Raw genomic sequence first — 50,890 nt, 5'->3', positions numbered from 1 at the left:
AATAATAATTACGACTATGTTCCCTCGCCCATATCATGACAGGATGACGCTAGTGAGTAGCATGCAATGCCAGGGGCGGTGGGGTAGCCTAGTGGTTAAAGCATCACGCTGAAAACTCAGGCTCTATTCCCCACATAGGTAGAGTGTGTGAAGCCCATTTCCGGTGTCCCCTACCGTGCTATACTTGGAATATTGCTAAAAGCGACTGAAAAAACCCAATACACACACACTCACGGAGGCACATCCTTGACCTTCCATGGGCTCAAATGTGATGTTCTACAGTCAATCGTTGTAAGTCTTTACCTTGTTTTAATATTGCATTTCCATTTTTAGTTAGAACGTTTTACATACTAGTTTTACATTCTAGTTTTACATACTAGTTTTACATTCATACCTGATATTTATAGACTTTTACATTTTCTTTAAGTTTCAGTATGGCTGAAATATTACCGATGATACTGAAAATTTTAACTAACCCACTCTTATCTGTGATTGCAGATTGAGGTTCGGCGTGAACTGGAGTACACTCGACACTCCGACGTTGAAGTTTTCTACACTCTCATTAACAAATGGTTTCTTAGATCGTGGCATCCATTTAACATAGAAGAACGTTCAGAACTAGAGCAGAGACCAACGAAGACATATCGAAAAGAGTTTTGATATGGCATTAGACTGGGATAAAACTGTAATCATTAAATATAATAAGACTGACAGAGCTTTCTGTGAACGATTACAAGGTCTGTCTTGCACTAAACACTTGATAACCTTTGAGATCTGTTTAAAATCGCCATTTTGTTGAGTGCGGCGTACAAATAACCTCACTCAATGTTTAAGCCATTCGTTACCGCACTTTACTGACTGGCTGGTCTCCACTGGAAATTACACTGCGTCATATATTTGTATGTTCTTCAATAATAACTTATAAATTTGTTTGGTGATGTAAGAATTCTGGATCATTTCCAGTGATTGGCTAAGTGTCGATACGACTGCAAGTGTCGAATGTGCTAAAAGCTATGTGGCTTCAATACAAAATGTTATGCATGTCAACTTCTTGTTTATTGTAAACACAATGTTTCAGGGCATGTTCTTGACCCTTCATTTTTTCACCTGACGAAGGACCAAGGATACGTCCTGAAAGGTTCTGTATACAATACAGACGCTGACATCCCTACTGTACCAACTTCTGCATGCCTCTTAAGAACCTGAAATATGCTGTGTCCGGTCATCCCTGACATTTATGTTGGCCACTGCTGGCCAGAACATATGGGTGAGTGAGTGAGTTTAGTTTTACGCCGCACTCAGCAATATTCCAGCTATATCGCGGCGGTCTGTAAATAATCGAGTCTGGACAAGACAGTCCAGTGATCGACAACATGAGCATCGATCTGCGCAACTGGGAACTGATGACATGTGTCAACCTAGTCAGCGAGGCTGACCACCCGATCCCGTTAGTCGCCTCTTACGACAATCATGGGTTGCTGAAGACTTATTCTGTCCCGGGTAGACCAGCACGGGTCTCATATGGGTGTCACCATGCCTATTTACGCGATCGATAGCGTGTCATTGTAATCCGAACTGTTTACAAACTGACAGATATTATTTCAAGACTTCAAGACATCTTCTTCCGAAAATGGTCAGTAAATAATTCATGTTTTATACCTCTATTTTTCTCATAAACCTTTAGGACCTAAACTATAGAATTGTTTTTCATGATTTTAGAATTATACATTTACGCAAACCCTAGAGAGCCTTGAATCCTGATAACGAATCCATTTGTGAAAAATGTAACACAGTTAATATTGAGAGTGAACTTCATGCATTATTTGTATATACCAAGTATTCAGATATACGAAGTAAGTATTTGGTATTTATATTGGGACCGGGAAGATATAAACTAATAGTGTCGTCGTTTCAATTCCAAGAATATTGATGCTACGGAATATGTTACAATTTATCTGAAACATGATTTCAGTGCATAGAATATAACCATCAGCACGTTCATTTAATTGAAGGTTTGTATACCTGAATAACACTGCATAGACTGAACCTTGTTGCCGTCATACAGCTTGAATACTGCTGAGTGCGACGGTAAAGTAACAAACAACCAAACTAGCAAACAAACGAATAGTAGTTCAAGAATTAGAATACTTTTATCATATATGTCACTGTAGTGTCCAACTGATATGCTCGTGTTTATATCACCCCAAACTGTGTTCCACAGGTGATATTGCTTATGTGATTTCAGACGATATCTCGTAGGAGATATCATTTTGACAGTAGATTTTGTACAATGGTCTGACATTGTTATGACGTCATGAAGTTGACGTCACAATGCTATGGCATCGCTTCACTGCAAATCTAATGACAGTACTGTGTTCAGAGTACATCTTTCATTGGAAGTTAATGAAGAATTATTTTGAATGATAAATAACCTTACTCATCTTACGAATCTTACCCTCGTGTCTACTGATATCAATTATATAAAGACGAGTTGATAAAGTTACAAATTAGGATTTGTCACTTTTTCAACTCGTGTATATGTTTTATTTTATGTCAGTAGACAGCTCATGGCTTTTGCCCCCTCCACACGCACCATCAGCTCATGGCTTTTGCCCCCTCCACACGCAGCAATGACAGCGAATAGGTCTTCTCTCATGAAACGCTGCCTAGTCGAACCCACAAAACCGAAACTCTCCAACACTGCCGCCTTCTGCATTACGCAGAGCATCAGAAAGGCTGTGCTCTCTCTGGAGAACCCGGACACTCTTCTGATGTGCGCCAAGTGCTTCTTGTCTGTGACATGTTTTCCTCAATTTTGTTTTGAGTCATGTGCTGATATGTTCTGTACTTTATCAGGAATCACTCACCTGTATTGTGACGCATTGTATCTCAGTATTACCATTTATATCTGGAATAACTGACATCATTTACCTAGTGGGGTAAAATATGCAAAGTGCTGATATTTGCACAGTGTGCACTTAGTGATTCTCTAAGCTGATTGCTCATTTAAAAATGTCAGTTTTCTTGAACTTGTCAAACCTCGGACCCTGAAACTATAAAAAAAAATATATTTTCGGTTAGTGCACGTTCCTTAGTCCAACATATTATAGAATCATATGTTCGTGTGTAAAATATATGCTGCATTTGAGTGTTTGTTTTTGTATTGTCCTTCAGCTTTTTGTTTCATGTTGAGCCCAAAGTCAATTAATTTAATTTTAATATCAGAACATTTTGTGATATTCTGTTCAGTATTCATTACCCTGGCATGGTGATCTACCTTCAGTTGTTGGCAGTCTATAGCCCGTTTTTACATTGCATCGTCCTCTATAGTTAAGCTGTTTTAGGTTTCATTACTAGTTTTAAATCTCTACATGTGATAATCTAGTTGTTTTACTGTCCTTTAACATTCACTATTATAATTGCACTTTATCAGTGGCTGTAATATTGACAATGTGACGATAAATTTTAACTCACTCACTTGAATATTCAATCGGTACTTTCTTTGTCAGCATTGATAAAGGATGCATTATCAATTCTGAAGCCGCTCGTTAATAGTCTGATCAATCGATCCATTTTACAAATTGAGTAAAAATATAAATAAATAATAATAACGAACAGGAAACCTTGGCACAGATGGGACGAGTGTGTACTTCATGAACATGACAATGCACGTGCATCCCGAGGTGTCATCCCTATAAATAGAACCACCGAATCATTCGCTGTTCTACACTAGCGACATGTCACGACTATCAAGGGAACAGGGGGGACAAAGCTTTAAGAAGACTGAATGCTGCCCAGAATGCAAAACCTTGCAAATCATTTTGTGGTCATATACAATATACCGCCTGCAGGAACGAGTCCATGGCATTGGAAGCACAGCCGATCGTCCTCGGAGTGAGAAGACCGCCTGTGACAACGTTGAGGTTAAATCTGCTAATTGTCCGTCATCACCTGCAAAATCGGGCTACGGGAAAAGGACAGACAACCACTGGCAATCACCAGAGACCAATCATTGCTGACACAGTGCAGAAGTGTTTGAGGAACAGGAACGTCACTTGCCGCAGATCCGATCTTCACTGTTGGATGTCGTCGTGCTCGACTCCAGTGAGCCACACATCATCAGGAATGACGTAACCGCTGTGCCGAACTGTAGTTTTCTGATACGAAATTCGGTATTGCGACTCAACGGCTGATGGCAGAATGGGTTTGGGGCGACGACGTGGGGAGCGTGTTGCAGATGATTTTGTCCTGGAAAGAGAAATGTGTCATATCAGCGAGTCCGGGCACAAGTTCCTATGGCCTTCATTAACCGTCTCATCCACCCCATGTACCGACGATGCAAAGTTTTCTTCAACGCTCAAGTAGGCCATACGCGTTACTGGTTTTCGGATCGCACTGTCACGACCTTTCGTCATTTTGACTTGTGATTGTCTTTATATATTGGTAATCAAACAACTTTACTTGCAAAGACTGAAGTTCTCGAAACTCTACGGCCAAACACGATACCCTCTCAATAACTCTCCTAGCCCAACGCTGCTTGACGTCAACTGATTTGTGACCTGAGCTCTGTGCACAAGATCACACACCGTCTCGATTAACGAGTGTTAACATCTTCCAAAACCTATCAGTATGACACATGCACAGTTTTATTGCACGGACAGCACACGTATAAGGAGTATGTATAAATATTTTGCACTCACTAATTCATTATATGATGCCGTACCCTCTGAACAACTTCAAGTGAAGGTCAGGGGTAGAACGGGATCGTGTGGTCAGACTCGCTGACCTGGTTGACACATGTCATCGGTTCCCAATTGCGGAGATCGATGTTCACGTTGTTGATCACTGGATTGTCTGGACTGGCCCAGACTCGATTATTTACAGCCCGCCGCCATGTAGCTGAAATATTGCTGAGTGCGACGTAAAACTAGGCTCACTCATTCACTTACTGTACATAGTGATGATGAATATTTCAATATACACATGAGCATTAATTAGGCAACGCCCATTTTCATGTTATAAGATTGTGTTTAACGCAACACACTGGTCATTCGTGATATGGAAACCAAACACATGGTTATAATTTTGTTAACTGAACCATCTGAAGTGTCAATCCAACAACTACCAACACTGCTGATACTTTCGGCTGTAATTTATTGACGGTCGTATTGGGGCACTAAAAACGTTATCAATAATCATGCCCCAAACTATAGTCACACAGACAATGTCTGTGGTCCAGCGTAAACAAAGTTCTCAAAAGCATTCTCTGTTCAATCCTAAGCCAACAGTAATGGTGACAGTATTTGGTGTATCCTCCCCTCGCACGGATAACTGCTGCAACCCTCCTCCTCATGTTGGAAAGCAAACGCCGAATGCGCATCATTAGAACCCTCTGCCATTCCTCATTAAGAGCCTGGGTTAATTCCTGTAGATTTTGAACAGGTGGATGGGTGGATCCCTTACTTGAACTTGACACCCCAGATGGTCCCATAAATGTTCATTGGCTTGAGATAGGGCTTCTCACAGGGCAAGATAATTTATCTTACCTCACACATGAATGTCGGTTTCTGATTGGCTGAGCGCTATTCTATTGTTTTCTATGTACCCGCTTACAGCCGAGGTATTATTTTCAATGTACACCGCTGGGAATTCCGAACTCTTCTGGTGCTTCATGGAAGTACTTCTTTGTCTCGAATAACATTGAACCACGCATCAAGCACGGAAATTACCGGTGTTTTGCGATTGAAATTCGATGGAAGGGGGATAACTCTAAATCTGTTTACCATGTGTCGTCTGCAAAATGGCGATTCGCCTCGCATTCAACAGAAGTACTTCAAACAGATCAAAATTAGTCTAAGCTGATTGCTCATTTAAAAATATCAGTTTTCTTTGAACTTGTCAAACCTCGGACCCTGAAACATGAACTATAAAAAAAATATATTTTCGGTTAGTGCACGTTCCTTAGTCCAGCATATTATAGAATCATATGTTCGTGTGTAAAATATATGCTGCATTTCAGTGTTTGTTTTTGTATTGTCCTTCAGCTTTTTGTTTCATGTTGAGCCCAAAGTCAATTAATTTCATTTTAATATCAGGACATTTTGTGATATTCTGTTCAGTATTCATTTCCCTGGCATGGTGATCTACCTTCAGCTGTTGGCAGTCTATAGCCCGTTTTTACATTGCATCGTCCTCTATAGTTAAACTGTTTTAGGTTTCATTACTAGTTTTAAATCTCTACATGTGATAATCTAGTTGATTTACTGTCCTTTAACATTCACTATTATAATTGCACTTTATCAGTGGCTGTAATATTGACAATGTGACGATAAATTTTAACTCACTCACTTGAATATTCAATCGGTACTTTCTTTGTCAGCATTGATAAAGGATGCATTATCAATTCTGAAGCCGCTCGTTAATAGTCTGATTAATCGATCCATTTTACAAATTGAGTAAAAATGTAAATAAATAATAATAACGAACAGGAAACCTTGGCACAGATGGGACGAGTGTGTACTTCATGAACATGACAATGCACGTGCATCCCGAGGTGTCATCCCTATAAATAGAACCACCGAATCATTCGCTGTTCTACACTAGCGACATGTCACGACTATCAAGGGAACAGGGGGACAAAGCTTTAAGAAGACTGAATGCTGCCCAGAATGCAAAACCTTGCAAATCATTTTGTGGTCATATACAATATACCGCCTCCAGGAACGAGTCCATGGCATTGGAAGCACAGCCGATCGTCCTCGGAGTGAGAAGACCGCCTGTGACAACGTTGAGGTTAAATCTGCTAATTGTCCGTCATCACCTGCAAAATCGGGCTACGGGAAAAGGACAGACAACCACTGGCAATCACCAGAGACCAATCATTGCTGACACAGTGCAGAAGTGTTTGAGGAACAGGAACGTCACTTGCCGCAGATCCGATCTTCACTGTTGGATGTCGTCGTGCTCGACTCCAGTGAGCCACACATCATCAGGAATGACGTAACCGCTGTGCCGAACTGTAGTTTTCTGATACGAAATTCGGTATTGCGACTCAACGGCTGATGGCAGAATGGATTTGGGGCGACGACGTGGGGAGCGTGTTGCAGATGATTTTGTCCTGGAAAGAGAAATGTGTCATATCAGCGAGTCCGGGCACAAGTTCCTATGGCCTTCATTAACCGTCTCATCCACCCCATGTACCGACGATGCAAAGTTTTCTTCAACGCTCAAGTAGGCCATACGCGTTACTGGTTTTCGGATCGCACTGTCACGACCTTTCGTCATTTTGACTTGTGATTGTCTTTATATATTGGTAATCAAACAACTTTACTTGCAAAGACTGAAGTTCTCGAAACTCTACGGCCAAACACGATACCCTCTCAATAACTCTCCTAGCCCAACGCTGCTTCACGTCAACTGATTTGTGACCTGAGCTCTGTGCACAAGATCACACACCGTCTCGATTAACGAGTGTTAACATCTTCCAAAACCTATCAGTATGACACATGCACAGTTTTATTGCACGGACAGCACACGTATAAGGAGTATGTATAAATATTTTGCACTCACTAATTCATTATATGATGCCGTACCCTCTGAACAACTTCAAGTGAAGGTCAGGGGTAGAACGGGATCGTGTGGTCAGACTCGCTGACCTGGTTGACACATGTCATCGGTTCCCAATTGCGGAGATCGATGTTCACGTTGTTGATCACTGGATTGTCTGGACTGGCCCAGACTCGATTATTTACAGCCCGCCGCCATGTAGCTGAAATATTGCTGAGTGCGACGTAAAACTAAGCTCACTCATTCACTTACTGTACATAGTGATGATGAATATTTCAATATACACATGAGCATTAATTAGGCAACGCCCATTTTCATGTTATAAGATTGTGTTTAACGCAACACACTGGTCATTCGTGATATGGAAACCAAACACATGGTTATAATTTTGTTAACTGAACCATCTGAAGTGTCAATCCAACAACTACCAACACTGCTGATACTTTCGGCTGTAATTTATTGACGGTCGTATTGGGGCACTAAAAACGTTATCAATAATCATGCCCCAAACTATAGTCACACAGACAATGTCTGTGGTCCAGCGTAAACAAAGTTCTCAAAAACATTCTCTGTTCAATCCTAAGCCAACAGTAATGGTGACAGTATTTGGTGTATCCTCCCCTCGCACGGATAACTGCGGCAACCCTCCTCCTCATGCTGGAAAGCAAACGCCGAATGCGCATCATTAGAACCCTCTGCCATTCCTCATTAAGAGCCTGGGTTAATTCCTGTAGATTTTGAACAGGTGGATGGGTGGATCCCTTACTTGAACTTGACACCCCAGATGGTCCCATAAATGTTCATTGGCTTGAGATAGGGCTTCTCACAGGGCAAGATAATTTATCTTACCTCACACATGAATGTCGGTTTCTGATTGGCTGAGCGCTATTCTATTGTTTTCTATGTACCCGCTTACAGCCGAGGTATTATTTTCAATGTACACCGCTGGGAATTCCGAACTCTTCTGGTGCTTCATGGAAGTACTTCTTTGTCTCGAATAACATTGAACCACGCATCAAGCACGGAAATTACCGGTGTTTTGCGATTGAAATTCGATGGAAGGGGGATAACTCTAAATCTGTTTACCATGTGTCGTCTGCAAAATGGCGATTCGCCTCGCATTCAACAGAAGTACTTCAAACAGATCAAAATTAAAATTCAGGTGTTTGGTAAGATAAATACGTTGTTCATTGGTCCCTCGGGCTCATGTATCCTCGAGGTTTGTTCATGTTTACACACACCTCGAGGGTACATGGGCCCATGGCCCCCTCGCGACCAGTGAACAACTTATATTGTCCACTGCGATAACAACTCTGGAACGATGGGGCTAGCATTATCGTCCATAAATACTGGGCAACTGGCGAGGGGTGTTGTTATCAAAATGCGGGACAACAGCAGCTTCCAGTACTTCCTGTTGGTATCTCTGACCATTGAGTGTCACTTGAATGGTGACAAGGTTCAGCTTAGAGTCATAGGAGACACACGCACACACCTATACAGAGCCATCGCCAAAGGGTTCAGCTGCATGGATGATCCGCTGTTGATAAGCCCCTTACTCATGCTCCAGACTCGCCAACGGCCATCAGTAACATGAAGAAGAAAACGGTTTTTCATCGGACCAATGGATCCTGCGTCATGTCCTCAAATTGTGCTTTTTGCCGTTGATTACACCACGCCACACGTTGGGCCTTGTGCCTATCATTGAGTAAGAGACTTGTGATCGGACGACGTGCATGGGGTCCAGCGGACATGAGCCTCCTTCGGATGGTGCTGGTTGAGAGACGAACACGCACTCTCAATTGTTCTCTGAGATCTTTGGCATTGGTCATGGCCCTGCGTCTCACAAGGCGAACAGCGGCACGGTCATCATGGGGAGTGGTCTTTCTCTGCCTTCCTGATCGTGGACGATCCTTGACGTAACCAGTGGACGCATGTTTGATTAGAAGGCGACTAATGACAGTGTGTTTGATATTCAATCTGGACCCAATGCTGCGACAGAACAAACCAGCTTTATGCATACCAATAATCTGCCATCTGGTATTTTCATAAAGCCTACGCCTCGGCATGTCCAAAAAAGTTCAATATCAGCACTGCTCAGTTATTGATGCGTCGATAAGAAAGCAATGAGAATACTTCATTTCACCTTTCTATACCCCCCAGTCGCTTGTACCATGACAGAACATTAGAATGAAAAGCAGGCATTTGAGTCAGCACGTGAATGTCATGCTAACTGCATGTGTATTTAGATATAACTGGTTAACTTCTCTGTTTTGATCCCTTTTTCTTACAATCGACAAATATTTTTTATGGTGCTTAATTAATGCTCACGTGTATATTAGCTATTTTGCACTTAAATTCATTATATGATGCCGTACTCTCTGAACAACTTCCAGTTCAGTTTACGTCCGGTTCGTAGAGGACCTGTGAAAGACAAGGGAAGAATAGGCCTTCAGCATCCCATGTTTGTCGTTAAAAGATGACTATGTTTGTCATAGGAGGCGACTAGCGGGATCGGGTGGTCAGGTCTGCTCACTTGGTTGGCACATATCGGTTCCCAATTGCGCAGATCGATGCTCATGTTGTTGATCACTGGATTGTCTGGTCCAAACTCGATTACTTATAGCTGGATTACTGCTGAGTGCGGCGGAAACTAAACTCACCCATTACAATTTCACTATATATGCGCCACATCATTAATGTTGACGGACTTTGAACAACTGGGTGAAATTGGGTCATGCCCCAGAATTGGCCCTATGACTACAACTCACAAACCACCCTCTCCGGGATGACGGAGTCATACACCTTATAGGACAAAGCAGTGCCTTACCTGGACAAGTTTCCGTACAGGTGGTCACTGCGTTCTGGTACACACGACATAGGGACACCAGTAGATGGTTAGTTGGGGCGGGAGCCGTGTGCGGGGTGGGTGTCGTCTGTGGGTGTGGAGCAGGATAGAGCGTAGATGTCAGACAGGTATGGATGCGGATGTGAGTGTTGGAGAGGTAGTAGGTACGGAACAGGTGTGTAGTTTGACAGGTGTAGATCTCAGACAGGTGTGAGTGTTGGAGAGGTGGTAGGTGCAGAACAGGTGTGTAGTTTGACAGGTGTACATGTCAAACAAGTATGGATACGGATGTGAGTGTTGGAGAGGTAGTAGGTACAGAACAGGTGAGTAGTTTGACAGGTGTAGATATCCGACAGGTATGGATGCGGGTGTGAGTGTTGGAGAGGTAGTAGGTGCGGAACAGGTGTGTAGTTTAACAGGTGTAGATATCAGACAGGTATGGATGCGGATGTGAGTGTTGGAGAGGTAGTAGGTACGGAACAGGTGTGTAGTTTGACAGGTGTAGATATCAGACAGGTATGGATGCGGATGTGAGTGTTGGAGAGGTAGTAGGTACGGAACAGGTGTGTAGTTTGACAGGTGTAGATATCAGACAGGTATGGATGCGGATGTGAGTGTTGGAGCGTGGGTTGTAGTGGGTCGGGGACAGGTGTGGAGCGAGTGAGAGTGAGTATTGTCCGTGGATGTGGATCAGTGCAGGATGTGGATTTGCGACAGGAGTGGATGTGCATGCTGCACTTTGAGTGAGTGAATGGGTTTAAGTTTGAAGTCAAACTAGGAAAGCTGTGAACTTTTAAATTCATTCGAATAAAAGCAAACACAGTGAACACAGGTACCTGTCTGTAACGGACAGTAACATTACTAGTCTATTACAGATTTGCATGTAACCATAAAACACTATTCCTAACTTCAACAATACAGTTAGTGAGTGAGTTAGTAGTTACCGTCACATCGGCAATATTGCTGCTATATCGTGAGGAGAACAATTCATTCAAAATAATGAAAATATCTGGAAGAGTAAAACCTGTCGACAATAAACAGTACAAATACTAGACTGTCACAGATGTGAAAATAAAACTAACATGTAAAACTAAGCTAAAACATCGTAAGCAGAGAAGACAATAAAATATAAAACACGGGCTATAGGTCACTAACAACTGAGCGTAGACCACCATACTAGAGACCACGGGGACTTACAGTACCTTTGCTACCTGCAGGGAGCCTAGCTGGATTTACACCATCCCCGCGACTGTAAGACAATTTAGCCAAAATTTAAAATAACAAATATACTACGTCAAAAACCTTGGTACTTGAAAATTTTACTTTGAAAGTTCTGGGACTTCCGTACTGCAACAATACAGTATATAACAAACCATAGATTGCCAACAACTGTTGAACCTTGTACACAGTATCCTCTGCCATCATCGATACTTTCCCTTTAATTTTCTTGACAACACTTCGTGTAGATGATTTTTTGATTCTGCTCGAAGGTTTTCAGGTTCACTTTCCAGGGTGGCATGTCGCCGAGAACCATGGTGTAAGTGCGTGGCATCTGGCATTTCGTGGCACAAACGAGATGAAAGTCGGGTGAATCGGCCGCTACAAACATTCAGATCACATCCCTTGTTGGATGTGAACTTTCTTTGCATGAGCCTGTTAGGTTTAGGCTCAGGAAAATTGTTCTGGAAGCATTGGTTTTTTTTTACATTTTGGACAGCAGACAAGTCACGCGTGTCTGCTAGATGGCGCCTCGATATTTGATGCATGTGAGATGATAGAAAATTAAAGATCATTCGAGGTTTACATATAAAATAAAAGAGATTATAGCTTCTTTATTACTCGCCCGTTGAAGATACTACAGTGTATTATAGCTAAAATGGATAGAATTATCATTAAAACGACCGCACGTTATCAGAAATGAGCTGGCCACTGTAACTTGATAATGCCCGCAAAATGCTTGACGACGGGCCATTATCAAGCCCGTTGTTAGGTGACGTCATAAGTAGCTCAGCTGTTGAAGTTCAATCACTTACGGCTCAAATTAACTTGGGTTCATCATTGACCATATATCTGGCTCACATTCGTCACTTGTGCCTGTGCCATTATGCACTTTCCTGCCTGTGCCAACCATAACAATTGTACCATAAATGACAACATACAGCAATGAAAATATCAACTTGAAGTCTAACGTTGTTGATCACTGAAAACAATGGCGGCTGGTAGTATGAGCAAAGGTCAAGGTCGAATGTCGTCACTCTCAATAGTGACGTCATCTGTGTTGTTCTATGACGTGTCTATATTTGCAAAATGTGTGTCAGTGACCTCCGTCGTTTTGTTGTTGGCAGTAAATGCTTCTAAACCGATGCCGCTGTTTTTATTCTTATTATATTAAAAATTTTATTCATTTTAGCTATAATAATGGTAACGCTATTTTTCAGGGCATTATCATTTGCAGAAGCCCTCAGTCTTTTCAACTGCCCCCCTTCATCGGGCAGTTAATGAAAGACCTCGGGCCTCTGCAAATGATAATGCCCTGAAAAATAGCGTTACCCTTACAATATTTTACGGCAATATTGCACTAGTGTAATACCGCTTGACGTATGACGTCAAAATAATTCAAAGTTGTGACGTCACAATGCAATTTTACTAGCCGTTGCTTGACTCGCGGAAAGCTGAGAGTGATCACACTGTAGGGAATTTCGCGGCAGTTTCTTTCAATTCATGCTGGCAAGTAATAAACAGAATACTGAACTCGCTTCCGTGAAATATCATTTTTATTAAACTCGTTAAAGATTTAGTCTCAAACTCGCTTTTGCTCGTTTGATACCAAATCATTAACTCGTTTAATAAAAATGGTGTTACACGGAAGGTCGTTTAGTATCCTCTGTGTATTCAGACAATTTGAATTTTTGTGTAAGGTCGTTCAGATGTGGTTCTGGATTGTGTTTCTATCGTATGCATATTGAATACATTGGTAAGATATGTTACTTTTATTCGCTCTGAACTTTCTCAGTAAAGTACAGTCTAATACTTTAGTTGGGTTGAGTCCCATATGGGATCTGGGATTCATTTGCCTAACGACCGTATATGAGCATCTATCTATGCAATTCCAGTTCTTCCCAAATCAACCATGTCAACGATTCTGAACAACCGATCTTGTTATGATTTGCTGAAAATCAATTCTAACACGGATATTCACTTGGTATGAGTATAAATCCCGTTATGATATGAAAACACCTCCTTCGTTTCTCTGTTGAGGTTCGTATTCCTGTGAACTCGAAAAGGGATTCTATAGTTGATTTGGCAATGACGTAGGGTTGGACTGATATCCATATTTGTGCTACTGACGTTATTGTGCTTGCAGTTAGTCACTCATATTTCTTGTACGTGGTGACTGTTTAGGCTTTTCCACTACGAGGAATCAATAGCATCAGTTATCGTTAATGATATGCGTGAGTGTTACAATTTATCGTCACTTCGACAATATTTCTCGTGACGAGAATATAAAAATTGAATGTATCCTAAACATTTTAATTTAAAGACAATACAACCTAAAACACAGGCTATAGATCGCCAAAAACTGAAGGGAGACAACCACAGTAGGAACAGTGAAGATGTGCATTACTTGGCCACTAGTATGGATTTACGCCATCAGTTTAGCCAAAGAATTCATAATACTTTAAAAGTTTTGAAGACTTACTACCTACTCAGGAGGACACCGTCAATGAGTGAGTGAGTGAGTGAGTGAGTGAGTGAATGAGTGAGTGAGTGAGTGAGTGAGTGAGTGAGTGAGTGAGTGAGTGAGTGAGTGAGTGAGTGAGTGAGTGTGATTTCAAATTTATCATCACACCTACACAACTAATCACTGTTTTTGTTTTTCTTCATTTCTTTTTATTTTCGGGAGTTGACTTAATTGACAAATTTTCATGTGAGTATTAACCGAAAGTGTTTAAGTACAAGTATCGTGATATTACTGTCCTCATTCCTCGGAGGGAACGTATGTCCGTGCCTGTAAAGGTGTCTGTAATCTGCCTGTGTTCTTTAACGTGATGGCTAAATTCGACTTCAGTTAATCCAGTTAGGCTCCATGCTCGTAGCAAATGTCCCCATGGTCCCTAGTATGGCGATCTACCTTCAGCTGCTGGCGATCAATAGCACAATTTTACATTGTATTGGTTGAAATATTTTTCTACTTCATTAAAGATAAATGTTATCCAGTTTTAACTCTTTCTGTAGTTGTTTCTTTGTTGAATTGTCTCTCATCGACAGATATTATAATGAACCTCATAAATGTGTACCTTGTTTTTGTTAAGATGTAACTAAAATATTAGCATGTCATGGAAAGCTCAGAGTAGGCTCCCTTGGCAGTGTAGCACACATTTCAGAGCTCTTAAAATAATTTTGAAGAAAAGAAATGCAATCGCGCCCACACAATGCGCAGTTTACCAACAGATGATGATTCGAAATCTATAAGGATCTCGCCGGAGATCGAAAATTCATAGAGTTACAGAACCAGGATCTGCGGTTTCCTTCACCCACCGAGATTGACACAGGCAGACCGTGTCGCCATTGACGTGAACTAAACGTATGTCACCTCGGCCTCGAATACACAACTCCGGACATCGGTATGCATCATATTGCTCACCCTACCCCTTCTTCTGTCAGCCACGGTTACCAGTTGTCTACATGCCGTAAACTCTGATTCCCTGGCAAAACCTTTGATAAACTCACCTGAAAGTGATTGTGTTTATATCGATGAAGCACATAATACTTTTGATATTTACTCGCCGCGAGGCACAGTAACATCTGCTTGTGTCATTCAACATTGTGCCATTCAAATTATGCTGTCGATAATGTGAAATCTGATCCAGACCCAACCCACGCAGCCTAGATTTAAAGATTTAAACTGTTCGGTGTGACATTGTTTAAACAGCTCTTGTTTGCTGAAGCATGGACAGTCACATGTCTGTTGTATGACATATCAGACAAATGCTGTACTCTAGAACATACTCGGACGAATATCCGCAAAGACATCGGTAGATTTTCACAAAATACAGTGAATGTCATCTTTAAACCTGAACGAGAGTAAGAATGAATCTTTCGACAGCAGGAAGACCCAGTCTACCTCACAAGGCATGGGGCACCCGTGACAAGCCACCTCTACTTGGTGGGTGCTCGATAACGGCTCCCCCAACCCCACCCACCCCCATTATAATGGGTGGTCTAAATGACCACAACCCGTACTGGGGTGGTACAAACCCCAACTCGAAAGGTAAAGTACTGGAAGATTTTATATCCAATAATGGCTTATGTATATACGATTTCGATTCCTGCACTTATCAGCATCCTGCAACGACCTGAATGTGTCAGTGATGCAGCTGATCCTATCGTTTTGTTTTGTTTTGTTTTTTTGACGCTTGAAATAAAATATGTGATGAATGTATACCGGAATCCTCTACTACTTCACGTTTACGGAAAGCGAGGACAAAAGGCAGAACATTATTTCCGCCACCATCCAACTGTCCACAACTTAAATAAGTTTAAAAAACTCAGTGTGATAGCCCGTGGTACCTTTACACAATAGCAACTATGGCGAGGCACCTCCTCACGGTGGGTGCTGGTGGGTAAAGCTAAGAGCTCGCCAATTCCCAGTTGTGGACCCGGGTACATATTTGGTCTACCAACCCTTTTGCTGTGGGTTGCGGCCCTGTGTCTGTGGGATCCTGGTGGTTGAGGACCTAGACGGGTAGGTGAATAGGTCCGGTTCAAACAATCGGCTGGTCATGCAAAACCCTGTGCATGGACTGCATATATGACATTTGCAGACATATGATTTCGGAATTGCTTGAATTTCGGTTTTGGCACCATTGTTAATCTGAAACGTATTTGGTTTTGAAATATGATGGGTCCTATTGTCCAGAAGGGGGTGCCTCATTGGCCAGTCTGGTGGATTAGGTATTCATATTTTTTTTCCCGCTGGAGTATATCATCTGAGTATCCTTGGTGCTGCAAGTCGGAGACCCACTTGTGTTTAGCATTGCCCTTGTGATACTCCGTGGTGGGTGGGGAGCTCAGACGATGAAAGCTAACTAACCAACATGCCATAGAAAACCCCTCAAAAGAGACCAAGCGTGAACTTGACACTGATCCCGTTGAAACTGACCACAGACTGCCCAGCGCGTTGATTACTGGCCACGTTTTCTTGTCCTTGAGACTGCTGACAAGACACCTTTGAAATTACAGGTACAGGTATACAATGCTTTGCCGGTGGAGTTAAGAACATTAGGCGATTACATTTCAGCTGAAGAAAGTAATGAAATCACAGGTCAGATGATGTGAATTATCGTATTGAAAATGAGACAGCGAGGTGCAGTGCAGCTGCTCAGCATAACGAGATTTAACGAATACCTAACAAGCAATGGAACATTCTTTGACTGGATTCCTAAATGCGTAAAACAACACACTCACACATAAAGTGAGGGAGTGAGTGAGTGAGTTAAATTTAACGTCACATCGGTAATATTTCATCCATATCGTGACGAGAATATTTAACATTAGGAAGCTATATATGTATTATAATGATAATATTATAAAAAAACTTCCAACGTAAACAGTAAAAATACTAGAATATCACAGATAAAAACATAAAACTAGTATTTAACACTAAAACGTTGTAATTAAAGAAGACAAAACAATATAAAACACGGGATATAAATAGCCAACAACTGAAGGTAGATCACCACACTAGGGACCATGGGGACTAGATTCACACCATCTCACCAGATGTTGGCGGTTGTGGGAAATGTCAGCCAATATTAAGACAACAAGAATACTACGTTTAAAAGGCCTGGCAAGTGTAAATTTACTTTGAATGTTTCGGAACTTACGTACCACACATAAATCAAAAAGAACAAAGTGAAGCATTTCAAATGCAGGTTGTTTATTTGCGTGCAACAAAGAACAGTAGCACAAGAGAATGTGATCAATACACTGTAAAGCTGCTGCTTATAACATGGCACGCGTTTCTTGTAACATCTGTCAGTTTTCAGAAAGATCGTTTCAGATCTGAACTTGTCAGAAAACAATCAGAAACACTACCCTGAAAAGTACCATCTTTAACTGTGCCATGTCCTTTAATATCACTTCAGCCTTTATTGCCTCAGTTTACGTCTTAGCTCAAAGGCTATCGTAAGTCTATTCAAGGTGTGGAAATGACAGTCGTCTTAGTTCTAAGGCTACCGGAAGTCTATGTTAAGGTGCTCTAAGACTACTGTATACGTCTATGTCAAGGTATGGAAGTTAGGACAACGTAGCTTTAAGGCCACCGTAAGTCTATGTTAATGTGTGAAAGTTACGGTCAACGTAGCGCTCATGCTGTTTTTTTATCTGTGTGATTCACGTAAGCATTGCTTGGGTATAAAGCCTCTGGCAACAGAAGAGGAAAAAATGGATCTCCGAGTTCCTCTCGTAGTATCTGACTTTGAAAAGTGTGGCAACCATATACATGTTTATTGCTCCTTCGCCTAAAAACGAAAGATATATGCCCATGTTAAAAATCCCTAACGCTTTACCCCATCATTCTCCTCCATGATACAAACACTCAGTGAACGCCTTCATCTTGTTGACATTTGAAAGACAGGAGTTGGATTTTGCAGAGGCACATTCTACTTACATGGCTGTGCGTTATTTCTGAGAAGTATTGTTTTTGTGGTCTCGGGATGTACATTTACAAAATGGACCATGCCAAAAAGCAGAGCAGCTGATTTGGGTTGTCCTTAATACCTCCTCAAAAGGAATAGATAAAATTGTTGTAATAGCCAAAGCTTCATAGCACAAACACGGAATGGAGTGAGAAAGTGAGTTAAGTGTAACAATGTGCCTAGTAATATTGTGCTTCACACAATGTACTCATATAGGAATCGAACCGGCACTTATTTTGGCTGAAGAAATAGTCCAGTTTAGACAATGTGCCTGATTGTTGAGCTTATGGTAAATGTACAAGTCACAGACGGGACTGAGATTTTATGCTGGCGTTGACAAATTGCCCGATTGGACAGCTTCCTCTGTACTTTTAGTTTATTGGGTCAGGGAAAACTTAACTTATATTTTTGGGGCACTGATTCACCATTATTTGGAAGATTACATAACAACAGACAGACGACGGAAAATGCTGATTGTCGTCCCATATGCTGTTCCACTTTGATAGCCGCTATATAGCTGGAATATTGCTGAGTGCGGCGTAAAACTAAGCTCACTCATTCACTCACTCACTCCACTTTGATACTTTTAATTATGATACACAAGGATATTCTTCTGTTATGAAATTCCTACATAGCTGAAACAATTATTTCTAGCAAACATTCCCATTTCATTTAAAACCCACCATTTCCTTATTTCGAAAGACCCATGAAAGTCACGGGGTAGAATAGGCCTTCAGCAACCTATGCTTGCCATGAAAGGTGACTATGCTTGTCGTAAGAGGTGGTCAGACTCGCCGACGTGGTTGACGCATGTCATCGGTTCCCAATTGCGCAGATCGATGTTCATGTTGTTGATCACTGGATTGTCTGGTCCATATAGCTGGAATATTGCTGAGTGCGGCGTAAAACTAAACTCACTCACTCACTTATTTCGAAAATATATAGTCAGTGTAAGTATAGTTTGCCATGTTAGAGGACGTACTGTACACTAACAGCCTTTGGTGATTGTGCCGGATCGAAAGTCTTTCCTATATGTCTCCAGGCGCGTGTAAGCTAATCCTTCAGCATCGTGTACAACTACATAACTATACGACTTGGGGGGTATCCATCTGCTTACATTGCTGTAAAATACTTCAACCTCTGAGTGATGAGTGTACTCCAGTTCTCGTCGGAGTTCAATCTACAAACAGGAAAGATAGCATCATCGTTAGGGTAGATTGTACAACATCGTAGATACCATTCCTACACTTGTATGTTCAACAGTTCCATTTGCTGATTGCTATGAAAACAATCCAACACGTCAGGGTGAGAGTAAATGTGGCCGCATTTTGCAACGTTTCTGTAGAATATAGAGGATATTATATGAGTGCCCATGTCACGAGACGAGTGCCTACATGTTGGTATTTCCCGAGCGCGATATACCGATATTTAGGCAGGAGTGTCGTAAACTTAATATGATATGGGCACGAATATGAGATTCTGTTTATCACCGAATTCGTCAATATAAACCCAAATCTACTCTCAAACAAGGACTGGCTACCCACCGTCGCCGCATGTAGACACAACGTCACAGAAGAAACGTGACGTCATAGCATTGTTCAGGACGTCACGTCACTATGACGAAACGTTATTTCAACATTGTATGAAAAATATGAACCCCCGATATGTTCGCCCTCGTAGGCAATGAATGTTTTTTTGTGCTCTGACAACAAGGATGCTTGAGAACCGAATAAAGAATTAGATTAAACAGCTTACTTCCAGAGGCTAGGTCATCATCAAGGTATTAGGCTTTGTTGATTGTTCAATCCTTCCAAACGACTAAGAGATACAGATTGGTGCATGATAACCAGAACAAACAACAGATGATTTAATGTCCCTGTCACCAAATTGTGAAACAAATTTCTGTATATTACAATTACGTATCGGTCATGGAACAATATTATGAGAAGTTCAGCTTTAACTCAGTGTCATAATATGCCAAGTTTAATACAAATTTAATACAATTTAACTTTTACTTGAGCAATCCATTACCTTGACGCAAACGTTCAGTGCGTTATAGCGATAATCACATCGTGACGTATCAACCCAGCCTAGACCCCAGCAGAAACAACAGTCTGCTAATCCAATAAAGAAGGAGCACACTCATTATAGATAAGAAAATTGAGTGATTGATTGATTGAGTGAGTGAGTAAGTGAGTTTAGTTTTACGCCTCTTTTTAGCAGTATTCCAGCAATATCACGGGGACACCAGAAAATGGGCTTCACACATTGTACGTGTGGGGAATCGAACCCGGGTCTTCGGCGTCACGAGCGAACGCTTTAACCAACCGCCCCGATAAGGAAATTCAAGAATACGTAGTCCCTGAACAAACCTTACCGAAAACATATACTCGTCACGATATGGCTGAGAAATTGACGATGTGGCGTTAAATATTAACTAGCTCACTAACCTAAATCATATTCATGAATATGATAAAAAGGAGCACGGATACGTTTTTCATTTCCCCAAACTGTAGACTTGCCACATTCGATGTATTGGGTACATTTGATTCATGATATACCACTGATCATTGCCACTATAGAAGGATTACAAACCGCATTTAGTCCATACAGACCAATCAACAAGAACCACCACGCATCAATTATCTCCTCGTGCAGATATTTACACATTGTAAATTGTTGTAAATCTCATATGTACACATTTATAAATGTCTTGTAAATCTCGTATATACAGAATTGAAAATGTCGTATTTACAGTGTTGTTGAGAAACGTAAAACACACGTGAATGTTTTATCCCTGACAGAATGTGTGTGATTACTTACCCAGGAACAGAGCCAATGATCAGCTATGAACACGCTTGATACTTTTAAACTCATTCTTGTCATTTTCCCAATGCTACAAGGTGCGCGGAACTGAAAACGTGAACCAGTTGTGTAATGATTATAGACACACATGCATTTCGTATCTGGAGTATGTGGTTGAGGGGGCAAATGCTCATTACCCGACATGCAACATTTCAACAGTGCAGCAGAGGGCTCCAAGTGATGCTTACCTTAAAAGTAACATTTTGTCCCTTTGCCATTTCCGCCCCTCTCAGGCGTAATGAATGAGTCGCAGCTTCTCCAATCAAACTAAGGTACACCAAAGATTTCGTATCAGCGTATGGTTCAGTTGCAGTATGAGTGAGTACCATATATTTGCTTCGAACAAAAACATCAGCCTTCCCCTTAGGTGGATCTGTAAACAATGCACCACAAAGTAACAAAAATGATTCTCTGCATATAGATGAAACCTTAACTAGAAAAAACACAATTAGAATTATGCCACTGAGAGACGAATGGTTAAAGTGTTCAAGCGAACCTTGGCACTTTGTTTTAGTTTGTTTTCGTTTCGTTTTTTAATTTTTGTTTGTTTTGTTTTGTGAGTTTTTTTGTGTTGTTCAACGTTGCCCATCTGTATGACTTTAGAGACAGTCACTGCGGGTGAGAAGTGAAGTCAAGCATTTGCCATTACTTAAAAGAATGAACTGGAGAAGGGTCATGCATCATCCAGATCAGCGAGTCTGACTATCTGGTACCCATAGTCGACTCTTACCACAAGCGCGCATACCACTTCTAACCCAGATAGACCCGTGAAGGTCCCGGGGTAGAATAGTCCTTCACCAGCCCATGCTTGCCATAGGAGGCGACTAACGGGATCGGACTGTCAGGCTCGCTGACTTGGTTGACACATGTCATCGGTTCCCAGTTGCGCGGAGCGATGCTCATGTTGTCGATCACAGGATTGTCTGTCCAGACTCGAATATTTACAGACCTCCGCCATATAGCTGGAATAACTAAAACTAAACTCACTCACTTACTCTAGCTCTATGACGATCACCCAATACTTGATCTATTTGAAAATTTGTCCAAATCCTAGGAAGACCCATTTCACACTCTACACACAATGTCAATATTCTAGCAATATTCCAGCAATATCACAGTGCTGGATACCAGAAATGGGCTTCACACAATGTGCCCTTGTTGGGATTCAAACCCTGGTGAATGTTTTAGCACCTAGACTACCCCACGACCTGAGATGACATAGCTTCGTTGGCAGGGTCGATACATTAGCATATATAACCAGTATTCCCTGTCGTATTATAGTCGGAGCACTGCTAAATGTAGAGCAAAACTAAACTATTGATAAACTAACACTTACTTAAGTTGGCCTACTTACAAATATGTCAACGTAACGTCGCTCGGAAATTGTATAATAAAGACACAAGGCCTTGGCTCATCAGTTCATATCTGATGACTCCCTTTAAAGGAGCGGGTCAGACCTTAGATAAATATTTGCGACCAGAAGTTGACTAATAGTTGTCTGGACAACTGCTCAGAGCTTTCGTATTTCGAATTACCTGTGTGAGATGACGAGATGCTCTCTTCATAATCTTCTGTATACAGCATTCCCGTTGGGTCCCGACAGAAGTTTGCACGTACCTTTACACCGCAGTTTCCTGAAGCAGAAAATATGGTATGTTAGCCACGTTCAGTCTGCAACAAAAGCCTGGATACAATGGAACATGTATTCAATTAATAGACCATGTTTTTTTGTGGACGCTGACTCTTATTTGCTTTCATATCTGAGACAAATTACAAACAAAGACTTGTGGACATAAAGAGATTATAAACATGGCTGGACAGATTTGCTGAAACGAATCAACACATCATCTCCCCTAGTCTACAATAAAGAGACTTTCTGCTTTGTACTGATAACTTCAGAAACAATTGGAAATTGACATAAACGCTTAATACTCCTATTTTGTGTTTATTTGATAGGACATTATATCAAACATGTGCATTCTTTCTCCTCTTGCAGATTTCTGTACTGGGATGTATAGAGACGGTCGCTGAAAAAAAGTGAAAAGTCTTGGGCAGTAGTTTGCAAAGGTCTTCCTCGCGATCGTTTCTGTTAGTGAGTGAGTGAGTGAGTTTAGTTTTACGCCGCACTCAGCAATATAACAGCTATATGGTGGCGGTCTGTAAATAATCGAGTCTGGACCAGACAATCCAGTGACCAACAACATGAGCATCGATCTGCGCAAATGGGAACCGATGACATGTGTCAACCAAGTCAGCGAGCCTGACCACCCGATCCCGTTAGTCGCCTCTTACGATAAGCTGAGTCGCCTTTTATGGCAAGCATGGGTTGCTGAAGGCCTATTCTACCCCGGGACCTTCACGGGTCCGTTTCTGTTAATAAACATTACAACAAAGCGCTTGGCTGTTTCATCCTAACACAAACAATATTTCACAAAGTGTTGTTTTTGATTTTCAGGAAATCTTAATGCAAACAAATAGCTTGTCACTCCGCCCACTATTGGCAGACACGGGTCCCTGTTGCGCTGGTATCAGAGAGGTTTTGAGCAGGGTGTTGCAGTGTATCATGAAGGGGAGAGAACTCAAGCACCTGGTAACGTCATGCTGATGAAGTTACCCCGTACAGTAGTCCAGTGATACATCAGTGATCATAACAGCAATTATGATAGAACAATTGCTATTATAACATAATAAGGCTAGATTACCCACCATAAACAAAAATAATCTGTGAAAAATAGCATGTGCTTTTAGATCTGCATATTGAATAAAGTGTGGGGCTTATGGATTCTCACAAGCTGTCTAAGTCGAATGATCTCCTGTCCAAACATGTTTGGGATACAACTCCGGTGGATGTCAAATTGACCAAATTCTCCACAATTACAGTCATGGTATACGGATCCTGGAAGTGTACTGGTTGGCGCTTTTTCTCCCGAAAACTATATCTAGAATTTGTGACTGATGGCTCCACGTACATCTTAATATTACAGCTAAGGTGACCTCGTCCAGTATAAATCAGATTCAGACCTTCAACCCCATAACAAGTCAAGGTCTTCAGATGTGAGCTTTATCCAATGACTTCAGAAGCCATCAACTACCAAGTACCGATATGGAATTTGGTGTAATTTGTGTCTCAACTGACAATGTCCATAGCAAGCGTCTGGAACCATATGTTGAAGGTTTCACTACTTTTTTTTTAAATTGTCGACCACATATCCAAGTGACATACCGTGCCTTGTCATTGTTCTTTATTACTACTCAGAATAAATCAATAATGCAGAAACTTTGGTCCGAGGTCTTAGTAAATGGATTTACAAACGTCTTGTTATATCACTGTTAACGGAAACAGATTAGATTGAATTGAATTCTTGCCTCCCCGTGGTGGTGCTGGGTAACGCTAAGCGCTCTTCTCCCGTGTGGACCCGGGACAGAATGTGTCCACAGAACTCCATTGCTGGTCGTAAGAGGCGACCAAATTGGGCAAGCTATTTGCCGTGGCTTGCACCCCTGTGTCGGTGGAGGATGGGGTCCTGGTGTTTGAGGGCAGTTGGGGTCTTTAACCGTGTTTCTATTGCCCAACAAGCCACTTCACTTACTTCACCTCGACGGTTGATAGATCCGCCCGATTCTATCAATCGGCTGGTCACGCCAAGCCCTGTGCATGGTGACTATATTTTCACATTTGAACCATTATTGTGTCTTGGCCATTTCTGTGTCAAATATATAAAATATTTATGTACTGAATTGCCTAGAGTCCAATTCCAGAAGCCAAGCCGATGGCTCATGGGCCAATCTGGTTATTCCTCTGGATTAACTGGAGCATACCATTCCTGTAACCCTTTGGTGTCAGTTTGCTGAAAGTCCACTTCCGCATGACATCGCCCTTGTTAGCGCTCCATGGTGGGCAGGGAACAGGTTTGCAGAACCAATATACATTTCAACATGGGTAAACACAATCCCCAAAACACAAACGTGGCAAAACTTGATTCTGATGAAGATGAAATCGTTACCAAATTATTGTATTCCGAAAGGGATACTTGGCCACCCTTTCTTGTGCTGGAAGCAAAGGGTGAGCGTGCCCTTTCTTCCTACTCACCATTTCTTTTGGAAAAGGGTCTACAAGGTAAAGCCGGTGTCTTGAAAAACGTTACAAAATTATGCTCTGGAGGTCTTTCGGTTGAATGTGCCAGGAAATCACAGGCCATTAATCTTATGACTTCAACCAAATTAGCAGACATTCCAATTACCTGTTCGGCCTTTTTACCTTGAGCTTAGAAGTCACGGTGTCATTGATGCCAAGCGGTTTACTTATCGTAAAGATGACCGTGTTTTTCTGTCAAATACATACCTTTTGACTTTTGACACGCCAGTAATGGCGCGTGTTATTAAGCTTGGATGTTTTTCTATGTCTGTGGATGTTTTTATTCCACGCCCTACTCATTGTTTCAATTGCCAGAAGTATGGTCATGGGCAAAATTCTTGTAAGAATAAATTAACTTGTTTCAGATGTGGAGAATCTGATCGTGATGGGAAGATGCCCACTAACCATTAAGTGCTTACATTGCAAAGGTGATCACATGGCATCATCAAAAGACTGTCCCATGTGGAAATATGAGGCCAAGTGACTGAAATATGAGAAACGAATTTGTTACTCTGATGCCAGACAACAAGCCCGATTACTCATACCTGAAAAGGCTGAACGTCCATCTTATGCTTCAGCAACCCAAAAGGTGACCACGTCTGTTCCTTCTCAATCTGATTAAAAAAGCAACGCCAGACTCAAAACAGCCATCATTAAACCCAACAGGAACAACATTTTCTACACAAACAGAATCCCATCAAATCAAATTGTCAAAGTGTACCAAAGTAGATATTAAGAAAATGCAGAGTCAGTCATTTAGATTGTCGAAGGCACTAAGAGACGCAGTGCAACTTCACAAATGAAGTATCCGTCCGTGTGAGCGGTGGTGGCCATACCAGTGGTCACTTACTGAAATCTGTTGCTGCTCCTTAGAAAACCCACCTAATCTGTCACATTGGAATTGCACAGGACTTAAGGAAAGAACTTTCATGAACTACGGTTGTCAGTTCAAGACGTTAAATTTTAACCGTCAGACTTTTAAACTATGTCTCCAAGAGACCTACCTCAAACATACCGATGCATTTGACTTAAGGCATTATCATTCATTGTCTCCTCCAGGGGATAAAGCGACTAGAGGTTTAACTATATTAGTTCGACATAACATCGTTCATACTGATGTTGACCTTAATACAAATCTCCAAGCCGTAGCTATTCGGCTCAGTTTGTACATTGCACTGACTCTGTGGTCTTTGTACATCCATCCCATCCTCATCTGCTCTTCGACAAACTGATCTTCAGAATCTATATGATCAGTTACCAAAGCCCTATATTACCATGGGCGATTTAAATGCGCACAATCCTCTATGAGGAAGTACTAGTTTCGTATTTGGAAACGGATAATCTTATAACAGTATTCAATGTGGTTTTTTTTCTAAAAAACTACTATTGATCATTTAGTACGATTAGAATCCCATGATAAGAATGCTATTGTAAATAAACAACACATCGTATTCTGTGATCTGGAGAAAAAGGACATTCTCTTCCCACAGAGGTTACTCCTGTCATATCTTCCTACGTAACCTCTGTTCTAATACGGCCATGTTTCGCGCACATCGAGAAATCCCCTTGCGGCAAAAACTCGCAGCAGGAATCTCCCTTGTTGCTATCCAATCAGTACACGCGCTAACTGGACTTAGCTCCAACATGGCGGCCCCCATAGAGATGGTTCATCAACGTGCGAAGGAATGATTCGGTATTTCATGTTTAACTGAAAATCAGAAACTGGCAATAGAGAGTGCCGGGATCAATCGCCATGATATGTTTGTAGAAACAAAAACTGGTAGTGGCAAGTTTTCCCGAGTTTTCATGAACCAACGTCTCTGATTGCACAACTAAATCTGAACGCCTCCAATCGCGAGTCTTGAACACTTGCACCATGAAAGGGCCGTATTAGAACAGAGGTTACGTAGGAAGATATAACAGGAGTAACCTCTGTGGGAAGAGAATGCTTGAAGTATGGCATTTTGAAGCATTTACATAATTTCGGTTTGAGAGGTCGCTTACCTCATTTTACCTCACAATGTTTTAAAGACAGACAGTTTCAAGTCCGAGTGGGCTCTACCCTGTCTGATCATTACAATCAGGATCAAGGTGTCCCACAAGGTACAAGTTTGTCATTCACACTTTTTAGTATCAAGATCGACAGTGGTACCAATGGAGAGCCACCTCCTAGTGGTGTGTGCTGGGTAACGTCAATAGCTTTGCCAACACCGCCGTTGTGGACCCAGCGGTATAATTGGTTCGGCAAACCGTTTGACGTGGGTTGCAGCCCTGTGTCGATGGAGGAAGGGATCCTGGTGGTGGAGGGTATGGAACACACCACTTTCGCCCTGACTTCACCTAGGCGGGTGGTTGAATGGGCCCGGTTCAACTAACCGGGTGGTCATGCCAAGTCCTGTGTATACATATTTTGATACACAATTTCGGACACTTTAGTGTGAGTGAGTGTGTGAGTGAGTTAATATTTAACGTCACGTCGGCAATATCTTAGCCATATCGTGACGAGAACACTTAACACTTAATTCGAATGTATACATATGTTAAAAATCTCTCCACAAAGGACACTCAGTAAAGTATCTAGAATATCACAGATATACATGTAAAACTAGCAATTAAATATAAAACATTTTAACTAGAAGGGACGACACAATATAAAAATAGGCTATATATCGCCAACGGCTGAAGGTAGATCACCACGCTAGGGACCATGGGGACTTACAGTGCCTTTGCTACCTGCATGGACCCTAGCTGGATTTACACCGTCCCTTCAGCCGCTGACGATTGTAAGAAATTTTAGCCAAAATGAAAATAACAAAAATACTGGTAAGTTTAAATTTACTTTGAATGTTTCAGTACCCTCTCAGAAGCACAATAATTTTACAATACTTCATCCCCCTTTGAGGATACAGCCAGTAGCAATCTCAGTTACTAATCTAAACTACCAACAATAAAAACGCAATAATCAAATGATAATTGACATTACTAAAAAGATTGTTCGTAGTTCGGAATTTTGACATATGTATCCCTTGTGATGGAATATTCAACACAGTCAAGCAATGCATGCTTGAACTTGATTCATTCATCACAAGGGATACAAAAAGGAGGATCCTCACCTTCATGCAAATATTCATGTGTATATCTTGTGTGGCCAATGCGACATCGTCGCATGATGACCTCCTCAAATCTGCACTGACAACCCAAGTAGATGTAATCAATGTAGGGTTTTATTTCATGTAATTTATTGATGCCTACTTGAGTGTCCCACTTCATCTGCATCAGATTAAGGATATCCGTTCTCATGCAAGTTTTGTAATCTGAATAAGGAATAAAAAGTGGTGTCACAGATTTGTTGAGTGCTGCTTTGGCAGCAAGATCAGCCATCATGTTACTAGAAATACCTAGGTGGCTGGGTAACCAACAGATGACGATGTCGTATTGGCCAGTAGCAAGAATATTATGCAATTCAATAATTTCAATTAAAAGCGGATGTTTACATGATAAATTGTTAATCGCCTGAAAACAAAAAAGAGAGTCTGAATAGATTATATATTGTTTACGTTTAGGGTCTTTGAATATATTTAAGAGCTGTTAATATAGCGTTTGCTTTAGCAGTGAAAATAAGAACTGTTATTTGGTAATGTAAAAGATATTGTTCTGGATTCAATGACAGTGGCACAAACTACTACGCCATCGTCCTTGGACCCATCTGTAAACAAAGATTTGTAATTGCTATATATACTTTTTAATTGATTATATTCCTGTTTATATTGTAATTCGTTTGATTCCGATTTTTTAAATGTAGTTAATGTTGGGTCAACTAGTGGCCCGATAGGAGGAACAAGAGAAGACTTTTTCTTATACAAATCCTCATAGAGAGGATTGAAGACACAGTTGTATGCAGGGTTCGATTCGTTAGAGAATGGTTTTGCGATAAATTGTAAAGCTAATTTTACTCGGCGCAAGCGATGGTTCATCTGCTTCGACGTAGAGACTGTGAACAGGTGAGCTTCTAAAGGACCCAAGACAAAGTCTTAGACCTTGATTGTGAACAGAATCTAGTAGTTTTAGATTGCTGCTGGAGGCTCCACCACAGACGATCGAGCCATAATCAAGTTTAGAACGCACAAATGATCGATATAGATGGAGAAGGGTAGCGTGATCACCTCCCCATTTAGAATTTGAAACCACTTTCAACAAGTCAAGCGCCTTCAGGCCTTTAGCTTTAAGGGATTTAATACGAGGGGATGTCAATAAGTTTTGAGCCTTGCATGGAAAAACTCAAAATATTGGCATGAACCACATTTATTTTTCAACATAATCCCCTTGTGAGTCAAGACACTTGTTCCACCTTTTCTGCCAGTCGCTGATTGCATCTCTGTAGAAGGCGCAATTTTGGTCCTCAAACCAAACATCAGCAATAAGCGCATTATCATCGTGAAATCTACGACCACGCAAGTGTTTCTTGAGATTTGGGAGCAGATGGTAATCACTTGGTGCCAGGTCTGGAGAGTAGGGGGGATGCGGCAAGATTTCGTACCCGCATTCCTGGACAACAGCGGCTGCAACGCAAGAGGTGTGTACTGGAACATTGTCTTGATGTAGAAGAATATTACGTCTGATATTGCCCAGGCGCCTCTCCTTGACTGACTGTCGCACTTGCCTCAACAAGTTAGCGTAATATTCCCCATTAATTGTTATTCCTTTTGGTAAGTAATCTATGTGGATGACGCCTTTGCTATCCCAGAAGACTGTCGCCATTACCTTCTGTACTGATCTGGAGGCTTTGAACATTTTGGTCCTGGGAGAAGTGACATGTTTCCATTCCATGGATTCTTGTTTGCTCTCAGTATCATAGTGGTGGATCCAGGTTTCATCACAGGTTACTAGCCTAAAGTGAAAATCTTCTGGATTCTTGTTGTATCTGGTTAGCGTGGAGTTGCTTATGGTGACCCTTGTTTGCTTCATTTCATCTGTAAGCATTCTTGGCACCCATCTTGCGCACATCTTAGACATGACGAGATGTTCATGAAGAATTGTCTCGACGGATCCGTGTGAAATGCCTGTGGTCTCCTCTAACTCGTGGAGTGTGATTCGAGGATTTTCCAGCACAAGTCTATGCACTCTGTCAATGTGTTCCTGACTAGTGTTTGTTGTTGGGCGACCTGGACGGGGGTCATCTTGAAGAGTCTCTGTACCATGCTTAAATTCATTGACCTATCGTTTGATGGTAGCAGATGAAGGGGAAGACTTCCCATAAACTGCTGAAAGACTTTCTTCAATGTTTTTCGCCGAGTATCCTTCAAGAACTAAAAACTTCATTACTGCTCTATACTCAATTTTATTCATTTTCACTGCCGTGAGGGGGGTCTCTTTCTGTCAATGTGCGCTGTTCAATAACTTCTGAGAGTAGGGTACCAAAACTTATATATCACATCAGCTACACCCCAAGGTTCAATGTCGTACCATAGTCTGTGACACCTGGGTATGAAAAATGCTCAAGGCTCAAAACGTATTGACATCCCGTCGTATGTGGCAAAAACGTCGAATGAGAATCAAAGATTAGACCCAAGAACTTGGCTTCCTTCACAACTTTAATTGGCGCGCCATCTAGAGATAGTTCACTGTCTTTATGTGGTTTGTATTTCCGACAAAAATGTATGCAATTAGTTTTCGATTTAGAAAATGTGAAGCCGTCTTCAAGACACCATTTATTAATCTTGTTTAAACACAACTGCATTTGTCGTTCAGTAGTATGCATATTTCTCCAACGACGATCCATGAATTGAATTGTTTAAAACTATTTATCTTTACACAAAATACTGCCTTGTGGAACACCCTGATCCTGATTTTAATTATCAGACAGGATAGAATTCACGCGGACTTGAAACTGCCTGCCATATAAAAAGTTGGCCATAAATTGAGGCAAACGGCCTCGCAATCTGAAGCCATGTAAATCTTTTAAAATGCCATATTTCCAGGTTGTGGGACACTTTAGAAAATGAGATGACTTGGCCTAAAAATATTTATTTATATTTCAAATTATTTCACTTTTGTAATTAGCCTAGAGTCCTACACCCAGAAGAACTATAACTATAACTATATTTCTGGTGGAGTATACCATTCGGTTGTCCCTGGTGCTGCAAGACGGAGATCCACTTATGAGCAGCACTGTCTTTATGACACTGCGTGATGGTTGGGGAGCTCAGAGGATGAACCATTAAACCCTAACCATGGAATACCAAACCCCTACCCAAAAATCCAAAACGTCCACTTCACAATGATGATCAGGAACGACCCTCTGTATCTGTTGATTATTGTCCACGGGTTTTAGTTACTGAGACTCTTGATAACAGTCATATCATCCCTGTGCCATTTCTAAAGATACTTCTGGGATAGCAGGAGAAGTCAAAAACATCAAGCGCTTGAGAAATGGTACTCTGTTAATTTAACGTAACAGGAAACAACAAGCGACAAACTTATTATCAAATTGATGTGTTTACTGGGGTCGCAGTTCTGGTTTTAGCTCACAGAACATTGAACACTAGCAAAAGTATTGTCCGAGACCGTGATCATCTCCTTTCAGACATGACTGAGGTCTTTATAGTTTCTGAGCTGTAAGACCAAAGAGTAACATCCGCCAAAAGGTTTACAACCCGAAGAAATAATGACACTGGACTTATCTCTTTTCATTTTCCGCTTCAAATCCTCCCAAGTTAATCAAGGCAGGTTACCTGCAATCTGACTGTATATATATAGTGTCTCATACCATGTAGGGGTATATATATATATATATATATATATATATATATATGGAAGCCATGGTTAAGTGCAGACTGCAAAAATGGTTAAATGCAGACTGCAAAAAAAGCTAGTAAAGAGAAGGAAAAGACGTCTTTTAATGATTAGTAGTTAGTGTCTAGAATTCTTCGTGGATGTACCCTCAAAGGTTCAAGGTGGGTGTCGAAGTATTGTAAAATTATTTTTCTCCTGTGAGGGTAAGTCCCAAAACATTCGTTGTCAGTTTAAGTCTACTGAGTTTTTAATCGCAGTATTCTTGTGATTTTAATTTTGGCTAGCATTGCTTACACTCGCCAGCCTCTGATGGAATGATGTCTATCCAGCTAGGGTCCATGCAGGTAGCAAACGTACTGTAAGTCCCCATGGTCTCTAATCCTAGTATTGTGTTCATCACGATATGGCTGAGATATTGCCGATGTGACGTTAAATATTAACTCACTCACTCACTATTGAAATTGAGTATTTTCATTGAGAACCATTCATAAAAGCTAAAAACGTCATCACTGATCTCTGCTCGTTCTGTGCAATAAAGGATGTATGGACATTTTAGCAACTCCGTGTCTAAGTGACACCTGAAGCTGCCAGAAATGAGTTTGCAGTGACAGAAGAAGTCACACCTGCTTTTACTAGGGCATCAGTCTAACCACCAGCAGAGAACCCAGCGACCGAAAGACAGCCATTTCGATATGGAGACACCCAATCATAACATTTATCCCCTCCAAACTTGTCTGGCCAATGCCACTGGACACGTTTCGCCCAGGCATGGATTTGATCAGCAGGTCTCCTGTAATGACAGGTACTTGGCCTGGGTTCATGTGTGCATCTGTGTCACACACCTGCTTGCTCGTGCCTCGTAGCAGTGACAATCACTTCAAATTCACAAGATTTTTGTATTTTGTATTTGTATATAATAAAATCGTAAAGTCTGTAGCTCTTCTGGGGTGAAAATCATAAAATTGTAAATTCACGTAAACAGGTTTAGGAAAACAAATTCAACGTTATCGTGTATGGTCTACCGTCTTTATTACTATTAGCAAAAGAGCAGGTGTTCTATTTTTTATCTATATATGTTCTTTCTCCAACGTTGGCAAAGACATTAAACATGCATTGGTGTCAAGTATGTAGTTATTCGAATGCATTTGACCTTAAAACTAATACGCCTGTAGAAAGAGGCAATGCTTTGTCTAAATATACTTGAAAATGAGGCACATATGGGAGTCTAAAGGCTTATGTACATGTTAGATAAGGGTAATTATTCCGCTAGTTCATCCTCTTTAATACAATGCAGTTTCAATATTTTTCATAGTGAGTGATAGTACTCATACGAAATGCAGGTATTTGTTTTGCAATAGTTTTTATGTCTCGGGCGTCGGCTGAATTGAAACACACTGGTGTCTATTATAAGGTATCACATCGTGTCTCGGGGTGTTAACAGTCCCGAGTAAGGTTGTATTCCCCTCGCCTCCGCCTCAATGCACCGCACGTTACTAAAGGTTTGTCGATGCACGCTTTTCTCACTTCGCGTCGTCACCGAGGCGTAGCGGGGTGATATAACTTTCGCAGCGGGAGTATACGACTTTTATACTCCCACTGGCGGATCGTGATTGATGTACATGGTATTTGTATCAGAGTCACGTGGACCAATCAAAACTCGACATTCTTACACGAGGCTAGATAAAGCATATTGTCCCCGTGAGACCTCAGAAACAATGGATATATTTATGTGCAGCCGGGTCCAGTCCCTATTTACCACGCGTTTATGCAGTTCTAACATTAGGCAGTTTGCTGATGAATCGTACATTTCTTCCGAATTCGTGTAAACCTAATTTGGCATTCTCTCTCTTGGAGCTGTCAGCTCTCTCAAGAGTGTTATGTGGAAATGACCGGTGAAGCCTGAGGCTAATCTTACCTTCCCACACTTAAAAAGGCAGAACCAAGTGTGTACTGCTTGACTATGTAATTTTCCCTACATGGGATATATATTTCTGAGATCAACATATTGTGTGGAAAAATCACAGGCGAATAACAGACAACTAAAGGTAATCGGTGGTCAGACCCGCTGGCTAGGTTGACACATGTCGTCAGTTCCCAGTTGCGACGATCGATGCTCATGCTATTGATCACTGTATTTTATGGTCCAATACAGTGCTCATGCTGTTGATCACTGGATTTTCTGGTCCATTTCAGTGTTCATGCTGTTGATCACTGGATTTTCTGGTCCATTTCAGTGCTCATGCTTTTGATCACTGGATTTTCTGGTCCATTTCAGTGCTCATGCTGTTGATCACTGGATTTTCTGGTCCATTTCAGTGCTCATGCTGTTGATCACTGGATTTTCTGGTCCATTTCAGTGCTCATGCTGTTGATCACTGGATTTTCTGGTCCATTTCAGTGCTCATGCTGTTGATAAGTATTCAGTCATATTATACTGCCTGTGGAATAAGAGCGGCTACTAACTTGTCATATGATGTCCATGCTTGCCATAAAAGGTGACTATGCTTGTCGTAAGAGGTGACTATGCTTGTCGTAAGAGGTGACTATGCTTGTCGTAAGAGGTGACTAACGGGATCGGGTGGTCAGGCTCCCTGACTTGGTTGACACGTCATCGGTCCTGGGTCCACACACTCACTGTGTGCGTTACTCAGTGCTCACCGCGCGCTTAATGCAAAACGAAACACGCGTTACCAAGTAAAACGGAACTGAGATAAACGTAAGCAACCCGTCAATCCTTGGTGCACTTTGGTCTTGAATCACTCGGTGAGGTTAATACATTGTTTAACTATCCCTTATCATCCAGGTTAGAATTGATCTACAGCAACCCACATTTGTCATAAGAGGCGACTAACTGATTTTGGTGCTCAGACTCGCTGACTTGGTTGGCACATTTCATTATAATTCAGTTGCATAGATCGATACTCATGCTCTTGATCACCAGGCCGTCTTGTGTAGATTTGATTATTTACAGATCCCTGTCGTAACCACGGTCCCTGGTGTGATGATCGATGGCAATTTTACGATATTACTGATTTAAAAACTGATATATATTATTTTTTTCGCCATGATATACTTGAAACATTACCGATGTGATGTAAATGGACTCACTCACTAAATGTACATCATACAATATGCAATGCTGAGTGGCGCGTTAAACAACTGTTACTAGAATGCATTTTCTGTAAATTGTAATATTGATTACGTAATAATTATTATTTGGGTCACAATGTTTAAAGTTTTGAGTGATTGTTATTATGGGTCAGTGCCATTAGTACTTTATCGGCAGGCGTATAAGGTAGTTCTCTAGAGTTACCTCCCTTTTGATAATGTTTCGAGGAAAACAAGAGGCTGGCCGAGAGAATTCTACGTTGATGGCGATGTTCGAAAGTGCTCGATAGGTCTTGAATTAATGACTTTGTATATAAAGGCTGGTTGTCTTGACGACACGGATACACGCAGATATACTGGAGTACATATCTGCCAGCCTCTCCATCAACGTTTGACCTACATAACCCGCTGCCTGACCGCTCGCAGTGTTAGATTCAGGAAGACTGTTTCTTACTCTCAAAACAAGACTTCGGTGGGTTGACATTAAATTTGTGGCCCAATACTTAAGAATTGACTCATTTATATTGTACATGAAACCTCTCTTGTGAATCTTTTGCATCTTGCCTTTGTTTTGGCTGAATACAACTCATTGAAAATATCAGATTTCCCAGTGTTGTATTTTGCTGGTTCTGAGGGAATTTTGATTATTGATATTCAAATGTAGAATAAACAGTGTAAGTATTAAATTTTTACAGTGACATTATGATGAAATTACTTGCAAAAATATCCATGTTAAGGTACAGCACACATGAACGTGGGTCATGGATCATGGATCATGGATCTGACAGTCCTGATTTCAAGCTTCTCAGATGATCTGATAAGGTAAACGCCTAATATAACTGAAATTTCCGGAACCATTAAAATTATATAATTTATCTTTTGGCCCTATATTTCTTTTAATAGTTAACGAACCAATACAAAGTGTGCTAAAGACCTAGGCAAATCAGCTCTATTGCTTGACAAGTCTTACCTTGTTGGGGTCCTCTGCTCGGTTTCCTCTTGTTACTGTCAGTTACGGCATTTGCGGAGACGGGTGCTAGGAAAAAAATAAGTAAAAGATTACGCAACTGTTGTAACCTAAATACATTTGATAAAACGATGAAGATTATTCCCCTATGTCGAACAATGAAACCTTAATTATTCGGCAATAATATTCTGTTGATTAACGTAGAAACTCGGAAATAATATTGTATTGATTAACATAGAAACTCGACAATAATATTCTATTGATTAACATAGAAACTCGGAAATAATATTTTTCAATAACCCTAAACTATCGAGGAACAAAAATATTCCTGTAGCCTTATTGTAAACAAAATGAGAATCTTCCCACTTGCAAAATGAATTATTTGAAAATGAGTGAGTGCTCAGCATTATTCCAGCTATATGGTGGCGGTCTGTAAATATCGCATATGTTACAGTATGATATTAAAATTCGACAAAAGAGTTTGTGAACACTCGAGTCGGCACAAACTCAAACCATAATTGAACGAGAATTAAAACAGGGATTATCAGTAATGAAAAGTACAAGTTAGTTAATGTGGTTCTCGTCATGCCGAAGACATGTGTGAAACCCATCGTGTCCCTCGTTGTGATATTGTCTGAATAACCCGTGAAGGTGCCGGGGTAGAATAGGCCTTCAGCAACCTAAGCTTGCCATAAAAGGCGACTATGCTTGTCGTAAGAGGCGACTAATGGGATCGGGTGGTCAGGCTCGCTGACTTGGTTGACACAGGTCATCGGTTCCCAGTTGCGCAGATCGATGCTCATGTTGTTGATCACTGGATTGTCTGGTCCACACTCGATTATTTACAGACCGCCGCCATATGGATGGAATATTGCTGAGTGCGGCGTAAAACTAAACTTACTCACTCACCATTGTCTGAATATAGCTAAAATTGGCGTAATACTATACTCATTCACTCACTAGTTAATATGGGCTAATACCACAATGGCGACTCACCCGCCCACCTCAGTCGTGGTGAACCACACAGGTTGTATGCTATTTTTTGTTTACGAAGCGTCTGACCTACTCGGTGAACTGTCACCACCAACGATATCCAGCAAATGACGAAGTTAAGGAGGGTGAGCGACGTTTCGGTGACTGTTCAACGTTGTTATTTATACAATGCATGCGTGACTACTGCATTCAAACATGCACAAAGACATGCTTCTTAACGGTGACAGAACGTACACTGTTCATCCACAAACTCTTAAGGTGACTCGGAAACTCGGAAAATATGTTCTAAAATTTTTCAAAACTATCAAACGACGCCTGAAACCACAAGACATGTATGTTGCCTGGTTTTGTGAAGAACCAATTACGGTGGTCAGAGAGTGCTGTGGATACGAGCACAACCACCATGTCGTGCCAAGGGTATGGAAAGGTTTAGGTTCATCATTTCGCTGAGACGTTTTCTAGAACTACTATATAATGTACTATATTTTAACAAACTGGTACTCTACAACTTATATAAAGGGGCCTGACATGCCGATGGATAGGCTCAGACCCATCCTGCATCCCGCAGAGGTGATATAGAGTATTAGGCAAAGGGATGTTATCCACTGAACTGATGGCAAAGACACAAGTGTACAACCCACGGCAAACAGGTTGCTTAACTTGGTCGTCCCATTAAACCATCAGTGGAATGTCTGGTTACATTTTACGCCATGTCCCCACGGTGTTTGAATACGATGCGCCTTATTCAAGAAGTGACAGCTATATACTTTCTGTAAACCTGGAACAAGGTATACATATGAAGGTGAGGATCCTCTGTTCTGCATCCTTGTGATGAAAGAATCACGGTCAAGCATGTCTTGCTTGACTGTGTTGAATATTCCATCACAAGGGATAAGTTTATTTAATCAGAAACTATGAAGGATCTTTTTAGTAATGTGAATTCTCATTAATTAATGCATTTTTAAAAGAATTAGATTTGTTAAATGAGTTGTAAATAGATATTTTTTAGTATTGGTTGTCTATATTGTTAAATGAGATTGTTAGTGTAAAAGTATTGTAAAATTATTGCCCTCCTGAGAGGGTAAGTCCCAAAAGGTTTTATGTAAATTTAGTTCTACCAAACTTTTAATCGTAGTATATTTGTTGTTTTTAATAATGGCTAAATTTCAGAATAATCGCCAATAACTGAACAGATGGTGTAAATCTAACTAGGGTCGATGAAGGTAGCAAAGGTACTAGGAGTCTCCATGGTCACTAGTATGGTGATGTATCTTCAGCTGTTGGCAATCTATTGCCCGTATTTTCATTATTGAATTGTCCAAATAGTGATATTATTTTAACTTTCCACACTAGTTTTGATTGCAACTGTGATATTCTAGTCGTTTTACTGTCCTTTGATGACAGGGTTTTAGAATGTATACACATTTCATATCAATATCAAACATGTTCTCGTCACGATATGGCTGAAATATCGCTGATGTGACTTTAATATGAACTCACCCACTTTAAACGTGGATACTCTCGCTTCATGTGTGGGGGATAAGTGATATTTACAATGAAACTAAAGAGATTTGAATATGTATCTATATGTATATGTGAATTTGGGGCGACAGAGTAGCCAAGTGGTTGCAGCATTCGCCGGCCGTCACTCCGAGGACTCAGTATGCCATCCTGTGTATAGAGTGTTCAAACCATTTCTAGTGCCTAAGTCTCGATAAGACCAGCATATTGCTACAAGCAATGAAGAACCAAATTCATCCATTAATGGGAATTATTGTAATATGTCTCCCTTGCATCATAAAATGCATTTCCCTCTGTTTTAGAAATGTTTGACTAAACTAAAACTACAATGAGAACTTCATAAACTAAGATTGATGTCATAACATACCACATTTTAGTCGGTGCTTCTCAGAGTGCAGCTGGCGCCTGGGGTCATAGAGACTCTCAACCTCCCCGTCAAAGAAGACCAGATGTTGAGAGTTGAAATACATTGCACACAACGCAAAACTTTTCAGTCTTGAAAACGCTGAGACCTCAATAATGTTAATGTTTTGCATCGCACTTAAATTAGCACGGCTGCCAAAGTATGACTGGATGAGTCCAATTGCTTCTCCGTAAAGATGTCCTGTGAACATCAGCAGAACTAGACAAACAGAGTGCATTGGCAACATGTTTAGATGATGATGTGTTCAGTGCGGCTTCCTTGTATGAGCAGTGCAGGTAACACGGACGTGTTTTTATTCTGCAGTTAATTCACACAATTATAATACCCTCTATATTCCACCAATCCCGGTGAAGTGTCAATATTGATTTGAAGATGGCTGGTTTTACAGTATTTCATAATTGATGAGCCGTGTGGTTGGTTCAGATCATTCGGAAAATATTATTTGTAAGGTCTCGTGTGTTAAATGATGTATGACCCAAAGCCCCTCTTGACAATAGCCCCTCGCTAGTTTGAACACCCCCGTCAAAAGGTCTTCGATTCATGTATTTCACTTACGCAAAACAAACACATCATACCTATTACACCGTGATCAATGTAATTTCCCAAACTTTACCTGAGCTGATTGAGCATGTGTGTCTGCGTGCGTGCGTGCGTGCGCGCGCGCACGTGTGTGTTAATCTTTATCTTTAACCTTTTAGTCCTCAATCTTGGAGCAGCGTTTGTCCCGAAGGGCTGTTTGGTCCAGGGAGTTTTGTAGCAAGGGGGTGTTTTCCTGAGGGGCTAGACCCGTATTTACCTTGCCTAAAGCAGTGAATGGGAGGATGTTCTTTTTTCAGTCACAAGGAACTATAGCCCATCCAGCGATGATGTTTGCCAATTCCATTATGGTAGGGACCTCCCTCGGGACCACCCCTCTCTATTTAGCTTCATTTAATGATCATCTACATTGCTATTAAACATCATCTTCTGCCAAAACCTCGGAGACGTGTTTTCTCCGATAGACTTAGGACAAGAGAGAACATATCCTAAGTTAGGGTATGCTAGTACTAGTCTGTCCTTCAAGGTTTTCTTTGAACAAAGAGAACGACCCAGTTTCCCGAGGCCTGGGGATTACTTTTGCAAGCAAAACCGATGAGGAGGTTTTGATCCAACCAACCAACCCAGTTAGCACAGTGGCCAAGCAACACTCATTCACATTTGGAATATTTGCAACCTGAAGAATTTCATGTGAGCAAGGCTTGGTGGGAGATGGTTGGTCGCTGGGAAGCAGTGGGTACGCATACCAACAGTATAACATCTCTCACCGTAAAACCCGAAACACAAGTGAAAGGAAAATCGGACTCATCGGAAAATGAGATTTCTTTGTCCTCACAAATCTGGAGGACACGTACTATTTGAATATGGAAACATTTGCAAAATAATAGTCTGCACTGCAAACTGCCTACCACTTCATAATGGTCTTGATGGCAATGACGACGATGAAAATGAAAATGAGCAGGACGATTCTTATTTTTTGATTCGTGAAAATGAAAAACAAAGAAATAGTTTTGGAGTTTGAAACAATTTAATTTGAAGCTACATTTTTGAGGAAATGAAAGTTCAACGGAAAACGAGAAACATATGAAGTTAAAAATGTATAATTGTTGTACACAAATAAATATATGTATACTATTGCTAACAAACCGGCATGGTATATCGATTGCCATGATTTCAATATATGGTTTTAACAGTGATATACATGTACTAGTATTTATATAGTAATGTATTTCATAACATTTGAAATAAAACAGGAGAATGTTCACTGGATTTAACGTGGCCTTAACCTGTCTACATTTCAAGTTACTCTTTTGTCAGGGAACGCTTTACGAAAGTTTGAGAATTGGTTAGCAAATGCTGTTGGACTACCCGGGGTAGAATAGACCTTCAGCAACCCATGCTTGCCATAAAAGGTGACTATGCTTGTCGCATAAGAGGCTACTAACGGGATCGGATGGTCAGGTTCGCTGACTTGGTTGACACATGTCATCGGTTCCCAATTGCGCAGATCGATGCTCATGTTGTTGATCACTGGAATGTCTGGTCAACCAATGGGAAAAGAACACTAGTCAGCAGTGGACGCATCCGTAAATACGGTCTGTGTCATATCAAATTGGTTTAACATAATAAGGATTGGAAATCTACCTCAGTATTTGTTCACCTACTGTGTAAAATTCACCATGCAGTGTAACATTCTTTTTATCAATGAAATGATGTTTTGGGTTATCACGGATTTCAGGTTTAAAGACTCGTCAAGATCCGGGTTAGAATTGGTCTTCAACAACCTGTCCATGTAAGAGACGGCTGACGGGATCGAGTGGTCGTCAGCAACCCATGTTTGTAAGAAGCGACTAACTGGATCTCGTGGTTGACACGTGTCATCGTATCCCAATTGCTTAAATCCATGCTCGACTGTTGATCACTTGATTGTCTGGTCCAGAGTAACTTATTTACAAACTGCCGCTATATAGCTGGAATATTGCTAAATGCCGCACTAGACAAATAACTAACCAACCAACCGGAATCCTGTTGATGTTTGTCTAGTACCCACAGTGCGGGAAACTCATAACTCCGTCACTGTCATGTGAAGACAACCCGACCTTTGAAAACGTGGTCTTACATTGAAGTAATGCATTCGTTTTGTAACACAAACCTGAATACGTTTATAGTTATTCATAAGGGTTGTGTGTGCAATGATGAGAAATATAACCTTTTTCAGGGCATTGGAACTAGTTCTATTATGGCGAAGTCACATGGATTTAATTGTAATTGTAGGTATGTGTATATGATTGTATTGAGGATCATGGTGCATTTTCATACAGCAGTGTGGTGGTACATTCGCTCGATCAAGAATTACTTTTTATGATGGACTCCAGTACATATGAGTTGTTATGTGTAGATACTATTTGGACATTCATCATAGTGAGTTAAAATTTAAAGTCACTTTGGCAATACTTCAGCCATATCGTGACTAAAACAATATATAGGGTAACAATAATGAAAGATAGATTTTATCATCCAAAACTGTATTCTACAGGAGATATCGCCTGTGTGAGATCAGACGATATCTCTTGGGACATACCGCTTTGACAGTAGATTTTGCACCATGTCCTGACAATGCCAAGCATCATGAACTTGATGACGTCACAGTGCTATGACATCATTGCACTGCAAAACTAACGCCAGTGCTGTGTAGAGAGATGTACATTTTTCATTGAAACCTAATGAAGAGTGATTTTGGATGATAAATAGAATCTCACTATCGTGTCTACTGATATCAATGACATCAACTCTTGTTGATAAGGTAAAAATATCCTCGGCAAGTCTCGGATATTTGTTACTTTATCAACCCGTGTTGATATATATAATATCAGTAGATACTTGGGTGAGATTCTCTATATACAACCCTGTCCACAATGGACAGTAACATAACTAGAATATCACAGATATACATCTAGTATTTAAATCTAAAACATTTTAGCTATTGGGGACATCACAATATAAAAACAGGCTATAGATTCCCAAGAACTGGACATTCACCATACCATGTATAAGTAATGCAAGATAGACCAACTGCATGCAGGCAAATAGAGACATCACTGTCTATCGCGTTGTATCTGGTGTATCACAGTCTCATATTAGATTCTCAAAATCTGCACCTGACTTCTCATTCCTTCCTACTCTCAGATTTCACAGGGGTATCTCACAGACAGCTCTACGAACATAAACGTTGCAAGGTAAGTCACGCAATTCACCTCTGAACAACTGCACGCAGTTGCCTCCGTTGTCCGGTTCGCCTGAGTACCATTTCCAGGCATAAGTAGAACCGTCCTCCCAGGTAAACAAGTTGTTGACTTTCTGCATTCCAACGACGAAAGTGTTTGGCACATCAGCTGCAACGATAAACGTCAAAGAGACTGCAACATCCACCAGTTGTTCTTAAGGACACGGGTATTGTTACATGTATATCGTCTAAGGAAAGCAATGTCCTTTGGTAGACATGACCTCAAGTCTATGATGAAATGTGCTTCACTAGTCAAGATCGCATACATACTGTTTCTACCTTAAAAATGGAAAGGGAGTTATATGTCAATGTTAGAACATTCGACGCGCTATCCTCAAATGAAATACTTCATGATGTCACCCTTGGTGCTGAACTTCTGTAAAGTTATTGCCCGCTGACGGTGACACATCAGGTCATCTCAATGTTAAAGAATGCCACATAAAAACTAGTGTTTTGATTCCCAGATGTCATGTGATACCCAGTGCTAGACATGGTCATCAGTAATCAATGCTTTAACGACAATAACTCTTGTTAAGACTTGAGTGCACGCATAGGTATTAGAAATCCTAGATTTGCAAGTTGGAGTGAGAGAAACTTCTTTGATGTGGATCCAGTCATATCTGAGTAGCCGGAGCCAAGAAGTGTCAGTTAAGGGTGTTACTTCATCGACACTTGAGTTAACCTATATACTTCCTCAAGGGTCGGTCTTTGGACCGAGTCTGTTCCTGCTTTATGTGAACTCGCTACCAACAGTTATCAACAATCATTGTTGCTGCGACGGTGGATATGCAGACGACACCCAACTCAGTCCCATCTTGAGACGGAGTTCAGTTCAGGCAGACATTCAGATTGTGTCTGACTGGATTGCATCTAGAATGATACCGCTTACTGACAGTAAGACTGAACTGTTGATAGCCGGTAGTCATAGGTAAACTGCAGAGTGTATCAGTATCTGGTGTGAATGTAGCATCCTCTGTCATTCAGATTATCCGAATGTCGTACACTGTACACCTCTGCAAGGTGTCTAAGATACCAGAATCAACACGCACTTACTTATGGTCTACGGTCAGGAGACCTGTGCCTACACTGCAGCATTATTTAGCAATTCACTGCCACCTGACATCAAATGTGCCGAATAACTGAACTCTGTGATGTCCCTTCTAAAAATCCTCTCTTCTTCCGTTCTAACTCCAACTAACTTTCTAACTTTCTGTGGACATTGTACATATATTTACCCTTTTTGCAGATCCTTGTACATAGATTTACCTTTCTGTCAATATCCTTGTACATAAATTTACCCTTTTTAAAGATCCTGCACATACATGTACCTTTTGTGAAGACCCTTGTACATAGACTTACCTTTTTGAAGATCCTTGTACATAGACTTACCCTTTTTGAAGATCCTTGGTCGAGCATTGAATGGACGGGTACAGGCCCACTATTATTATTATTAGGAGGAGGAGGTGACTAATGGGATCAGGTGGCCACCTCGTGGACATGGTTCATACTTGTCATCGTGTCCAAGTTCTAGTATTCATATAGTTGGGATAGTGCTGAGCCCAGGTGTTTACCAACCAACCAACCAACCGTTGACCAAAGGTATGGCGTAAGACATTTTGGTTAAGCATGCATGAAGCTGAAGCAAAGTCGATGGTGTTGTGATCGTGATCAATATCCGAGTTTTACCGCAATCCACATAGCCGGATGAAAAAAACAGTTACTGTTTCAATACTTATGTGGTTTAGTTAGTAACGGAAGTGTGAAAAAGACTTATTGACATATGTTTACGTATTCTCATTGCTATATGTCTGCAATACTGCTGATGTAGTACAATTCTAACTCACACACTCAGTCCCTCAACTGAAATTACAGGTGTGCCGTATATAACAAATTATATATATTATGGCTCACAATGGGGATAGTATGTTCAGAGGACTGCAAGCACTTACCTTGACTCTGGAATAAGGCAATGTACTCCTGTTTCTCCTGACTTTTGAGGACGATCAGGCGGCCACCTTCAGCTTGACACAGAGCATGGTGCCGAGTCCAGATCTCGATGATCGGAATAAACTTGTAACACAACCGTGGAGACAATACAGATGTGTACCCTTTAGATACAGGACATGGGTCTGGATCGGGAAGTGCTGAAAGTGAATGGTGTGGTTTACATCTTTGCCTCTTGTTGCACCTAACCTGGCCGGCAAAAGAAAGTATACACGGTTTTCAAGAAGTCATTATCATTGACCCAGAGTACCTAGACACACAAGTATAATACTGCATAATACAGTAAGTCACTTATCTAAATCTAGCAATGTGTTCTCTCTAATCGTTACTTGTATCTCAGATGTTACAGAGACAACACTTTGACTCATCCTGAGCTGGAAGATCACACTCTTCGACATAAAATGTTGGCGTAAGACATGGGGAAGTTCACTGTAGACCCTGAAAAACAGTTTTCAGTCACACAGGGGATAAGCAGGTACAAAGTTACACTCCACATACGTTCACTACCATAACTTTGGTATCCTGTATGTCCACCCTTTGCATCATCACAGGGTCGCAGCCTCCTTCTAGCCGGAGACGACCCGTGAAGGTCCCGGGGTAGAATAGGCCTTCACCAACCCATGCTTGCCATAAAAACCGACTATGCTTGTTGTAAGAGGCGACTAACGGGATCGGGTGGTCACTCTCGCTGACGTGGTTGACACATGTCATCGGTTCCCAATTGCGCAGATCGATGCTCATGTTGTAACCTATCCGCACACTAATATTTATACCCTTAGTGCATGTGTAACCTATTTATACTCTTAGTGCATGTGTAACCTATTTATACCCTTAGTGCATGTGTAACCTATTTATACCCTTAGTGCATGTGTAACCTATTTATACCCTTAGTGCATGTGTAACCTATCCGCACACTGATATTTATACCCTTAGTGCATGTGTAACCTATTTGTACCCTTAGTGCATGTGTAACCTATTTATACCCTTAGTGCATGTGTAACCTATCCGCACACTGATATTTATACTCCTGGTGTATGTGTAACCTATCTGCACACTAATATTTATACTCTTAGTGCGTGTGTAACCTATCCGCCCACTGATATTTATACCCTTAGTGCACGTGTAACTCTGAAAAAGGCCTCAGAACATGGTTTATGCAATTTACCCCTTCCACATTATTTTTTTATAACGTGCACGTAAATGTCACTGCAGGTGTCCTATTTGCAACGTTGGGTCGACATATTTCAGTGTATAATTTACCTACAGAAATATTTCTTTAAATAGTGAAATCGTAACTTTTGGTATACGTTGTTTTGCTGCTCAGTTTTTGTTGCGTTTATGTACGCAAAATGACATTGGGGTTCACAGCTGACAGTGCTGAATATTTTAGTTCAATATATGCATGTCCTCAATGAGGACTTCAGCAACTTATGCTTGCCATAAAAGGCGACTCTGCTTGTCGTAAGAGGTGACTAACGGGATCGGGTGGTCAGGCTTGCTGACTTGGTTAGCACATGTCATCGGTTCTCAATGGCGCAGATCGATGCTCATGTTGTTGATCACTGGATTGTGTGGTCCAGACTCGATTATTTACAGACCTACGCCATATAGCTGTAACATTGCTGAGTGCGGCGTAAAACTAAACTCACTCACTCACCCACTCCTCAATGAGGAAGTTATAATAGTCTTTGATTAGAGAGTCCATGCAGGTAGCAAATGTACTGTAGGTCCCCATGGTCCTTAGTGATCTACCTTCAGGTGTCGGCAATCTATAGCCTGATTTTATATTGTATTGTCCAAATAGTGATATTAGTTTCCACACTAGTTTTAATCCCATTTCTGATATTCTAGTTGTTTACTGTCCTTCGTTGACATATATTTCCTTTCAGTATTAAATGTTCTCGTCACGATATGGCTGAGATATTGTCGATGTGACGTTAAATATTAACTCACTCACTCACTTCGATCAGAGAAATGAAATGATGAGCTGGAAATTATATTTATAGTTAGTAGATAATAATAGGAAAGACACTTGGGACTCCTTTCACAATGCAATAAGGTGATCGTAATTCACTAAGGTAACCTGCAATGTTACAGAATGGCAGTTAAGGTTAACCTTAGTAAAGGTTGCTTCGTGAAAGGAGCCCCAGGACAACAATATGCATATTTTTAGAAAGGTATTTATGATGGTTGTCTCAGATCTTCCATTGACGAATTCTCCTACACGGACCTTGCTATTTGCTGCTATATATTTATATTCCGTAAGCACCATATATTCAGTGAATGAGACCCAATGTCTCATTGGTACATTGTGTGAGGCTGCTTTCTCATGTCCCCAAAAGTGTATTGCTCGAATATTGCTCTTTAACACTTTGGATGAAATCCGATTGAAGATCCCACAATTAAACAACTGTAAACATACATAAACATAGCCAAAACTGTCAGGTTCCTTTGCCCATAGAGTAATCTTCTTTAATCAGTAAAATTCATAAATATACTAAAATATTTGTCAAATTTTAAGCAAATGCACTTGTTGTTATTCCAAATATTTACTGTTCTTAAAACATCACAATATCGCTTTTGTGTTACTTCTGCCGAAATACTTCTGGTGTAAAATATTGTGTCCCCACTCACATGATAAATGTTAAATCATTTTTGAAATGATGCATGATCTCACCGCTTGCCTTGATGAAGTGCTTGGCTCCCTGGGCAGATTTTCCAGAGGATGTAAGAGTAGATCTGTACATACTGCACGTACCCTCCAGGAAGGTGACTGCAGCACACAGTCCGTCCTCAGCACAGAGACGAGCACGTCTCTTGATTGAAAGACGCATGTGTCCTAGACGGGTGTTCTCTTGCCTTTAGACTGTGAAGTGCAACCTGGCTGTCAAAACGATGCCAAGAAGAGACGTTTCCTGCATGCACGACTGGGATGAATGCAATGGTCAGACAGAGCACAACATCCATGTTGCTTCAGTGTAGCGCGGTACCAACTACCGTATGTCTTTATGTGTGTACTCAATGTAACCAGATATAATCGTATCAGTTAAAGCTCTCTAACAAAGTAAGGGGAGTTCTGTTACTTCCCAGGTATTCTTGAATATTCTTGAATGTCGATACAAACAAGATTTAATTAGCTGAAAAACATTGGCCTAGTCGGATGGTTTTATTACTAGGTATGGATTTATATTTGTGTAAACTATAAATATTATTGATTTCAACCAGTAAAGTCAATAGGCGGGGCTGATTGCTGATTGTGTTCAATGAAATGAAGTATTTATTGTTTTAAACCAGAGGAATTAGCTGGCTTACCCGAATCCTAATGATGCCTCGTTATTAATGGTCTGTTTAACACTCGGTTTTTATCACACTGTATGACCCTTTCAATTTCATTTGTTAGTATCACATCAGCCAATACACTTTAGAAGATGTTCGTCAACTCCTTTGACAATGGTGGAATCTGCTGATGGTTATCTTGGATTCCAGAATCTCCTCACATTTTTCCTTGGTTTGTGAGAATGGTTTTCTTGGATGACCTATTTTCAGTGAATACAGAATGAAATGTTTAATTTTACGGACGTTTCAATGAGAGTACCAGATGCGTCTGATCCCCTTTGATATATGTTTGTCTGTATAGTGTTCGTTTCATCAGAATACTGTACACGGCATTAGTTATATATAACAACACTAGAATCACCGACCCGTGAAGGTCCGGACTAGAATAGGCCTTCAGCAACCCATGCTTGCCATAAAAGGCGAGTGTGCTTGTCGTGAGAGGCGACTAACGGGATCGGACCACCGCCATACAGCTCGAATATAGCTGAGTGCGGCGTAAAACTAAACTCACTAACTCATTTACTCTTCAAGAGCATAAACTACATTGCAGGAAAAAAGAAGGGCCTTGTCTTCTCTTCAGTGCCCACTGCCTTGACGATATTATCCCTGTAAAGATCAAAGGTAACATATTTTAGGACGTTCTGGTACGGTGGTAAGAGAGTTGCTTGCGGCCCTGGGAAAGTTCCAGATGTACATATCGCCTGTTTACGTGTGACAAACAGGGCATAGCATGCTGGTTAAACCGTAGACCTGCTCGTCACGCGGAAAACCCGGGTTATCCTGCTGCACCTTCTGTTACTGTGCCACTACCTTTAGGGCAATCTGAAGAGATTTTCCGAAAGAAAACAACTTTTAAAAGCATAACCCATGGAGTGAGTGTGGGAGTAGATTGATAGAAAATCAAATGCTGTGAACAATATTCGCATACACGCGCATACCTAATAAATGTATCACCTGATGTGTGAGTGATTTTATGTTGCTTAAAGACGTATGGGCACTTCTTTGAGATAATGTGAGTGTCCAAATGTGTATGGGAACACCCTAAAATTTGACAGTCATATATAAACCTAAATATGACTTAACCATTACCTACCTGTGGAGACTGGCCGGTGAACAATAGTCTTAAAGATAATCGTGTATGTAAAATATTTAACCCGCAGTTGGAGATGAGTTTCACTACTTGTTCAGGTGTTACGCTTTTCAGCAACGGCGATAGCGGTACACGCCTCGGTATGTCAATACCTGCCCCAACCTTTGTACACTTAAAAGATTATTTTGTTCAAAGAAAGCTAAAAATGTTAAAATTGTCAACATTTATCAAATGCATCAACAAAAGTTTAGATATAGATACATGTACTTAAATGTTTGTATCACTCTCCAAAGGCATCTGTGCATGTATGAATGTATGTGTGTGTGTGTGTTCGTACGTACACACGTGCATATGTCCATGTATATGTATGAATATGTATATTGTTTATACATCATTCTGTCTCATGTATATATATCTCACCAATGCCATCCTGATGTATATTTGTATACAAGTTGTATTGTATTGTATTGTATTCAGCCATGTACCACCGTCGGTGGAAGTTGAGAAATATAACAAAAACTTTCGAAAAACCATCGGAAGACAGGCTTCCTATGCAGCTTGTGGAAACTTGGCACTGACAGATTTCTGCCCTTGGGGTTTATCTGGGTCTTCCAGAGCGAGGTCTGTCGTGTACTCTACCAGTGTCCGGTAAACCTGTCCCTCAGTCTGCGAATGTCGGAATGAGACACCTGAATACGGCAAGGAACACTTCTGCAATGCAATGGCTGCGCTTCTGTCATTCAGAGCTCCAGATAAGGCGCGTATTTAGGTATTTTACTCAATAAAAATCACATTTACTCAATTAATTACAGATCGGGAGTACGAAAAGCGCTTAACAATCACTTAAAACCCAGTTGGTCATTTTGCGTATCAGTTAACTAAGTTGGCTTGCGTATGATTCGTCGTGGCGCCTAGACTCTAAAACAGGATTAGCTGATGGTAGGTGATACCTATATATACATATACTATGATAGCCGTAGCCACTGTCCGGAGTTTACTCCAATAGTCACATGGTTTCCATGTTGAGTATTTAGAAATGGCTGCTAAATGTTTGGCGGTATGACAATTACTAAAAACTTTTAGTCTATATTTATCTATTGAAACAATGAAATTACACATGCATAAACAGACATGGGAGAAGGAAATATCCAAATTCTTGAAAAATCATCTGGAGCTCTCTGTCATGGGCACTTGACGGTTTGTGCTGCAGCATGGTGAAGTTGTAAGGTTTCAGTACTGTCTGTATCTTATTTTAAAGAAACTTTGCCACAAGCTGTATGGGCAGTGTGTCTTCCACATGCACAAGACTGTTGTGTTTGTGCGTTTGAATCAAACAAAGTGCAGCTGTGTTTCTGCACCCTTTTTTCGCCGTATTTTACGTTTTATTTCACTCAAACATAATTTGACTCAGTTGCTTCACTGCATGTTCAAACATGTCGTTTAGAGTGCCCATTAAGTACACAAAATTTGCATTTACCGTAGATTATAAATGACCACTCCACATCTAAGATCATATTTAACTATCAAATATTTGGGTGTTCAAATACATTCTGTTTTTAGAATCAATATGACAATACGTCAGTTTTTATGTAAGTACACATATATGTGTCAGTATCTATCTATCTATCTATCTATCTCTTTCTATCTGTATATATACAAACACGGTTGATTCCAACGAAAAGTGTACACAGCTAGGTATTAGGTATTAGTCAATCGGTTGTCAT

At 40.9% G+C, this 50,890-nt stretch overlaps 1 pseudogene; it reads right to left on the bottom strand.

Annotated features, from left to right (window-relative positions):
- Window positions 1–42,617: 42,617 nt before the first annotated feature.
- LOC137259274 (low affinity immunoglobulin epsilon Fc receptor-like) lies at window positions 42,618–47,707 on the bottom strand (annotated as a pseudogene).
- Between the last annotated feature and the right edge of the window lie 3,183 nt (window positions 47,708–50,890).

The sequence above is a fragment of the Haliotis asinina genome, chromosome 13 (assembly GCF_037392515.1).
Source record: "Haliotis asinina isolate JCU_RB_2024 chromosome 13, JCU_Hal_asi_v2, whole genome shotgun sequence".
Classification (NCBI taxonomy): domain Eukaryota; kingdom Metazoa; phylum Mollusca; class Gastropoda; order Lepetellida; family Haliotidae; genus Haliotis; species Haliotis asinina.
Note: the sequence above shows the minus strand (reverse complement) of the source record. Positions and strands in the feature narration are given on the sequence as shown.